Here is a 72,089-nt window from a genome sequence, read left to right as displayed (position 1 = left end):
GGGACCCTTGCCTGGGGGTTAATACAACAATTTACTGTGGACTGCCTGTGGATGTGTTGCCATGATTTGTTTGGTGCGTGTTGTCAGCCTGCAGGCTTTGGCGCGCTCTCCTCTCCCTGCTAAGTGGGAAGATGCTGTGAGAGTTCCTGGGGAGCTCTGTCGTTTGCCTCCCACAGTAGCTCTGTTTAATAAGTGAATGGAATGAAAGATTGCTCGATGCATCATGACTTTGTTTCTACGCGACATCCTTAGTCACTTTACATTCATTCACATTGCTGTCTAGAGGGTCTGTCCGTCTGTCTGTCTGTCTGTCTGTCCGTCTGTCTGTCTGTCTGTCCGTCCGTCTGTTTGTCTGTCCGTCTGTCTGTCTGTCTGTCTGTCTCTTTCCATCCATCTGTCTGTCTGTCTGTCTGTCTGTCTCCACAAAAGTAGACCAATCACAGCTCACACTGCGCTACGTGCATGACATCACGTGCTCGATGCACAATGTTACCATCCAGACACAGTTGAGTTTTGTTGTACGACTGTGCTCTGACACAATGTTACCATCCAGACACAGTTGAGTTTTGTTGTACGACTGTGCTCTGACACAATGTTACCATCCGGACACAGTTTTGTTGTTTGACTGTGCTCTGACACAATGTCACCATCCGGACACAGTTTTGTTGTTTGACTGTGCTCTGACACAATGTTACCATCCGGACACAGTTTTGTTGTTTGACTGTGCTCTGACACAATGTCACCATCCAGACACAGTTTTGTTGTTTGACTGTGCTCTGACACAATGTCACCATCCGGACACAGTTTTGTTGTTTGACTGTGCTCTGACACAATGTCACCATCCGGACACAGTTTTGTTGTTTGACTGTGCTCTGACACAATGTCACCATCCGGACACAGTTTTGTTGTTTGACTGTGCTCTGACACAATGTTACCATCCGGACACAGTTTTGTTGTTTGACTGTGCTCTGACACAATGTCACCATCCAGACACAGTTTTGTTGTTTGACTGTGCTCTGACACAATGTCACCATCCGGACACAGTTTTGTTGTTTGACTGTGCTCTGACACAATGTCACCATCCGGACACAGTTTTGTTGTTTGACTGTGCTCTGACACAATGTTACCATCCGGACACAGTTTTGTTGTTTGACTGTGCTCTGACACAATGTCACCATCCAGACACAGTTTTGTTGTTTGACTGTGCTCTGACACAATGTCACCATCCGGACACAGTTTTGTTGTTTGACTGTGCTCTGACACAATGTCACCATCCGGACACAGTTTTGTTGTTTGACTGTGCTCTGACACAATGTTACCATCCGGACACAGTTTTGTTGTATGACTGTGCTCTGACTAGGGATGTCAATTTTCGGTTAATTTCACTTTCGATTAACCGACGCTAATAATCGATTAACCTATCGGTTAATTCATAATTTTTTAATATAAAAAAAATAAAAAATAAAAAAATAAAAATACATTTTGGTCTATTTACTCAATGAGCTCATGCCCAAACAAGGCGTGTCTATTTAGATGCTGAAATGTTAATGCTTTTTGTGTTAGAATTTCTAACACAAAAAGCATTAACAAGCATTAACAAAAAGCATCAACATTTCAACACAAATTCTTTTTGTGTTAGAATTTCTAACACAAAAAGCATTAACATTTCAGCATCTAAATAGACACGCCTTGTTTGGGCATGAGCTCATTGAGTAAATAGACAAAAAAAAAAAAAAAAGTTTTTTTTTTTTTTTTATATTAACTGATAGACCGACAGCAATAACCGAACAACGACGTTAGCGACGGTTAATCGATTAACGGTTAACCGTTGACATCCCTAGCTCTGACACAATGTTACCATCCAGACACAGTTGAGTTTTGTTGTATGACTGTGCTCTGACACAATGTTACCATCCGGACACAGTTTTGTTGTATGACTGTGCTCTGACACAATGTTACCATCCAGACACAGTTGAGTTTTGTTGTACGACTGTGCTCTATAGGTCTGGAGCCCAGAGACCTTCGAAGCCATGCCCACTCTACAGTTGTGGATTTGGCTGTTATTGAGTACTAGATGAGGAAATTAAGTCAGTTTTTTTTAATCCGCCATTCGAAAAAAAAATCATCTTGCACAGAAAACCTTGCACACTGGTCCGATGCGTTTTATTATTATGTTCGTCGTTCTATTCGCAATACGAAACAAATAGTCCTCTCCTGTATCCACGTTACAACGTGACTGACAGATAGCAGCAGCAGCAGTGATGTGGACTGCAGCTGGTCGGGGAAGAGGGGCCGGTGACTGAGGTGAGGTGAAGCGAGCCGCTCAGACTGGAGTGGACTCCAACCTACCCTGCCCCTCCGCGGTTTCTTTTCGACTTGCATGTGTGACAAACTGCAAGCTTTGTATCGTCTTCACTGACGGTGAAACATTTCCGCACCGACGAAGACATGCTGTGGCATGTGTGTAGTGGCTGCTTTTGTTTTGGCTGCAACTCATCAGTCTCGGTCTCGCTGCTTTCGGGTGTGCGCACGTCACGTGAAAATCGGCTCACAGAATCGGCTATTTAGAGTGACCGACGCAGATCACCGGTCGCTGGGCTGGGAGGCAGCTGTTGGGAGACACAGCACCTGGCGAGCAGCTTTGAAGTCGACTTTAAAGATTGAGTGATTCATTCAGGATGGCGACAGACATGTATCCAGCTCGCTCCAGACTGTGACATGTATCAGGCTCACCCCAGACTGCCTCCTGCAGCTCAGCTTTACAGTTTAGCACACCACACCCCACCACACCACACCACACCACACCACACCACACCACACCACACCACACCCCACCACACCACACCACACCACACCACACCACACCACACCCCACCACACCACACCACACCACACCACACCACACCACACCACACCACACCCCACCTCATCCACCTTGTGAAAATACACAGACTTTTCACACTAGCCCAATTTCTGTGTCAATATAAGGAAGGAACAGTCTCCTATCAACTCAGAATGGGAAATACACTCTTGCATCATCAAAAGGGGACTTGCTGGTTATTAGCATGAGACAATGGCCAGTGGTGTAATGCAGGGTATACACAGCGCAGCCCGACTTATTTTTCAGTCGACATTGAGTATACCTGAGTGCTACCTAGCAGCGCAAGGAGAGTGAAGGAATATGTAGCCATATATGTTTGTTGGGTTAATTCAATGTTAGCTTTAGCTAAATAATTTGCAGTGGTGCAGCCTATATTATTTTTGAGTTAAACTGAATATAGATATTTAAAAAGTCTCCTATAGACAGCCATCAGTCCTGTACGTACTGTAACTTGTGAATACATGCACTGATCTGTTTAACAGAGCCAAATGGAGGCAGGAGTCACAGATTAGAGGAGACAGAGCAGCAGAGTTCAGCTCACTCAATCAAGGCCGGATTAACCATAGGGCAACCGGGGCAGGTGCCCCGGGGCCCTCGGGGTGAAGGGGCCCTCCAAAAAAAAAAAAAAATTTTTTTTTTTTTTTTTTTTTTTTTTTGGTCGGGCTCATGTTGGGCTCCACAGAACTATGACACAAATCTAAGACCAATCAGGACAAAATAAAATGTGTTTCCAAGAAGATTAAGTCTGATGATTTAGTCTCATTGGATGCCTGTGGGCAAGTGGTGACCAGGGGCGTGGGAAGTGGGGGTGCTTGTGGTGCTGCGGCACCCTCTGCTGTTTTGTATTGGAAATGTAATGTCAATTATTTTTTCATCATTGTAAAGCCACAGCACAGTGAAGAGGATATTAATGTGAAGATTAGCCTCTTCCTTTTGCTCTCAGAGTGCATCAGATTCATGCATTTTACTTTAAAATGTACAAAATTTCGTTGTCCAGGGGGGGCACAGCCCCCCCTAGAAACCCCCCAGTCACACTAATATCTTTATCCTGCTGGTGCTACCTCTTTGCAAAGCCTAGAATCGCCTATGAGTGAGTGAGAAACGGAATCTCAGAAATGGAATAATAACATAACAGTATAATACTAATGTTAATTTAAAATTTGATATTCCTCTAAATATGGCGAAAAAACATCCAAACATCCGGACGATGGGTAGGGGGGCCCCTGGGAGCTTTAGTGCCCCGGGGCCCCTGGGGGTGTTAATCTGGCTCTGCACTCAATGTGGACAAATTAATAACATTTTGTTAAAAGATGCCATAAAAGCAATGCCCATCTCCTAACTGGCATCATTGTGATAAGGAGCTATGTCAGAGCCACGTGGTTATCTGAAATGACCAACAGCCCTCCAGGTTAGGTCATGATCCTTACTCCCTGAAGTCAAATACTACTGGCCCATTTTTGGGTGAACTAAATATGCAAGAGTAGTCATACATGTCACTGTTTATAATATATATAATAATATATTATTTATTTGGGGCATAAATTAAGAGTATACCCACTTCTCCAGGCACCATAAACCACTAACAATGGCATTGCACAGTCCCCCCCCCCCCCCTCGTAGTGTTGATGAAATGCTTGATGAGCAGTGGCCTGGTGTCAGTGGGATGGCCCAGATTTGACAGTGAGTGTGTCCATCAGGACCACTTGAGTTGAAAGGAATACTGCCTCACTGAACATTTACTTAAGTAGGGTATCCAGCCCCCTCCGAGCAAAAAAACTTTTCAACAGTTATTTAGAATTTGAATCCAGCCACAGCACTTTGGAGATAAATCCTTGACTGTTCACAAAGGTTTGACGCTAGGAGTAGGAAAAGCAATTTAGATGTTATTAATGATGGGGGTGATTGACAGGAAATTAAAATGGGCCTGGACTGAACTATTATGCTATTATTGAATGTGTTTTTCTTGTTTGATGTTCTGCCCATCACTGAATGTGCACTTCTTTGTCAGAAATATATGCATGGTTTATTCATAACTATCATCAAACAATTGACTTATATGGCGAGCCATGTTCTACTATCACGATAAAGCTATCCTATTGTCATCACAAATTCAGTTTAATTAAAACGTGGTTGTTGTTGCTGTTGTTTTACAAGAGTAAAATAGTATAAATACCGGTATGCAAATGATTTTGGATTTTTCAATCAATATTTCAAAGGGATGTTCGCTCTGTGTGCAGTCCTGCCAAGCTTATAGTGACCAGCGGTCAGCAGGGACTACCACTTAATTTCAGCTTTCACAAACCATCGGCAGCTCACTAGAGAATCTTTACAACTTATTCACTGTCATTTAGAGCCAGAAAAACACAGCAAAGGATCCTACACTCTCAGCAAAAAGATACTGAATTGTTAGTTTGTTTCTGTGGCTTGGCAAAAGATACAACTCTTTACCTTTTTTCTGACAGTGAAATGTAATTGGGATTATTGTGACTATTTTATTTTATTGCAAATCATATATTTTTATGTTAAGTTGTGATCCTTTATTTATCCCCATGGGGAAATTCATTCTCTGCATTCAACCCATCCTCTACTAGGAACCTTCCTAGAACTAGGAGCAGTGGGCAGCCGCAGTGCAGTGCAGCTCCTGGGGACCAACTCCAGTTCTTTTGCCATTGCCTTGGTCAGGGGCATCGACAGAAGCATTAACCCTAACATATATGCCTTTGATGGTGGGAAGAAATTGGAGATCCCGGAGGAAACCCACACCAACACAGGGAGAACATGCAAACTCCACACAGAAAGGACCTGGGAGGGGCCGGGGGTTCGAACCTTCATGCTGTGAGGCAACAGTGCTAACCACTGAGCCACCGTGCCTATTCTATTATGCTATTTTGTTCTGATATACAGTATACAGTGATACATAGAACATGTAAGTCAATGGATAAAAAGAGTGAGAAAATACAATCATAACCAGAATAACTAAAGATTTGCACAGGTGAGATAGAAAAGAAAAGGGAACAGGCTTTAAAAAAAAATCTCTTGCATCAGAACTGAAAACACTGAAAAAAATATAGTCAATAGTTAATTCGACATCTTTTAATGATTTTGTAATAAATTATAGGTGGCACAAACACCATATTAACTATTAATGACAGGGGGGCACGGTGGCGCAGTGGTAGCGCTGTCGCCTCACAGCAAGAAGGTCCTGGGTTTGACTCCCGCCTGGGACGCTGTGGGCGCTGAAGGTGTGTCTCCATTCCCATGTCTTCAGTGCCAGTGGCCCAGGTGGGCTCGTCAAAAAGGGCCTTTCTGTGTGGCGTTTGTGTGTTCTCCCCGTGCTCCCCTGGGGTTTCCTCCAGATAGTAACCCCCCGCTAAAAACATGCAGCAAAAAAAAAAAAAAAAAAAATCCATATATAAGTATATTAACACATTCACTGCCAGCCATTTTTTTTTTACTGTAGGTAGGTTCTGCCAGAGGGTTTTTTTGAGGATTCTGGCTCATCTTTCAAGACCCGAGGATTCTTTTCTGCTAAGATTTTGTGAACACACAATATCTCAAAAGAACTAATAGAATGTGTGCTTTCTCTGTCTAAAAGAGTTAGTTTGTAGAGTTAGTAGTTATGTAAGCATTAGCAGTTGAATACAGCATGGTTTCAGCGTCAGAAAAATTATTTTGAGATAAACGGCTTTTTGTGAAATTCGATAGAACAGTCACTTTAACCATTCATTTTTGGCATCAGTAAGACGTCAGACATCTAAACAATAGTTTTGAACAGTAATTTCCTCCATAACAGCAGGAAACCCCCCTCTGCTTCCAACTCCTCCCTCCGTGTGTGTCTTCTTGGCTGCAGCGGCCGTGTCACAAGCTCGTTGCTGCTGCTGTAACCTCGCGTCACCAGTCTCATCACTGCTTTGCTGCTGCTCTGCCTGTCTGCGCGGCCGCTCTTTGAGGAAGTCTGGATGGACTCGCTCGCTTCTTGGAGTTTTGGTTGAGAGCTTTGATGAAGCTTTTGCGATTCTGGTCATATTTATGCTGCGTGTTTCAAAGTGTGTTCCACCCGTAATCTATTATGCAAATTTGCAATCCCGCACGGCCAGCAATCAGCGCGAAAACGAAAGCGTTTTCGCCAATCCATTTTCATGAGAATGGCTTCGTCACACTGCTTTTTGCTTGCCTTCCTCTAGTCAGGAAAGCACTGTCGCCACTTAGTGGGTCGGTGGAATGGGTTGTACACGTTGTACACGTCCAATACTTATATAAGAGATGTAAAAGGGTTAGATGCACATCCCACCGTCAAAAAAACAAAATCGATTTTTTTTGACGTAAAAACACGTCATTGGCAGTGAACGGTTGGATTTTGTTTGACGTAAAAACACGTCATTGGCAGTGAACGTGTTAATGACAGTAACAGTTAATATTTAGCTGCAGTAATGTGATGTGCAGTATATAACCCCCCCCCCACACACACACACACACTTTTTTTTAATAGAAATTATATGGTGCAAAGCTAGTTTTGTTCTGTAACTGCTAGCCAGTAGGAATGCAATGACCATGCAATGAAATATGATTTTATCCTTACTGACACAAGGGAGCGAATTATGAGGAGGCCTTTAAGGCCTGCATTCTACAGAGAAGTGTGAACCCTGTGGTTATGAAATAATTATCTAACCTGGTACAACACACCACAATTTTACTGTGCTCAGATCAAGCTATAGCAGGAAACATTAAACATTACACATTCTTTTTTTTAAATAAAAAAAACTTGTTGGCCTCGGTAGTCTGTAAAGTGAGGTTTAGTGTGCGCTGGCTGGCTGGTTTCTTCCCTCATGGAATATATTAAAGTGTATATAGTCATTTTCACTTTTCCCTCTTGCCCAGCTTGCCTCCTGAAATGAAGACACAAGTGTTGGTGAGAGACTTAATTTGAACCATGTGCGAGTCTGCATTGAAACTGTGTCACCTGTACTTTGATCTGGCTCAGCGGTGCACTACAGTACGGATCAAGGAGCTATACCATAGAAAAGTAGAGCCACTGTAGCATGATGTTTGAGAACAGTTGCTGTCAAAACTGCACTAAGGATTGACCAATACAACTGCCAGCGTCTTCATTCCGCCCTAGATCTCTATTAGGTACCTTACTCTCTCAGGTACAAGTAGCTTAAGGCTACTTCTGTGTGGCACAGATTTAATTATGTGCCATATATAGACATTTTGAGCTGATTTGAGTGTGGGGGAAAAGTCCCAACATTCCAAGATGAGGCACAGCTGCAGTCAGAAAAGCAGATAATCTGCTTGAGTAAGCCTACTAGCCTACTATCTCTGTGGCTCTTGACAGCCCCAGACAGCTCCCCAGTTTTCCTAATTAAATTAGACAGTCATAGTTGGCTGCCATCTTTTTTTTTTGGTGGGGGGGGGGGGGGGGGGGGATTAATAGGAGCCCCCTTGAATCACAAAAGGAGTCGCCTCTTGGCTGGTATTCCTGAATCGAGACACTCCTGGGAACGCCGGTCCTCCAATAACATTTATAGCCTGGGATGGAGGCGTAAGGCGCCATATGTTTCAAGCTTCCTGGTACAGTAAGGGGGATAATTCAACTTGTCACATCTGCTCACAGGCCAGTCCAGGAGGATTTAGCACTAATTCAAGTGGTTTTCTAAACTGTTGGAATATCAGCCGTGGAGCCTGTACTTTACTTTCGACCATAATCTTCTTACGTGTTGCTGTCCGCACCACAGAGGAAAGGTCTTATCTTAATGTTGTTCCATGGAGGAAGGGAAGTGGCCAGTGGGCCTGTGATCGTTAATGTGGAGGATGGGGCAGGGGTCAGACAGGAGCACTGATCCAGTGGATTCTACCACAGAAAGATTGTGCTTTTCCTCTCTCTCATACTTCACACAAAGTACAAAAATCTGTTAAGAATGTGATTTTGAGACTCCTTCCAACTCCCTCTCAGACTACCTCTTTAGATTGTTTTCTTTTTCTTGTTCTCAGATGGAATGGCCCTGAAGAAGTTTTAAATTCAAGGGGAAAAGCCTATGCCAAGGTAAGAACAAAACCAAAGGAAAGAATCATGTACTGTAGCATACCCATGCTAAGAATTGGTGTTTCCAGGAGGATTGAGCATGGTTCCCACATTGAAAGTGCTTGAATTTATATATTTTGTGCAAGAATAGAAATGTAACCTCTTTTGATATTGTTACACAGCACAGTTTAGATGTTGACTTGATACATGCGCCTCTCTTTTTAATTGTCTGTGAGCTTCTATAAAGCCTGCTAATTCTCATTGTGAAAATTCTGTGTTGACTAAAAGTAATTAACCTTGATCTGTGTCAAGCTATGCCATGTTGGGTCCTGAATCTGAGGGAATTGGGCCTGGAAAGTCCTTGAATTTGATGTTTCAGAAGGTGTGAGAACCCTTAAATTTAAGGAGAAACAGTTCATCTCTATTGCAAGTGTGTAACAGTCGAAAATATCAGTGGCACCATGCACACTCTCCTATGTATGTAGCATTGCTCTTTGTATTTGTTACGTGGGATGGGAGGTTTGTGTGGGATGAGAATTTGTAACAGCCAAGCCAATATTCATCTGGCCTAGCAGCCTGACTTACAGCCTTTGGATTCAAACCAAGCCTCTATCTGGCAACTTCAAATTGGCCTGGAAGTTAACCTTGACAAATTACAAAAAACAAGTGGCAAATGATGCTGACATTAACTCCAAAATCAGCCAAAAATCATGTTATCAAAGGCTTTTGGTTGCATTTAGTCTGTAGTGGTTAACGTGACAACATGTTTGGTGGTTCAACACAGTGCCCTGCCACCAAACTTGTGAGGAGCATGGTTTTGTTGTTAGTAGATTCTTAACTTCTCCATGCATTGGTTTCTTTTTTGATAATTGAATGACTCCATTAATTCCATCAAAGTAGCACAGTGGCTGGCAGGACTTTCATTTAGACACAGTGTTGAGTTGAAAATCCATTTTGTGCTCAGTTATCCCTCGGCTGCTCTTCTTCTAGTTGGCAGTGTGTAAGCTGGCAGAGATTAGTTGACTTATTCATCACAGAGGGAGGCTGTGTCGATTGCAGAGCTTATCCACTGTGATTAACGTTGGGTTTGTAGAACTACCAAAGAAAACACAGATTGCTCTTTTAAAGGGTCTTCTCCACACAGGCAGGCACAGGAAAGATTCTACTCTGAATATGGCACATACTGTGCATTGTATAGTGCTTTCCTGTGATCCCCCACGTGCTACGTCCTGCCCGTGAAGCTCCCCCTGTCAGGTGAAAAGAAATGTGTCGGAGGAAGCATGATGCTGGTCTCGGCTCTCCCCAGATCGGCAGAGGGTGGAGCAGCGACCGGGGCAGCAGGGGGAAAAATTGGGCCAAGTACAATTTGGGAGAAAAATGGGGGGGGGGGGGGAATCAGAAAAAAAATATTTAGATCCGTGTCTCAGACTATGCCATGTTGGAGTCCTTGAATTTGAGGGAATTGGGCCTGGAAAGTCCTTGAAAATAATTAGAATTTGATGTGTAAGAAGGTGTGGGAGCCCTGGATGTAGCGTTGTAGAGCTCCTTATTTTAACTTAGCGACCTACAGCTGCACCTGGGCTCAGTCCCCTAAAGCAGCTGTTCAACTGTTTTGTTTCCTTCTTTTCAGCTGTCGGAAGTTACAGGAAACGGTTGAGCAACTGGGTATGTTAAAATATATAAATTTGGTTCTACTGTATAATATCTAAGATAAAATGGTAGATATGAGATTCTGGATAAATGCATAAATAGGGAATTTTACTGCTACTCCCACTTTGTCTGAACAGCCCGGCGGATTTTATTCCCATGAAGATTTGGCTTCCAATTAGTTCCCTTCAGCCAACAGTGGCTTGGTTTATTCGTTGTGGATACAACAGTTGGTTTATTCATTGTGAATACAAACTGTATGGAGGTGAGGTGTGCTGATTCTCCAGTATTTTGACATTTCTGGCGAAGCCGAGATTTACCACTGTTAAAAATCTCTTTTCTGTGACACGGGTATATCACTTCTCATTCTCGTCTACATTGAATGTGCATGTTTATGTATGGGCTACGCGTGCATCGTGGTCACGTGTGTTTACCACATGCACGTGTGTACGCTCTTTCAGCTCCATGTTAGTATTGGACGTTGGGAAATTCCCGGAGGCAACGATCCGCTCTCCACCCCAAACACCCAGGTGCAGCGTTTTGCTCCGGCGGTGAGCGAGGGGAAGCAACCCCGTTCAGGAGGTCAGCTCGGAGCTGTTGACACCGCTCCCTGGACGCCTGGCTGCAGTTGTGGGCAGAGGCTCATTATCACAGGGTCCGCTTGGAAAAGAGCGGGCATTCGTTAGCAAGCAGCTGTCAGTGCTAAGGGGCCAAGGCAAAGGCAGAGAGCAGATAAAGTAGAGCCTACTCTGCAGTCCACTCACACTTCACAGTGGCGCTCAAGGGCCAGTTGGATCCAGCATTATGGTCTGCTTATGTGTGTGTGTGTGTGTGTGTGTGTGTGTGTGTGTGTGTGTGTGTGTGTGTGTGTGTGTGTGTGTGTGTGTGCATGCGAGTGTGATACATTGATCTCTAGTGCAAGTAGTGCAGTAGTTTCACTTATTTCAAGTCTTTTTTTGTTAGTGTTTCATTACTGTCTGCTGAAAACATGGACCCTGCTCTGTGCTGGCACAAGCATTTTCGTGCTGGGTTGTCTGCTTATCCCCCCCCCCTCCCTACAAAATGCTTACAAAATACTGTATCACAAGTGCTTGACATAAATAAATCCCTTACACGAAAACACATGCAGTGCAAGGGCTCGGTGCGTTTTGATGTCTGACAAAGGATAGAACCAGAACATAAACACCACTCTCATGGTTACAGTGTGGCTTAGGTCTTAAGTTACTTATGTACAATAATTGCTCGCCTTGAAACTCACCCATCTGTGGTAGATTTCAAAACATCTCATTCAAAGAGGAAAAAAGTGATTGAAAGATGCTGAAGCGTGTGTGCTGAAAAGAATAACAATAAAAGGATATATCTGAGGCAAGGGGCAAGGAAGGAAGAACAATAATTACAAATGCAGAAAGCCATTTTTCAAGCATTATGGGGAAACAGAATGAAATGCATAGCGGAGGTCTGCAGCGTGTGTCAGATTTCATGTCTGTCACACTCGATCAGTGACCAGGGCTAATGAGATGGTACATGGTGCCTGAGACTGGGGTTGGAAAACTGCTGTTCTGGTGCACATTAGAATCCGGGGAATTCCAAAAATCCAGCATCTGGTGAAAAACAGAGCAACCCTCTGTGGCACAGCGGTCATTAACTTATGGGATTTGCAGAGATACGATACCCTGTTGAGAAAATGTTTCCACACTGACAAGAACAGTTCTTCCAACTTCACCAATTTTCTGCCCAGCGGACGCAACACGAGTCAGGGAAAGAAGCAGCCAATGTGCCTTTCTATTAGGAAATGTAATGGACATTAAATAATGACATACAGATGTAGTCCTAAAGAATGTGCGGCACAGTGGGTCGGATTAAGGCACAGATCAGCGGCTTGGAGAAATCGTAGAAAGATTGATATGCTGTCGCTTGAGGAAAGTTAAGACATAATACATCAAAATGTAACATAGTTTGAATGATTTAAGTGATTATAACTGTGCATGAAGTACCGTAATGATTACAAAAAAGAACTTGGCCGTATTTGAGACCAAGCAAGTGACATGCACTGCTATTTTCCTCGGTGGTCCATTTATGTATGTGGACTATGCAACACCATAAAAATCCATTATTTAACATATTCTTTGGCATTTTTGGCCATTTTTCCCTAAAGAGCTTCATGAATGCATGCATTTTTGGGGGCTTGAGTGGTCCCGCTGGGAGTCAAACCCCTAACCCTCCTTTAATAGGGTGTTTGCGCCATGCACTCAATGTTGCATTTGAGTCGTCATGGCAACCATCATGAGACATATCACTGAGGCAGACATATCTACAAATCCCACACTCCTGGAAACTTTTCATCACTGTGTGGTGTTAAAACTACATTTTTCATATTTCTTCTTCTGTAATCTTTGTTCCCTTTCTTCTTCTTCTTTTCTTTTCTTTCTTTCTTTCTTTCTTTTTTTTTTTTACAAAGGAGTAAAATAATTGCTGCGATCACATTCAAGACAGATTTTTGATTATTATATATATTTTCAAACACTCTCACAAAAAGAATTCCACTCCCCCGCTTATTTTGTTTTTGCTCCAAGTGAAATGTTTTATAGTCACTCACGATTCAGTAGGTCACTGGTTGGCTTGGTTCCAGCCTTGAAACAATTTTTCAAAATGTCTATGGAGAAAATATGGGGAATTCTCTTCCGGGGCTGACATCATGTGACAGTTGGCTCTATTGCTTTACCTCTACAAAGAGAATCACAAGTCAATCTAAAGACACTGGTCTGTTTGCCGGGCTCACCGGACAAAAATAAATATGCATAACGCTATGACTTTATGGCAGAGTGAACTCCCTCAATTGTTCCTCTCAAAAATAAATCAGTTTAGATGAGCTCAGGAAGGATGGAGCACAGGTTCTTTCCGTAACAGACAGATTAAATGCAGAAAAGGGACGTTTCTATACTCTTCTCAAAGTAAGGGATGCACTTTTGTAGGGGCTTCCCTTGACTCAACACACAACACACACACCATTTTGCTTGTGTGGTCATGGCTCAGATGCCACTAGATTACAATTCACCTATAGGTTCTCCCCCAATGACCCAAAACACAGCTGACTTGATTACATTTCAACCAAGGTAATCCTGCAGATGATAACAACTGGCCAAGGAAACATTCACCATTGTTGTAAGCCGGATAGACCAGTCCCTCAGTCACTGCACTGCTGCTGCCCAATCGATGGGGATCTTTAATAGCAGTTTTCAGCCCCCCCATGCTATTGATTTCAGTCAACAAACAGTTCACTTTGATCATTATGATCCAGCCTTACAGCACATCCTGGGGCTTCTCCTCATGAGAGCCTTGCAATTGGTCTTCAAATGGCATTCTGGTGATGGCTGCCACATCAGCTGTCTCCACAGTAGGGAGAAACATTGACTTCTATTTGAAGAAATGAAGTACGCAAACAAGTTAACATGGGAGAAAATGTGAGTACTGTATTTAGACGTTTAATGTTTCTTTATAAAAATACATCTACACCACTACTCCCAATGCTGCAATGTTGCCAATTGTTGCCAATCCTATCTCCGTCCTTCCCTTTCGTTAAAATGGTTCATTACGTTCCCATGCACCCTTTAGCCGGACTGTTCAGCAAACCAATATTATGTGATGAGAGGAGTACAGGAGGAGCTCTAGAGACTAATTACAAGACCTCAAACTTCAAAATGTGTTGAAAGTCTTGTTGTTGCAACACACCAAGGCAGTGACCCAGGGTCTCATTTAATGTTTCTAAGTATCTATTAATGTTCCTCGGGTTATGTTTAGAGCTCAGGGAGGCGCAGGAGCAGTCCTGATGGATGAGAAACATTAGACGCCCGGCAGGCACTGAACTCCTAATATAATGCAGTCATATGGCGACTTTTTCTTTGCTGTACTTCATTACATTTCTCTTTGGTGGAATATGTTTCTGTTTAAATAATTTATTGTTCCGCCGTTTTCCAGGTTTCTCGCGAAAAAATCAATCGGTGGCCGTCTTCCCAGAGATAAGCATGCCTTATTAATGTTAGATCTTTATCGCGCCAGGAGGACCACCGGCACTGCTGCTGAGTCTGCTGATAATTGACATTTTCTCCAGATGAGGGTATTTATCATTCTATCATTGTCCATGGGAGGCCCCACAGCTGACCATATAACATAGTATTCTGAGAGAGAAGCTGTTTTTTTTCACTCCGTATCCACTATGCCATGCAGTATTCATTTTCCCTCCGGAGAGGAAAAAAGTTTGTTTCTATAGGGAGAAAGGGAAGATTTCCATTGCAAAGCAACACACAGAGCAGAATAATACGGCTTCATTGTGAGCTTTTTGAAAAGGTGATATGCACAAAGTGACCTTTAAATCTCGCCCCTTTTTTGGATGACTTGGGAGGTGTGTTTCAGCTGCACTTCAAGGATAACTTCACAGAAAAATTCTGCAAAACTGTTGATAGTTTTCAGATAGGTGAGATTATGTGCAAAATAAATCTGCATTGTTTTTCGGTGGACTGTCCCTTTAAGTACACACAAAGCAATGCCACCAATATCCCTCCTCCACGGTACGGGTGTGAATCTTTCCAATATCCCTCCTCCACGGTACGGGTGTGAATCTTTGGGTATCTCATGATTCAATTCCGATTCCTGGGGTCACGATTCGATTCAAAATCAATTCTCAATTCAAAACAATTCCAGATTCAAAATCGATTCTCAATTCAGTACTTACTAGGGGGATTTCAGGATCTACTTCTCTCCGATGTGTGCTGAGAGGTGATGTAGCAAAGTATGACATGAAAGCAGAATAAAGCGTATATTATGATTATGTAGTTTTTATATTTTAAAAAGGTTTATCAACTGATTGCAATAATTTAACACAGTGCACACAAAGGCAAACCTAAGACAAAAGGTAACATCTATTCATGCTAAATGTGCACATAATAAAACTTAGTGACTTATTGACTTCAAGAAAGATAAGTTAAAGTAATACAAAAAAATTAAAATGCTCTTACATTTTCTGATTTTCTGACACCCCTGCTGCACGGAACACACCCTGGCTGACACAGCTGATAATGATAATAGCGTACCTCAACAGTGACAGAGCAATGTGACTTTAACTATAAGTATTTGCATTTTTATGACATAATTGGAAGATTAGGCCCTTGAATTGCACCATTCTGTGCAGATGTAATGATGCAGAATTGCAGACCACAAAAATAATGTGTGCCTTGTTGTCATCAAAGGTTTGTTTGTAAAACTCCCTACTAGCGATCATCACTGATTGAAAGCCATAGTTAGAGTTCATTTTGAGCATCCATGATAACTTTGATTTGGATATAATGAGAGGGATGAGGAAATTAAAAGAAAGTGAAAGACGTCCTCAGACAAATTGGTTTAATAATAGCGGCACCATCGTTTGTATCGTACAGAGCCAGCAGGGGTGTCCTTCAGACAGGACAGAGTGCAGTCTTTCAAAAAAGAAGCACACTATCGATGTGGCTAATCAAATTCCAGACAGATGCCGGCCCAATCATTAATTTTTCACTGTTTGCCTGCCATTGTCAATGGCAAATGATATTAGATGTGACACCACCAAATGAAAAGCTAAGGAGTACGATGTGATGTATTACTGAAATAAGCCCTATCGGGGAAATGCATTTTGAATGAGATGACTGTAACTGCATTTGACACACTTCATTTCATCCTCATCTGTCAGGTTTAGCGTCAGACGATGCTCCATGCGCTGGGCTTAATGGATGGGAGGTGACAACTTCCAAAGTTTGAGTTACGCTGCCTGGCTGATTCCAGGTCAGCGCTTTCTTTCCAAGATGGATGGCAGCGACGGTTGACTCTCTTTATGGTCATTGCGTCGGCATCGTAAACAAGTAAAGATAAATAACACAAACAGTAGGAGAATTAACTGACTTCTCTCTCTAATCAGGATCTTTCAGTGTGGCAAATTCCAAAGTCGACTGTAGCCTTCAGGCTCGCTGGTGCTTGACCCAATCCATCAGAGGTGGCCCAGTGAATTAGAAATGAAATGATCAGTGTTGTAGTCAAGTCACTATATCTCCAGTCCGAGTCGAGTCCCCAGTGAACACGTCTGAGTCTGGAGTTACTGAACATCAGCGTGAATCCACATGAAGCTTGCCCTTGCACAAAATTGAATAATGTCAGCGTATTAATATCTATCAATATCTTACATGTACTGTATGCCAACTTAATAGGGCTTGTTACAAAAAACGAACAAAATCAATGAACAAGTCCTCATCTCTAACTTCCGAGTCCGAATGAATAAATGCTTGAATCCAAGTCCGAGTCTACAGTGCTCAAGTCCAAGTCCAATCACAAGTCCTGAAAATGTCTCCTCGACTTAGACTTGAGTCTGAGTCCTAGACTCGAGTACTACAACACTGGATGGAGCCTGGGCAAACGGGTAAATGGGCTATTACTTTGATTTGGTGACTGTTGGTGAGAGTTGTACTCAGTGATGTCTTTAAAGACTCCCTGTCGGACTGCCTACCTACTTTCACAGCTGACGACAAGCAAAGGGTAAAAAAGTTCATTTTAATTCATCATCTGCTGCCAAGAAGTACAGCTGTTGGATTTCGGATGTGTCCTGGAGTTGCTGACTGCCCTCTTTTTGCAGAGACACGCTTCCTTTCTTAGAGTTTCTGTGCTTTGGAACGCGGAACTACTTCAGTGCTCCGCTTTGCTTTCTTTGAGGGTGGCTGCTTAGTCAAAGCTTTCTTCCTGTGCCTCCCAGTCGTTTGCTGTGATATATAGTCACATTGCATAATGCATATCCCCCTACGCAGCAGCCATGGAACATCATTGTGATGCTGCATGAGTCAAAAAAGGGGAGGGATTTTTTCTCTCTCTCTCCATGACGTTAGGAAATCAGTGCAGTATCAACCTGATACTGCACTCGGTTCACTCTACATACTAGCGTTGTCACGATACTAGAATTTCTAACTTTGATACCGATACCCAGGACAATATTGGCATAAAAAGAATCGAAGACAGATAGACAGACATACGCACGTTTCTCCATAATCTAGGCCCGATAAAACTTATTATAAACTTTGCACTTACACAGTAGATTACCTCTTCTCTAGTCCCGGCCTAGCAGAACACTTTTAGCTTGTTGAAGCAACAGATACCCGATACTGCTGTAAATGTGAATTGTATCCGTTTCAAAATTTTAGTATCGATACTTTTGACAACCTACATTCACACACAACTCTAGCACGTCAACAGCCTGAGTGAAGTTGTTTGTGTCTGGCTATCTCACTCATTAATATGCTGCAATTTATGCCGCCAGTAAAAACTTTATTACATGCTATTAATTGAATATAATAAAAAAGATAGAGGCAGCTATTTGCCTACGCATAGATCACACACCCAACATCTGGTCTTCATTGGCCTAATTATTGCAAGTAATGAGATGCTAATTTCAACACTCATACTGCATGCATGAGCGGCCAGATTCATGCGAAACAGAACTTCATGACAAAACTAATAAATAAAACATCTTTACTTGTGGTAAACATTAAGCAACTGGGGAAAGAGAGCGGACTGGGGAGGAACATTGGCCTGATGATTAACAGTGGTCTGACTTATATAAGCAGGCTGGTTGCCTGAAGGATGGTTTGTTTTGCCCCACTGTTTACTGGTTTATGAGGAGAGTGATGGGCCGTTTCATTAGCTCAGTAGCAATTAATGCACAAAATTAAGCAGCCTTTCATCAATTGTAGGGGCCAGTGTTTTCAGGGCTTTCATTATTTAACTCTGAAATCCATACTGGTAGCGGAGGCATTAGGAATGGTAATGCTAAAACGTTAGCATATCGTGTCAGCATGACATTAGCATAGGTATTAACGTGGTCTCCTATCAGGTTTTGGTTAACCTTGCCTTCTTTGCCTCCCCTGTCACACTAATGCACAATGTGCAGTCGTTAAGTGTGAGAGCTGTGTCCCTGGGAAATTAAAGAGCTCGGTGCGGCGGAGTAAAAATTGTCTGTGATGTCTCCCGCAGAGAGGCCCGACTCTCCCAGCCTGCGTGCAGAAGACATCTCTGGGGGGTATTCCTCACAGCAAGATAAATGAGCTAACCAGCTAACTGTTATTCGTCAACACACATATTAGCGCTGCAGCATCTCGCTTCACCCACCTGTTGATAAGGCAATGTTAGCTCCCCATTATTTGTAATGGCCACCTTCTGTAATGACAGTCCTATTAGATGTAAACGAGCGACGGGTAATAAAGATCAGCACCATCAAATATAGAAGGACGGAGAGAGACTTCCTCAGAGTAAATTCAGATAGCTTAATGAAACCAAGGCCCTGCAAACAGTATCCTGTCTGTGTGAAGCACCTACATCTGGGAAAAATAACTTGTTTTTCCCCCCTCTTTGTCAGAGAACAAGCATCCTGGCTTTGGGTATGGCTGGTTTAAAACGAAGCCAAATGCGTTTGACGTTATTCTTCTTCCAACACAAAAGAGGATGTGTATTCTTGCTCAGCCCTTTTTGATCTTCAACAAAGGCAGAAAATCCTCATGTCTTTGATATGTATATTGTATACAGCTTGCAAATATGGCTTATCATCCACACCATTAACTATAGAGGTTATGACGCCAGTGAAAACCTGAATAATTTCTAACCCAAACAGACAGACAGCAACTCCACAAGAAACTCATTACAAGGGTCTTTCTTCACAGCTCCGCCAGTCACTGTGATCATAGCCTTTGCTGATACTGAAAGGTTGTTATGACCCTGGTCATGTTTGTTTGAGGTGAAGTGAAGTACTGTACATAGGCTAGTGTAGCAAGTCATGTACTGAAAAGCTGCACTTCTCAGAGCCTAAAGGTGTGTTCAGACCCAGGTGGAAAAAAGTTTAACTCGCTCGAGTTTGACCGTGCAAATTATTCACCAAAGTTGAGAAATTTCAACTTGTGCGAATGAGGCGAATTTTGCTTCATTCGCACCGCGAAATCTCGCTTCAGTCGCCTCATTCGAGCCGCGGGACGGAACGCTTTCTGCCAGTCGCGTGTTGCTTGCATTGACTTTATATCTCGACGATGTATCTCAGAGATGAAACCGTATGAAAATTTCATATCACAATTATAGTAACCAAAATGATCATGATTATAGTATTATCGCAGTATTGTGAAAATGTGCTGAGAATCTTCTATCTATCTTCTATATAAAAGGGAGCATGTGGGCAATGTTTGTTCTGTTTTTTTACATTTTTGTCCCACTGATGAGGTCATAGGAGGCATTGTGACATCACTGATGATGTCATCAGTGATGTCATAAGACACACACCCCCGCGCATGTAAACTTAAGGGCAATAACATTTTGTGAGCAACACACACCTGCGTGCGCGCCAATGGAGCAGGCAAGGCCACGCAGCAGCCTAGCTGCAGGCGTATGTGAGCCACAGGGCAGGTGAAGCAAGGAATCGAGCGTGCGAGATGCCTAGTGTTCAAAAAGTACTGATACACTCACTGAAACCATTTACCAAGTTTTATATTGAAAACTAAGACCCCAAAAGTACTGATACACTCACTAAGGCTACTACTAGACTGTTGCTAACTTTGGTTGATGATGGACAGTATTTACTGTTTTTCAAAGCACTATAATCAAACACGGTCTTAATGACCATTACAATTTGAAACAGTAATACTGACCGTCTTTATCACGGTTTAGTAATCGTTTCATCCCGACTGTGAACACACTGTGACACCTCTCCAACAGAACCTGTAAGGCAAACGTGGAACACTGCAGGAAAAAAGTAATGGATCCAGGGGATAGGTTGGACACCAACCTAACATTACTCCCTCTGGGTTTTGTCAGCATTAGCAAGTGCCAAAATCAAATGCCAGTCCAAACATGCATCCCTCTTAACAAATAATGTAGGACTGATGTGTTGCAAAAGTTCAGATACCGTATCCATTCTTGAGTGATCATGCAGAGACCATGTGGTTGATGTCATGGTGGTGTCAGGGCAGCAAACTACAGTAGAACACAAATCTCATTTCTCATTTCAAGTTATTTTGTTGGTGAATGGAAAAAGAGACCGTTTAGAACCGGAACAGAAAGTACGTCAGCAAGCAAAAATTCTCCCAATCAGTTAAGAATTGACTCACAATGTTTCTAAAAACTTGGAATTATTCTCTACAAGGCAATATTCCACAAGAGCAGTTGTAAAGCATTAAAGAAATGAAAGCGACCTCTTTCCCATGGATTATTTCCCTGGGTAACTGAAGTCTTTGGCACTTGATCTCAAACTCCGTCGAGAGGGAGGATTTGAATTGATGTGACTAATGTAAAACAAGGCCAACTGTCAGATGTAAGCCAGTCACTGGCAGGGCACTTTTGCACCCTCCGTTTCCAGGGCATAATGATGCATAGCCATCACACTTAAGCCCAGTCTAGTGCCTACATATGGAAAAGGTGTCAGTTGCAGAGAAGGAAATTATGCAGTCCACTAGTTCCCTGTCTAGCGTGCTTCTCAGCTGCACTGAGCTCTGCCTGAAGGAGAGATGACATGTTTATGAGCTATTCCCCCGATGCGGCCTACACCTAGGAATACAGACTTGTCCTTTACCCCTGACTGGCCCATTGGGGGAAATCTATGGCGAATAACTGAATAAATTGATTTATGAAATACAATTTTTATTTATCGCCTTTCTCACCAAACTATCTGAGATATCAAGATGTTTTACAGACCTGCCGAGAGCACAGTATGACACTTAAGCACTCGATCACTCACTGATAATAGATGTGATGCAATTAACCTTAAGTTGGGTCATTTTGAACCCTCTTCTGTAATGGTTGTGACATAATGACCCAAGCTTGCGAGGGAAAAAGCAGATGGACTTTCAGAAATGTATTTGCCAGATCGATCTGTTGAAGAGGGCAAGGCCAAAGAGGCACAGACAGCAGGGTCATTTTAGACAAAGACATGCTGTATGAATGCTACTGTAGGTGTTCGGGGAGCTTACTGATCACCTGAGTTTATCTAAGACTTCCATTGCAAACGATAACCTTGTAGGTCCTCCTAAAGGCCTATTCACACTTAGAACGATAACTATAAAGATAACTATTTAACTCTAAAAAGATTTCAACCAAGAATCTCATTATAGTTGTTGTTTTGGATGTTTTATGGTTATAGTTGTAGCGTGAACACAGCTATTTTATTTTTTATAGTTATCTTTATAGTTATACTGTATTTGTAAGAGTGAATGGGCCTTAAGTCTCACAATCTGTCTTTCGTGGCCAAGTGTTCATGTCCAATGTTCAGCGCCACTCCATTATATAACGACTACCTCCCTGACAACAGCTTAAGAGTTTACTTACAGAATGACAAATGTTACACCTATTCGTAAGAAAATGATTGCTGCCACGGAAGTAAAACTCTATATTAAAAATCATTGTAGTGATTCGCCATCTTAAGACCTCTGCTGATAAAATACACACAGCGGATGTAATCGCGTGGAAATATTGAGCGATGAATACGAGCTAACAATGTTTCTCTTACGTAAACTGACAAACTGTTTTGGAATGAGAGCCTTCATACGCTCCAAAGTCTCACATGAATAAACCGGGGATTTTGAAAAGAAGAGGAAAATAACCTGTGATAATTTGTCCCTCCAGATACCGCTGTGGTGTTCCTCTATTTGTCACTGTCAGCCTCCAGACTGAGGATATGAGAAGGCGGCGGAGAGAGCGGGAGGGAGGGGGGGTGAGGGAGTGTGTGTGAAGAAAACGCTGAAGTATGTGATTAAGAATAATGAGTAAAAAATGGCATAAAGCCTTCTCCCAAATCACATATCAACTCCACGCCTGGCATTATCCCTGCAGCATCTCATCAGTCCTGGACCAAGTCCCCGACGTTCGCCGACATGAGTACGGGTGCGTGCGCCCACCCACCCACGCACACACACACACACACACACACACACACACACACACACACACACACACACACACACGCAGACACACACATACACACACGCATGCACACACGCAGACACAGCGCAGTCCATTAGCAGCTAACACATGAGCCAACATCTCTCTCTCTGCCTTTCTCCCTCCTCTCTGTAGACTCAGTTCTCAGTCTCTATCCACTTTGCTCAACTAGAGACGGAGAACTTCCTACCAGCTTTCATTGTTAAAACAGGGTGGAAACATTTAGAGTAAAAAAAAAACACCTGCATCACAGAACCAATCCAGAGTCTTTAGGGCAGCCCTTCATGTAGAAGTGGTGTGCTTGTAAACTGATCAAACGGAATCAAATAATGTAACGTTGCTCAGGCCATCCATTTTCAATATTTCGTGTTCCAAAGTTCAAATGAGTATTTTTGACAAGAATTTACGGTACTAGACGATTGGTAGGCAGAGATCCCCAATTGCCTGCATGGGAGCTGAGACTACCCTCTCTGTCTGTGTTTGTGTCGGTGGAGCTACAGATGTTACTCATTTAATTTGGCCGTCTTGCTGCCACATGTACCTTGGGTGGGGGCTTTTGTTATTTAAATGTTTTCTTTGTTCTTTACAAAAGCCCCACCCCCCACACACACACACTGCTGCCACGGCAGTGCAGCACTACTGCAGCAAAGTGGACAAATTAGATGAGAAACAACAACTGTACAGTACATTGTCTTGAGTGTCTGCAATGGCTTGAACAAGGCCTGTCAAGTTCCACATCGATACGTTGACCTTGCGTCCCCTCGCCGTTGTTCCGCCACTTCCTGCAGACACGGTCCAGGCCGGCCTGTTATCTCCCAAACCACTGTTTGGAGAGGCATCTCTATCAGAACAGTGGGGAAACATCCAATGCATATCAATTGGAAGACTTTGATTTTTATTTGTTCTGCGCCATCGCCGTCTTGCCTATGGTACACAGAAATGACAGTAAGGTCCACTGTATAAACTCCCAAACCGCCTGATTCTTGTTGGATTTCAGTGGAAGAATTCAAGCTGTAAATTACCCATTTCCGATTTTGTCTCCTGTATTACATTGCATGTGTAATTCAGGGATGAAAACACTAGAAAATGGTTGATTCCCTGCCTGCTGTACCAACACAACTGTCGCAGGTTCAAGCCACTGTGTTACCTCCGGCTTGGTCGCGTTTCCATTCAGGCACAATTGGCCGTGTCTGCAGGTGGGAAGCCGGATTAAGGGTATGTGTCCTGGTCACTGCAATAGTGCCTCCTCTGGTCAGTCGGGGGGCGCCTGTTTGGGGGGAGGGAACTGGGGGGAATTGATCCTCTCATGCGCTACGTGCAGCGGCTGGCGACTGCACATGTATAGTGTACAGAAGAAAAAACTATCAGAAAATGCTAGGATTTTTTGGGGGGACACTTAGTTTCACCTGAATGGTGTAAAAATATGCTAACATTAAGCATACTTTTATCCATATTGTTTTTCTCCCCTCTGTCAAAAGCTTTTCAGATTGAAACATTCAGATTGAAACAGTCAATGTAATATGCTACTACTGAAAATATGCCAAACTAGTAGGATACAAGCTACTTTTCCCAAGTATTATCTATTAGATCTCACATCTACAGCAACAAAACCTATTAAATGCAATGCAGGTTTAATCATTTATTTATAAGTAAAGAGATAAACTGCAGTTTTTTTTATCCAAGGCTGGTTGACTGACTGACTTGCCTAATGAGCGCCTCAGTGAGTTTGTGTGTTAGTGCTCTTAATGCAAATCTTTGTTTCACATCCCACTGAATGTTGAAAATTCAACCCTATCCATGCCATCTGCATGGGAGAGTAGTCCTCTCACGAGATTCTATCCCAGTTATTCCCAGGTGTAATACATCGAAATGATTTAGACACCTGCTAGTGCCAATGAACAATTGCAGCAGGTAGGGGATAAAAGCCATCTGTTGGTAGACGGGTCATATCGACTGCCGCTAAGGAGCTAACTATCTGCTCCTCACGACACAGCTGAAGGTGGCATGTGGAGGGCCTGATGGCATAAAAAAAGACCCTGATGTTTTAATTAAACTACTGTCACTTGCCGTCTCCAGCTCCAGTCAACTTCCTGTTACATGGAGGAGCAGAAGGTTAAATGATGCTTGAGTGAAGGGATACGAAGAAGGCTTAAACAGGAGCTGAGTGCCAGTGTGCGTTGTGAATTAGAGTCATGTCTGGAACTCATCATTGTGTTACTGTGGAAGGAGAGTAGAGGGGGTTAAGGGGGCATGTCTTCATCTCAGTAAGAGAGTGACAGAAGAGTGGAATAATCAGATGTTCAGCTGTTTTTATCTTCTTGCTTCATTGCAGAAATTTCCGTTCTTTAACTCAATATCTTTTTCTTTCCATCCCTGCTCTCTCTCCTCTGCCAAACCAATCATCTGGGAGGGATGTCACACATTCTGAGTGTGTGAGAGGAGGACATCATATATGTCAAGCTCATCTTCTTCTGGCCTTGCTTTCAGTGCGCACTGGGTCCTCTGTTGTCCTCTGCTGTTCTTTTACAGCCCTTTCCAATCCGTCTATCACTTTTTTTTTACAGTAGGCTTTTCACACCCCAAGAAATGACAAAAAGAAACCTCATGTTCTTGTTTGTCCTGCTCTGCTGGCCATTGTGTTGTTGCAAACCAAATGCTGTGTGATATTTGAGGGGGTTTTGTTGCAAAATTAACCAAATTAATATGCCATTATAATGTCATATTGTTACCAAGTCTGAGGAGGGAGATGTGGTGCAAAGTGCATTCGATTACTGTAGATTTATAATACTAGGAATCTCGCAAGCTTGATTCCTAGGGTGGAGACTCTGGAGATGATGCGCCATGGCTGCAGTTATGGAAATCTCCCGCTCTGTGGTTTCCCAAAATCATGACAGACAGACAGACATCGCCCACCCACCTGGGCGCCATCATGCAACTATGTGCCATTGGATCATACTACATCACAGTTGCTCAAGTGCTATCACTGATGACATCACAGCTGCTCAAGTGACATCACAGATGACATCACAATTGCTCAAATGACATCACTTCCATCACAAATTGTGACTGACACCACCACCACAGACACCACTTTGCCAATTTTAACTAAAATTAGATTATTAAGATTACAGTAAGCTGTCTTCTTAGTTAAAATTGGCTAAGTGGGTGGGTGGGTGGTGTGCCGGAGTCTGTCAGTCACAAAAGTGACGGAAGTGACATCATCAGTGAGGTGGGTAGTGGTGTAAGTCACGTTTTGTGTCACGGAAGTGACATCATCACTTCCTGGGCAAAAGTTGGCACAGCGCGCATTTTCTCAACTGTGATGTCACTCAGTCAGTTGTGATGTCATCAGTGATGTCACTGAAGCAACTGTGATGTAGTATGAGCACACATTTGCACAACTGTGAATTGCTAAACTGTGATGTCACTCGGGCAGTTGTGATGTCATGAGTGATGTCACTCAAGCAACTCTAAATACTATAATTGGAGAGCACACAGTTGCACGATGGCGCACAGTTGCCCAACTGTGATGTCAATTGGAGAACTCGCACAGTTTCTCGTGGCGCACAGTTACACAACTGTGATGTCACTCGAGCAGTTGTGAAACAGGTTTTCATTTGTCATTTAGACATCAAAACCTACCAGTAGATAGAGGATATATTCCATCTATAGTAAAAAGTAAGTGGTTTTCATCGGACAGCAATGATATGCTGTACAGTATATGCTTTTTCAGGAGTGCTTTAAATGACACCACAGTTGTAGTTTACCTGAGGCAGTCAGCCAAGTTGTTCCAGAGTAGCCTACAAGGGCTATCACTGCAAAGACACGATGAGTCAGTCAGGGCAGTTTGGCCTTAAAAGTGATCTGTAAGGTCTTAAATTTAATTCTGCATTTACACTGACCAGTCAGGAACCAGTACCAAGTTACTACCAGTTCTTGATACCCCTATATCCATGTGGTTATTCAAGCAGCAGTCACTTGTCTTTACATTTAACTGGGTGTCATCGGCATAGCAATGAAACAGGACGTGATGCTTACAAATAATGTTGCCAAGCGGGAGCATAACAAATAGAGAAAAGCAGAGGTCCAAGAACTGACCCCTGAGGCACACCACAGTTGAGGCCCATTACAGATTAAGAAGCATTCTCTGCAACTATAGAAGAAGTCCTCTCTGTGATATAGGATTTATACAAATTCAGAGTAGTTTCAGTGATGCCAACCCAATTTTCTCAGTCATCTCAGTCAGATTATATGAAGAATAGCTCTTAGGAGTTTGGCTAGAATGATGTCCAAGGAACAGGATGAAGATTTCCATGATAATCTATGTCCCTGAGTGTGGGCAAAGAAATTTGCTCAAACTTGCTTACAGAAGTCTCCCTAGAGGGGGGAGTACATCAAGGGCAGTTAAATAATATCAAAATCATTACTTGAGACCTCAGGATTGGCAAATAGCAGTTTAGAAAGTCCACTGGCAGAGGTAAAAGCCTTACAGACTTTAGCAGCTGTAGAAGCATTCAGGATGCAAACACATGCAGCCAGACACATCTTAGGAGAGCGACAGAATACATTCTGAGAATTTGTCGTCAATAAAAACACTGTCCATTTTTGGTGGTCTGTAAACGAAAACACAGAAAGAGGGGCTTCACCAGTGAATACAATTCTAAAATGTTCAAAGGAGGAACATTTGCCAACAGGAATGGGCAAAAAATATATATACATGTATAAACAACAGCAAGGCCACCTCCACCCCCAGATAACCTAGGCTGGTTAAAAGAAGAGTGTGTTGGAGGAGAGGCTTCTGTTACTGCTTGTTAAACTGGCTTAACCAAGATTCAGCAACATCTGGCTGTTGGACAAAATATCAAGGCAAATGAAGGGACCTGTCCTTTAATAGACCAAAGCATACTGGTAAGACTGCAGGGGCTGTGCAAGAAGCAGGGAGATATTACACGGCTATAAGTTTCTTATTTATACCTCAGTCTTAAAGGACGAGACAGAAGGTCTAACAGTGTGAGAGGGATCACAGGCTGTACATTCCGTCCCCTTATGACTTATGAGTTTGAGTAGTTCAACAGCAGATGTATTCCTTTTTCCATTGCAAATAAATTCTCCAAACTGAACAGGTTCCCAACAAAGTTTTCATGTGGTATTGCTTCTGAAGTTTCAAAGCAAATGAGAAAATATCTTGCAGTGAAGTAGACTCAAAAAGCTCTTGTGAACATTTTGGTATGAGCTGTATCTTCTGTCCAGCTCTGACAACTCTGGAAACCTGGCAGTGAATTCATCAGGCTGTCTTTTTCGTCTTATTACTCGTGTGTCTGCTTTTATGAAATTCATGCACTTTGGGGGACATATTCTTAGCATCTGTCTCGAAGCTGTCAAATTGACAGGGTAGACCTGACACATTCTCTCAATGAACGCACAAAGTCCACAACCTAGGTCAATTCCACCTGCTTGTAGCGCAGTAATTACTGTCTGAAATTGTGAAAGAATGGTATTACATGTTACAAAGAAACTCTTTCCAGCTTGCTAATGTTCTTTTGTCATATGTTACGTGTTGGTTATCATCATCTGCTATTTGCTGCAGCGACTGTTGGATATTGGCATACAGTAATTTTGACCGAGATTTCGTGGCCTCTGAATGCGATGACCACCTTCTATCAGACGGGGCCGGTGTTATCCGTTTATTCTGACTATGCTCCAAGCCTGCAGTGCCAGTCTGCCAGCATAAAGAAGATTTGGGGGGAAAAATTAAAAAGTGGCTGGACAAAGTAAAAAAAATTCTACGGTCTCCTGGCAGCAGTTTATACTATTTACCCCCACCAAATTGAGAGTGTGGGCAGCGCAGGGTACCCACTAAGCTAGCGGGTTTATCTCTTTAATGCATGATTGTAGGCCTTTGTATGTGCCCGACATGTTACTAGCGTTATCGTAACACTGTCCTCAGCAGTCGTTAATATCAATGCCTATCTCCTGCAAAACGCTTAAAACTGAATTGCATTTTAGAAAGCGCTCTTCAACACAGCCCTCTGGAGATGCATAGGCCTACCCGAAGATAAAGGTAAGTTGGTCCACATGCGTAACATCAGGTGTAGAGTCCACACTGATCGAGAAATATTTTGCAATTTTAACACGACTAACAATTTCAAAGACTACTTTCTGTCCCATCAGCTGTACAAACTCCTCGCACACAGTCACAGGGAGATATGAGGGGTTTCCTTTGCCGGCGTTTCCATATTTGTCGATGTGGGTTTTTCAAAATGGATCACATTGGCTTATCAACCCCAGAATGCCCAAGTAATTCCCATTATCGGGCTGTCCAAATGTCTGGCTGCGACCCCTCAAAGGCAGCCCACGCTCAGCCAAAAAATTTGACTACAGCAACCCCCCACCCCACTGCAAAACTTGAGCCCAACACTCACATTCATCATCAAATTGCTTTTTGAGCTCTGAGTCGAGGGCTCCCCGTTCAGCACTCTGCTTGATGTATGACAGCCTAGCTTTTCTGTCAATTTCAGAGCCATCGTGCTCTGTGGTTTTGTGCTTGTCTTGTGTTTCCAGTCGCTATATATCCCCGTCTTTCTACCAAAAGTCTTGGAATGTTCATTGGTATCTTCAATATCTTGTATACAAAAAACACTAGCTTCAGAGGGAGAGTAACAAAGCCACTCTCTTTGTAGGTGTGCACCATTGCTTACCAAACTATTGCGACTAAGGAAGGCTTTCAAAAAGAACCACCTTTGTGGTTTATATTGGCATTCAGAGGTAGAAAAGTTAGCATCTCTGCCCCATGTTCGCCCAATAAGTACAAACTCTGTCATCAATATCTCCCTAACCTGGGTTGGTTCCTTTGACCTACAGTGCTATAATCTCAGCTAATGCCTGTCCACGAACTGTTGGCTGTGGTGACTGTTCTAGTTGCTCCATCATTTGATTATCTTCCTGCTCTGTATGGCCAGGTGCCGTGTTGTCTGTTAGCCTCCTGCTCTGTATGGCCAGGTGCTGTGTTGTCTGTTAGCCTCCTGCTCTGTATGGCCAGGTGCTGTGTTGTCTGTTAGCCTCCTGCTCTGTATGGCCAGGTGCTGTGGCGTCTGTTAGCCTCCTGCTCTGTATGGCCAGGTGCTGTGGCGTCTATAGTGGTTGAAGAAACTCTGTAGAGTGCATACTTCTGCCAACCTTTCTACAAAGTTTTGTGACGATACGCAAATCTGTTTGCGCCTCTTTGTGATTCGCCACACCCATTACCACACCCCCTTTTGGCCAGTGGGTGTGGCGAGTTAAGCTGCTCTTCCTTGGCCCGTGACCAACTTTTCTACAAAGTTTTGTGGTGTTATGTGATGCCGTTTGGAACTTAGGCACCTTTTTGTGATTGACCACGCCCCCTTTTGGCTTGTGGGTGTGGAAAGTTGACCAGTTTGTCCTTGGCCCATGACTAACCTTTCTACAAGGTTCCATGGTGTGACATGAATTCGTTGGGAAGTTAGCCGCCTTTTTGTGATGGACATGCCCATTGCCACGCCCCCTTTTGGCCAGTGGGCATGGAAAGTTAATAAGTTCTAAGTTGGCCCATGACCTGCTTTTCTACAAAGTTTTGTGCAAATCCGTTCATAACTTTTTGAGATATCCTGCCGACAAACTGAGGCGAAAACATAACCTCCCGGCCAACTTGTTGGCCCGGCCTAACTCTGTTGTGGGGGGTAAAAATAGCCCTGGCCTACTCCTCGTCCTCGCCCGGCTGCAAGGAAAGGAGGGTGTGTGGAGAGGAGTGTGGCCTGTTGCTACTGCTAGTTAGCTACTGCTAGCACCCTCACAAGCTGGGATGAGAAGAGAGGAGATGAAGTGTGTGTGTGTGTGTGTGTGTGTGTGTGTGTGTGTGTGTGTGTGTGTGTGTGTGTGCGGGGAACACATTTTGCACCATTTCTACAGTAAGTGAGTATGGACACTATGGCAATGAAAATGACATTGACATTTAGAGTTAAAAAGAATAAAGGTTTAGTATCTGTGGATTTTTGGATAGTGTGCTTCGGATGTTGTTGCCACACATGCTGCTGCAGTAGAGGTGCTCAGGCGTCAGGACCAAGGCCCCGGGAACAGCTCTGGGCCGTGAAGCAAATTGAACATGGTGGCCAAGCTCGGTATTGCAAGTCATGTGATGCCCTGCAGCCCAGAAAGAGTTTCCCTATCCACTTACATGAGGAAAGCATCAGCTGTAAAACTCACTGAAAATTCAAGCAACTCTTTTGATTATCAAGTTTCATATGATGGGCCCTTTTTTTAGAAGCCACCAAGAGGCGTTTTCTGGAGCTCCCCCTCTCTCTATGGCTCTGGCCACTAGAACTCTGGGCCAGGGGGGCGCTTGTGAACGCAAGCAGTCATGTCATATGATCTTGGGTTGCACATCATGAAGTAAAACCCCTCTTCCTCTCAACCTCCGACAGGGATTCTAGTATATCTATTGACTTGTATCACAGTTTGACAGGTCTAGCAGGTAATGTCTTCCAGGCTGAATAAGTTTGTAGTCAGCTCATAAGACTGTTTTAAAGTCTGGGTAATCCACCAAAAGCTGTCAAAATGGAAAGTATAATCTCTTTCTGATTATCGTTTTCAAGCCGTTCATTCTCCTATTCCTCCTTATTCCCAAATATGAACTTTTCAACAGCCTCTCCTTAGAAGTGTCTCTCTTGTTGAACTGAAGCAATATTTACCTGTAGGAAATTCAGATGAATAACAAGAGAACAGAATGCATAGACTGAGATTCACAGGGGGGGGGGGGGGGGGGCGGGGGCAGTATCACAAAAAAAGATTCACAGGAAATTTGGAACCTGTGATATACTAGAAATCTTGCGCGCGGCCTCACCCGCAGCTCGGCTGCTGTGTGGCCTCGCCTGCTCTATGGACCCATTTCACAGCAACCCTTTGGAGGTGGTAAAAGCATGGAGTAAAGCAGCTGTATGCTAATAACCATTAATTGTCTGTGTGTGTGTGTGTCTGTGTGTGTGTGTGTGTATGCTCTGCCTGTATCTACTATGTGTTCTACTGGTTGGAGAGGCTAGAGGCTGAATATAGCTCTGTGTGTGTGTGTGTGTGTGTGTGTGTGTGTGTGTGTTCTGCCTGTATCTACTGTGTGTTCTACTGGTTGGAGAGGCTAGAGGCTGAATATAGCTGTGTGTGTATGTGTGTGTATGCGTGCGCAGTGCGCACACACTCAAATGTATGTGTATGAGGTGGCAGAGAATAAAATCCCCTCTATGTCAGCCTCAGATCTCTCTCTGGGTCTATGGGAGTGTGGAGGCGCTCTGCTGACATCATTGACTGAATTCATTTGGACTGTAACATGGAGCAAGATAAGCAACTCCAACTCTTCTGATGCCAAACGTCACTTGGACAAGTTCAATTCACATTTGATCACGGCCCAATGAAATATCTCCCTCCCTCCAATTGATTTCTACATCTATGAATAATATTCAAGATTGTCCACTATCTCCAATCTCACAAAATGTCAATTTAGAGCACTAACATCTTATATACCAGTGGTAATGTTATGGCACTAAGTGGGAGACATGAACAGGTGGGGCACAGGGGAATTGGCACATGTGAGAAAATGCTAGTGACATCATGACCCGACATGTGAAAGCAAGGAACAAAGGGGTTGTCAGTAAATGTTATCAGGCCCCCTGGGGAGAAAGCATTGTGAGGTGTGCTTACAGTCACATTCCTCCTGGGGAGAAAGCATTGTGAGGTGTGCTTACAGTCAGACACATTCCTTCCACCAGTGAGAGAGAATCCTCCAACAACTGGCAGGTGACGATTTTATTTTCCTGTTATCTGTCTTTCTTTTGGACTTTCTCTCTAGGGCTGGGCGACCTGGACCAAAAATCATATCTCTGTATTTTAGTCTGAATGGTGCTGCACAATATATATCTCTGTATTTTCTATGAGGTGGGCTAAATGTTCACTTGTTACAGTCAAAGCCACATGTGAGATGTCACAAGCACTTTTAGGGTTGGGCGATATGGACAAAATCAAATATCACAATATTTTTGACCAAATACCTCGACAATATTGTAGGAATGACTATAATTGGTGCTTTCACAAAATATTTAAATGTTTTTTGCTTTTTTCAATTTTACCTGGAACAATACACGAACAAAACACACGAACAGGCTCAGACGCAGGAAAGGAAAAGAAGAAAGCATACATACTGTATAATATCGACAATTATTAAGTGTGGTGCTACCAGCCACTTGGGGGTGCTTATGTGCTTGTAAGAGATGTTGTGCATGGGGTCCCACGCAAGGGGTCCATGAGGAACCAGCTGGGCAAGTCACCCGCCGCCCCCAACCTCACCGAGGTACGCCAGAAATGCGTCCCAAATAGTTAGAATCTTTTTTAAGTGAGTTTGTTCTCAGGGATATGAGTCTCTCCATCTTTATAACAGAGATCATGTCCGCCAACCACAGTTGGAAAGAAGGTGAAGAGGGGGACTTCCATTCTTTCAGAATGAGTTTTTTGGCAACAGTTGTCCCCAGTGTCAGAGACTGTAGGAAAGCCCAGAGAGGTCTCCGAGCAGTCGAAGATGGCGAGTTCTGGCTGAAGGGTTATTTTGTAGGCCTTAGAGTACCAGTCAAATATTTTGGCCCAGAATACAAAAATATTTACATGATGAGATTTTTGATAATCATCAGTAATGTGGATATAATGACTAAGTCTAATGACTTAGGTCTAAAGACTAATGACTATCCTATTCAAGATGGCGCTCTCTACGGGCGCCTTGGTGTTTTGCTGCGCAGCGGTTTTTCTTGTTGTAGCACCTGGGGCTCTTTCACGAGAGAAAAGCTTATGCAGATAAGGGAAACTACTCCTGGGGATTTATTACGTGACTTTTTACTGGGCATCTTGGCCAAATATGGGCTCACCTGGGCACTCGCACAGAGACGAAGAAGGGGGAAACCAGGAGTGCTCCGCAGGCTTGGACGACGTGGTTACCGTACGTCACTCACTACCCAGGATATTCTCGAGAACAAGAACACAACAGCTTCTTCCCAACTGCCATCGGCCCTCATCAACAAGGCTCGAAAGCCCCAATGACACTAAGAACAATACCTCCCCCCCCCTCACCCTTCATACATCTGTTTTGTGTGTGTGTGTGTGTGTGTGTGTGTGTTGTATATATTGGGCTGCTGCTACATGCTACGTCCTGCCGGTGAAGCTCCCCGCTGTCGGGTGAAAAGAAGTGGCTGGCAACTGCGCATGTGTCAGAGGAAGCATGGTGCTATCTACGGCTCTCCCCAGATCGGCAGAGGATGGGAGCAGCAACCGGGGCAGCAGGGGGGAAATTGGCCAAGTACAATTGGGGGGAAATAAGGAAAAACAGGAAAAGACAACGCGTATGCCATATCACGATATTACCATATCCAATATGTAAGATATCTAGTCTCATATCATGATATATCGATTATTGCCAAGCTTCTCTCTGTCTTTTGTTACACAAGTTCATGAAAATAGCAAAAGCAATCGATAAATAATTATTTCAATTAGTTTTAATTAGTGAATACTTTTTGCTTTGTCTTCTTCTTTGTAAGATAGCAACCAGCCTACAGTGTTAATTTACTTTGATATATTTTAGTGGTGTTTATGTGTTACCGTGTGTGTGTGTGCGTGTGTGTTGCAAAGCACAAACAGTTTAATCGTGCCTGTAAAGCCTAATGCGGTGTTTGAGAGCAGCAGCATGGCTAAGGCCTGTCTGGGGAGCCTGGACTCCCAACCGCTTCTCACATGAGCAGTCCAGTAAAATGAGTTGATGATTGATCCCACTCTAGTGGGAGTGCAATGTTTTTTCCTTTTTTCTCCTCCTAAATAGATATTGTATTCAAATAGAAGAACAACCATTGACTCTGTAATCCCTGTACAACACTTGCCGATGAGCAGCAAAAGTCAAGTGCTGTATTTGTCTGTGTGCCACGCTTATCTGCCCCGGTCCCCACAGGCCGGGCTTGTCACCGTCTGTGGCTTCAAGCTACGCTTAGCTGTCTCTGATATTATACAGCACTATCTGTGAGGTGGCCGTTTGGGAAGACAGGTTTCTTTTCTTTCCAACAAAGGCGCTCTTTGCCATAGTATTTTTGAGAGCTAGATATGAGCTCGCAAATTCATTTTTAACCATGACGTGCTGGCTGGCTGCGCTTCCACCACAATATAACATTATTATCTCTTCCTCTGTGCTGTGACAAGGACAGAATATGGATTTGACTCAATCACCCCGTTTTGTGCCTTTTGAAATAAAATAAAATAAATATCCATTAGTCATTATTCTTTTACGTTCTCAGTGTAATAGTATTAATCTGAATATGCCACTCTCAATATACAATACCAGTCAAAAAAGCTTGCACATGCCACATTAAATATAACATTTAATTAGAACACGAATGGAAGTGTGGAATTGTCAGTGTTAAAAGTGTTAAACAAATCCTAGATAGAGATAGAGAGAAATGTATTAATAATACTATTTTGTCTAAAACAAATTTACAGTAAAGCTTTTTTTTTTTTTAATCAAAATGGCTTTAAGATATTTTAAAACTGTATTTTAAAACTGGTAGTGTAGTAGCAATTCAAAAATGGCATCAATACATTATTTTAGCCATAACAAGTAAAATCTAATTGTAAATGGGGAAAAAATACAATAAAAATGCTAACTATATTCAGCAACAAAATTGTAAATAACCATTTGATATTTTATTGAAGGTTCACTGTGTGTTTTATGAAATGCTACTGTAAAGGTTAGTTAAAAAAAAATCCTGAAATCCTGCACTGAAAAAGAACTGTACCAATTAAGCAGTAATTACAAAAGCACCAAGTTTTACCTGTACTTGTGTGAGTGCGCTGGTCTGTGGTGTGCTTGTTAGAGTGAATTATCTGTGATAATGATTGTAATCGGGGTGTAGCTCATGTTAGCAGGCTTCCTGCTGGGTGCTAATGGCTAATTACCCTGTAGCAGGTCTTGACGGGACGGGTGCCCCGCAGCCCCACATTCTGCCATGCCTCTCTGCCTGTAATCACACACTGGACCGTCAAGTACGTATCACGGCCAATCACTAATGATAAGCATCTGATCAAAGCAACCGCAAAGACCCGATCAAAAAGACTGGGAGATGTGCATGTGAGCGGAGCCTGTGTGTTCCTGTGAGATCATACTCTGAAGATGACCTTGATAGGGCTGACGGTTCACCCGTACGCATTGCCTCTGTGTGACGGTGCTACTGCACACATGTATGTTTGTGGGAGAGAGAGAGAGAGAGAGCAGGTGGCTAGTCCATGTGCATGGGTGTGCACTTTTTATAGGCAATCAATAATCTATGCACCTATAACGAGACGTGTGGAGGAGTTGTTTCATATTTTTCATTTTTCCTTCTATAGCTGCTTAGTTAACTGAAGTGCAATTTGAGAGAAAGCGAAAACCTCCATAGCCTTTTTTTTTTAACTTACATTTCACTTTATACTGTATATTCTTTAAAGTAATGAGCATTGCATAGCATCTATTTCCTTAAATATTTCCAACAATCCATCATTACCAAGAAAGACTGTCTGTGTATTAAAAAATATATATATGAATCTTAATATAAAACCCCTTTTTGTCCAGGACAGAGGTTCGTATTTCATCCACTGTTGTCTTTCATGAAAATAAATTGAGTGTAAATCCATCTCCAAGGCTGGTCATTACCAGGGCTAGCTAGAGTGATTTCATGGCAGCAGATTGGAAAATGGCCCTTTGTAGCAACTCCATTTACATAGAGAACTGCTGATGGTTCACAATAACAAATGTGCCATAGTCGTCAGAGAGCTGCTCTGCCCGTTGTCTTTCACTGACACTCCATAGTAGTGCATGTACAATTATGCATAATGCACTAATGGCGCTTTCTCATAACTGTCAAGCAGGCGGTGGGCAAAGTGTTTCCTTTGCAGACATCTTGATGCTAGGTCTACCGCCGGCACGTTTTGATTCTGCTGACGCCGGTACCCTTGACAACAAAATAGCATTGTATCAGCTCAACGTCTGCCTCGGCCAGCCTTGCAAAGTTTTAAATTGCTTATTGAGAGCAGAGTGTCAAAAGTTTCAGAGCTTATTTTAATTTCACTCGGGAAAAAAATATCTTAATGGTATGGGGATGAAACGACTGATAAAATCCCTGATGGTTAGTATTACTGTACCGTTTAAAAATTTAATTATCATTAAAACCGTGTAGGTTTGATCACCGCAATTCACTTGTTTATTCATAGTGTATTAATTATTTTAATGTTTATGCAAACAAAAATTGCATAGTGCTGTTAATTTTATTTGTGGTTTTCAATATAAAACTTGGTGAAATGATTTCACTGAGTATCAGTACTTAAAAAAAAATCATCATAACAATACCACAATAATGTTCTTAACTGTGATAATTTTGGTCACTATAATCATGATATGAGATTTTTAGGTATGAAACTGAACTAAGATGATTATCCGGATATTAAGTGTTGGTGATTATTAGATCTTGTTTTTATTTAAGGGGATTTGACAGACTGGGAGGGTTCTGTTTTGTAGGGAGCTAGGGAGTGGAGCAGACATCAGCAGAACATTATGGAGATATGTATTTCATGCTGACTGGTCCATAAGGATTAGAGAGGGACACATTAATGGGAGAAGCAGCAACCATTACAACAACAAGCTGATGAAAAATTGATTGTGTTCTTGCTTAAATGTAACTCCGTTAACTATGAAGGTAATTAGCGACATCAACAGTTACGCTTTAAATTACACTAAATCGTTCAGAATTCGTGTTTGCCATAGAAACACGAGTTCTCCTTTATATCATAGGTGGGGCTCTTATCGCTCTGCAATATAACTAAGTTTAGAAATTTTAGAACTCGTTACATTAATTTCTTTTGAGTGGTTTGAGTGGGATGTAGCAGTAGGAGGAGGTATTTAAACTGTTAATTTGTTTGGGGAATCAAATATAATGCATTACAATGAGAGCACAGTTTAAAAAAAAAGTAAAAAAGTAAAAAATGCCTTAAAGTGTTATTTGCAATTAGGATAATTTTAATTTGATATATCAACGAGCAAAATCTCAAGTAACGAAATTGCATGCACTTAATAATATAATTTTTCTGTTACAGTATGTGTCTATCATTTAGCATGCATGTTTGGTCTGCTATTTCAGATGTCTTAAATTTGGATGGATGATGCCTATTTTATAGCTTTATTTTTATTTATTTATTTTTATTTATTTATTTGTCCCTGTGCCGTTTTTTCAAAATGAACTATGTATTCAGTGTGCCAAGCCCTGCGCATTGTGTTGGTCACACAGTGTTACACAGTGTTGAAATTCAGCACAGCGTCATGGCACTTGAACTCCGACTTCAATCCTCACTCACTAGTTCTGCTTTGCTGCATCTCTCTGAGACTGTAGGGAAACGACAGGGATCTCATATATGAGGCTGAAGTGGAATGCCTTCTGAAATCAAGTCAAAAGTTCATGTTTCCCTTAATTCAAAGCCATGCTATAAATCCAGCTCCGCTTGCTACTGCTTTCCAGGATTCAAAAAATACAATAAAAAAGCTGTACATACCCTTGAGTCAGATTGTCACAGAATCACTGAATTAGAAAGAGTGGTTTCACACACAGTAGTCCTTAGAAGAAAATGTTATTTATTTATTCTGGGTCTCACTTTGAGTCCATCTTTGAAATCACACAGCAAAACTCACAGGGGGCGCGATGTTTCTCGATAGTTTTCCACTCCACTGTGTGCAGTTCAAATGAATTTCTCTGAAGATATATTCTTTACAGCTAATCACTCGCTACTTGGATTGAATGAGTACAGTAAGTCACACTTGCTTGCACTTTTACAGAAAAAGAAATGACCACGACCGAATCATCGCCATGAGATGATTCTCTGCGAACCGATTGGATTTCAGAGAATCTCCTCAAATGTATAAGCACCTCCATGCTTTTTAATTTAAGACTAACTTTACTTTCTTTGACCATAACTCCAAAATCTAGGTTTTGGTGGGTGCTCCCTACCGGCCGTCTCTCTCTCTCTCTCTCTCTCTCTCTCTCTCTCTCTCTCTCTCTCTCTCTCGCTCTCTCTCTCTCTCTCCCTCCCTCTCCTTAATATGTTTTGCTCGTTCGGTGCCATCAGTTACATGTCTGCCAAGCATCACACGTCGTCAACTTGCTCCCAATGACATCCCACTGTTCTGACCGTTGATTGGCAGGTCAAGCGGCGAGCGCGAGCAGGAAATCAATAGCATAGTACCTCTAGACGGTACTGGGGGAGTCTTCAAGGAACTGGCCCGCTGGACACTCTGCCAATCACCAAGCACAAAATGTAAGAGGCCAGCCAGCCATGAACAAAAGCTATCTACAGGCAGAAACAGCAGCTTGGATACGAGATGGATTTCTGTTTGGGGAGAAGTTTCTCTGATATTGCGAGCGCAGGGAAGAAGTTTTCTGGAAATATATTTGCATTACTTATGCTCATTCTTATGCTAAAACTCTGGGACCTTTGGGATTCGGCATTACCAAATGTAGGCTCTTTATCTTAACATGCAGGGGCACCAGGTCTGCCAGTCTAAGCATGACAGAGCAAGCTCATTAGCATCTAGTCAGCCATTTCCAACCAGCGGAACACATAGGAGATACAGGCGGAGCATACACACACGCACACACACACACACACACACACACACACACACACACCCACACACACACACACACACACACACACACACACACACACACACACACACAGACACACACACAGACACACACACACACACACACACACACACACACACACACACACACACAGCTATATTCAGCCTCTAGCCTCTCCAACCAGTAGAACACATAGTAGATACAGGCGGAGCATACACACACACACACACACACACACACACACACACACACACACACACACACACACACACACACACACACACACACACACAGCTATATTCAGCCTCTAGCCTCTCCAACCAGTAGAACACATAGTAGATACAGGCAGAGCATACACACACAGACACACAGACACACATACACACACACACACACACACACACACACACACACACACACACACACACACACACACACACACACACACACACACACACACACACAGCTATATTCAGCCTCTAGCCTCTCCAACCAGTGGAACACATAGCAGATACAGGACACACACACACACAGCTATATTCAGCCTCTAGCCTCTTTAAAATATGGCCTGAGGGACCCTGGAGGCTTAGTGGAGTTATGCTTTGTCCTCCTTGTTGACGCTTTTCCCCGTTTCTCTCACACACACTTTTGGATGCTGTTGGCACATTGCCAAAACAAAGAGCTGACTGACACCGGTGACAATAATTCTAACGCAGATTTGAAAATAAAAAGGAAATGGGGTGATTGTAAATTTTGCGCTGGCACTCAGGTCTGCCGCCTCGTCAGAAAGCATGTCGTAGCTCAGGCTGTTGGAGGACCCAAAGGGATGCTTTTTTCTTTCTTTCTTTTTCCGGACAGCAGCACTTCTCTGGCAGACACATCTTCATAAACGCCCACTGTTAAAGCCAAGATGGCTTTGTCCCTCTTGTCCTTCAATGGCTGAGTGTTGGCTGTATTCCACTATCCTTGCAGTTTCTCCTCACGCCCTCGCCTCACAATCAATGACCTTTGACCCTGGTCATTTATCTCACAGGTCATGTATTGGGGTGATTCATTGTGCGCAATGCTCAAGGGTGTGAACTTGACGAATCAATGGAACAAAGAACATCAGAATTACACTTACTGCAATATTTACAGTACAGTTACGGTAAATCTTTCCTCAGAACCAGCATCAACAGTTTTTTGGATCAATACATTTTCTAAAGCTTGCTCTTCTTTGCCAGTCAATGCAATTTTCTTTTCTGTAGCTGATACAAGGCCGTCCTCACGAGAACATTGGTTGATTTTCAAGGTGGTTAAAACGACCGATGTTTCTTGTGGTCGTGTGAGTAATTGCATGCGTTCAGTGCATCGGGAGCTGTAACTAGGTAGTGGTAGTGGTGACCTCTGGCAGTCTTTAACGCAATGACAGTCTGAAATTGCACGCTGACAAGTAAGGGTGATGCGGTGGAATCGGCCAATCGGTAATTTCCTCGTTTTTGCGAGAGAGGCGTGTTCGTGTCTCGAGTCGACATGGTACATTTTTTTATCTTAATAGATTTTATTTATAGCATTTTGATTTAACACAGTAAACACAATCAGACAGAGGACAAGACAAAGGGAACACAACTAAAAACAACAAAACAAAACAACTGCTGCCATCTCACAGAGTAGTACTCCTATGCATATCAGTCCATACAGTCCATTAATACAATGTCCACAGATACGTTGGGGATTAGAGAATGAGTCCGTAAAACCAAATCCGTGCAGGGTCGAGGAAAGTCCAGAGAAGGGTTAGGAAAGTTCGACATGGTACATTTGTAACCGTAACCCAAACCATAACCATAACCTTAACCAAGTTGTTTTAGTTGCCTAAACTTAACCGAGCTGTTTTTCAAATTAACCAACGTGACTTGTTTCAAATTAACCATGTCCCACGTGAGGCATATCACCTGCACGCACCGTTTTGCTCATTTTGCTAATTGAAAATCAATTTATCCTGTCGTTTCAGTATGAGGACATGTTGGCTGATACAGTGTGGAACTTCATTACTGACCAAAAGATTTAGCTTTACACTGATTTTATTTCTCAGTAAAGCACTGGACCATCTTGCATTTGAAGAAGTGGACGGTCTAAGAAACAAACTTGTTGTTATAAAGGAGTTTCACTCCTTCAGAATAACAGGCGCTGTGACCTTGCTTCTGGGCCCTGGCAGTCGGTGAAGCCTTTGAACGTGTTTCAACTTACTGTCGCCTTGGGTCCCTGCCATGCGCATACCTTTCACAGTGCATGCACCTACATCTCCATGGTAACCAGTGGAATTAAAAATGCATCAAAAGTTGTCGCTGCAAAAGCAGAATGGCAGCAGAAAGAAGCCATGACAGCAGGCGATATCGTGTTCTCCGGATGCCTGACAGAAATGTACCGCGTGACACCGATGTACGCACCTCCCCTCCCTCACATACATGCACCTATGTACTAACAATCACACACACATATCACCACCCTCGCCTCCTGCAAACAGAACAACGGAACAGCACTGAGCATAAATTCTGCTGTTGCTGACAATGGCTTCAGCAGCCCTCTGCCCGTCTTTTGACGGCCTCCCTCTGTACCTACAGCACCTGGATGCTCTATGGCTGACTGTTGTACAATGAGCCCTTGCCTTCACCCTACATTTCAGATATGGATGTTTTTTTAAATGGATTGGAATGAGATGGCAAGGTGTCTTATATCTAACTCTCTCTATCGCTTCCCTCTGACTCTCTCCCTGGAAATGAATGATCAAATGTCCAGCATATGAACTGGTGCCTTCCCTGCATCTTCAAAGAGTCTGTGGCAGGGTGATAATAACTCTCTGAATCGGCTAACTCCTCCTTAGGCCTGAGACAGAGTGCTACTGTGTGACTTAGCCGGGGAAGCTGCTCCGCTCTGCCTAGTGACAAAGCACTTCCAATCCAGAAGCAACAAGCCTCAATGTTCTCGCACAAGTCTTCTGCTCTTATTGCGTTTCAGTCAAACTTGATTGTGGCCGGGGATCCTTCCTGCAGGATTCCCATCTGGCAGAGTCTTTGCCCCGTATTATTTTGGCTCAGGTGCTGCCAACACCTATAAGACTTGTTGTTAGTCATGCTGTGACATCACCGGTGACTGTGCACCACTCCTGTCTGTGGAAGCCTGTCTCTCCTGTCGCAGTTAAGAGTGGCGCGTTGCCACGGTGATATGCCCTACTTAAGCTGTCCACATTGCTGTAAAGAGGATCCTGCCAAATGTCTTTGAGGAGAGCTTCTTTCACTGAATAGAATAGATTGAATGGAGTTGTATGTTTTACTGTGTCCAACACAGGTACTTTTTCCCATGGATTACATGTTTTCTTTTCATGTGTGTGTATTGGCAGGGGGGATTTGGAAAGCCTGTTTCTTTCCAGCTCCACCTTGCAAGCTTACCAGGTTCCCGCGTGAAGTCTCACACAATAGGCAAAAGTTCTAATTGAAAAACAGAGCTGGGTGTCCGGGTAGTGCGGCGGTAAATTCCCTGCCTATACCAACACGAGGATTGCAGGTTTGAGCCCCACGTGTTACGTCCTGCTTGGTTTGGGCATCCATACGGGTACAAATGGCTGTGAACCTGGTCGCTGCACTAGTGCCTCCTTTGGTCGGTTGGAGCACCTGTTCAGGGAGGAGGGAAACGGGGGAATCGCGTGATCCTCCCACGACCCACCGACTGTGACAGTACCCCCTGCTGGGGCAGGAAAAAAGCAGAGCTATATATTCTATTTGTATGAAAATGTAATTGGACACTAGCTAAAGAAGAGGGAGGAGGAGAGCGTGGCCTACAGTTTACAGAGAGGAAAAATATTTCGTCGTCTTTAAACATTCAGGAAAAACTACAGTTTTTACTTTCAGAACAGCACTCGGTACCTACATTTATTGGCACATAAACTCAACATAAAGTATACTTGTAAAAGCCCTCCGCTTCAGCCTGTTAAACTGCTTGTCCTACTTTAGGAGGAGGAGTTGGGGGTTACCTCTAAGAAAGAACCACCAAATTAAATTTCAAGGGAATGCAGTCACTTTGTGAGGGCAAGTTGAGATGGAATGCCATTGTGTAAATATTCATCAACTTATTAATTCAGGGGAGTAATTACATAGGGATTCTAATTGGTTAACGAGGGAATTACAAAAGAAATCACAAAATAAGCAGTAAAATAGAAAGTACTGTATTCATTTTCCTACACCTGTACTGTATTAAATGCAACACATGTACAGTATATTGTAGCCATATTGTGGGGCTATTGACCTACATCTGTACTTTTTTTTATTACTACGTCTAATATAAGTTCAAACACAGATTCACATACAAAAGACAACATGTCTATGATCTGATGAATGAAGTCTTCAACTACAAAAGCTGTGTGTTGTGTGTAAAACTGTGTGGAGGCCCGACCAAGCCGCTCTTATGACATCACTGACGATGTCACAAACTGATGATGTCACAACTTCGCATCACTGATGATGTCACAATTGATGTCACAATGCACAATTGCTCAAGTGACATCACTGATTACATTACTTCCGGGACAAAATTGAAAAAGAGAACATTGCCAACATGCTTTTATAATAGATAATACATACTGTACATAAAGCCACAAATCCGTATAATCAAGCTCATTGACTCCAAATGCTTGTTCTGAACACATGTTTCTTGTAGAAAAGGAAATTGAATTGTTTCTGCTGTTCAAAATAAATCAAAATAAGTAAATTAATACAGGAATAAGACATACTGTAGCAATTATCTTCTGAGAATGAACCATAACAACCGTTGTTGGATGGCTGTGTTTCCTCCTTTGTTGCTCACAGATTTCACACATTGCTAAAACATTACGCATCAATGATTTGCTTCATTTACATTTAATTGGGGCTTTTTAATTAAAAGTGAAAATGGCAGTTGTGTAATCAAAAACATTTGAAGCACGGAAACTCTCTGTTGGTCTCTATTGACTTTAACTCACTTCCTTTAACAGCAGCTTCTTTAAAAGCTGAAACTCTCTGTTGGTCTCTAGTGACTTTAACTCACTTCCTTTAACATTAGTTTCTTTAAAAGCTGAAACTCTCTGTTGGTCTCTAGTGACTTTAACTCACTTCCTTTAACAGCAGTTTCTTTAAAAGCTGAAACTCTCTGTTGGTCTCTAGTGACTTTAACTCACCTCCTTTAACAGCAGTTTCTTTAAAAGCTGAAACTCTCTGTTGGTCTCTAGTGACTTTAACTCACTTCCTTTAACAGCAGCTTCTTTAAAAGCTGAAACTCTCTGTTGGTCTCTAGTGACTTTAACTCACTTCCTTTAACAGCAGTTTCTTTAAAAGCTGAAACTCTCTGTTGGTCTCTAGTGACTTTAACTCACTTCCTTTAACATTAGTTTCTTTAAAAGCTGAAACTCTCTGTTGGTCTCTAGTGACTTTAACTCACCTCCTTTAACAGCAGTTTCTTTAAAAGCTGAAACTCTCTGTTGGTCTCTAGTGACTTTAACTCACTTCCTTTAACATTAGTTTCTTTAAAAGCTGAAACTCTCTGTTGGTCTCTAGTGACTTTAACTCACCTCCTTTAACAGCAGCTTCTTTAAAAGCTGAAACTCTCTGTTGGTCTCTAGTGACTTTAACTCGCCTCCTTTAACAGCAGCTTCTTTAAAAGCTGCTATAAAGATTAAAGTAATGCATTATAACTAAGAACATGTGCAGAGATATGAATAGAAAAGCCTAGGAAAGTCCTTATAGAAAAAGTTCATGCCTTTTACGTTTCTGCAAAACATGCGTGACATTCAACATTTGTGAAGCAAAAATAAGGAAAGCAAAAATGTTGATATGGAACATTATGTTGCTTAACAAATGTTGACATTCAACCTACTGTATGGTGGTTTGGTTTGCAGAAACGTAATCAGGTGGCCAGGTTGTATTGAGAAGTGAGGCAACATTTTGAGCTCAAGCAACGGCAGTGTTTTTCTTGCAAAGCATCTTCTGTGGCACATAAGCACCTATTTTTTATACCCCAAGGACGACTGACAAGAAGGTGACAGAAACATAGAATTACAAGTACAACCACAACTGTCACCCAGTACACAATTACAGTACATGCCACCAAAATTGTGGAAAAAAGTGGACTGTTCTTGAATCTGTAGAACAATGTATCTACATGGCAGACAATGAGATTATGTCTATATGTCCTGTGCTATAGGGTCAGCGGGGTCACCAGACACAGTCCGTTCGTTCCTCATCCCCTCTGGAGGGGAAGCAACATCATCAACTGGCAAAGTCCACGTTGACAAGCGGGGGACTCGTCAGACGCCGGGTGTGCTGACAGGATAGTGTTTCTCTGGTCTGGACAAGACATTTTCCTCCTGTCTGCCTCCAGTCCATCCTGGGAGCCCGTGAGCCGCGTGTCACGGGTCAAGGAGAAGAAAATACTTAACTGCCTGTTATTCCTCTCCGCTGGCACTCGCAAAGGATCTGCTGAGAGACTGATGAGCCTGTCTCTCCGACTAGAAAGACACACGCGTTGCAATGTAAGGCAAGGCATATACTGTATTTGTATAGTATACCACATACTGTATCATACACAGAGGTAATTCATTGTGCTTTACATAAAATGGATCAAAAGAAAAGAGCATCACAGGGTGATCCAAAAGGTCACAGGTTTCTACTTTGTGAGTGAAATAATGATATTTAAATTGTGCACTATTGTGAGTGAATTCTGTAAGTGCGCTTTACCTCTTTATATGAAATCCTCTTTTTCCTAAATCTACTTTGATCCACTCTAAGTCACAGAATACTCTCTCTTGGTTATCTTACCTCAGTTCAAACCTCACTGCTGCAGTGAGATCACTGCTAAATTGCAGATGTGATTGTTAGAAATTAGGTCCAAAGCCTCCGCCAGCCAGACTCTTGGTTCATCTTTCAGAGCCTCATTGCCGTGTGTGCACAAAGGCTGGCTGGTGATACACTAGGAACAAGTCAAAGGCTGGCTGGTGATACCCTAGGAACAAGTCAAAGGCTGGCTGGTGATACACTAGGAACAAGTCAAAGGCTGGCTGGTGATACACTAGGAACAAGTCAAAGGCTGGCTGGTGATACACTAGGAACAAGTCAAAGGCTGGCTGGTGATACACTAGGAACAAGTCAAAGGCTGGCTGGTGATACACTAGGAAAAAGTCAGACACAAATCCAGTTTATAAATTGCAGATGTGATAGTTAGAAATTAAATTTGGTTGAAACTTTAACCAAATCTAAGTTACAGAATATTGTCTCTTGGTCTATCTCACCTCAGTTCAGGACCTCAGTGCTGCTTGTCTGCTGGTGTACAGGTACATTAACACACAGGCCCTTCCTTACAGAATCCATCACAGTCAGGGCCAGGCTCAATATATTAGACAGGGAATATGACAGGTATAAAATAGCTGAGTCAAATCTCATCTAAAGGGGGAAAACAATCTAAGAAATATGACAGTGCAGATGAGTCCATGAAAGGCAGAGCTGAACATAAAACTCTAGAGCCTATTTTTAAAGGTAGCCAGAGTTGGAGCAGAGTTATACTGCCGCCTTGGCCGGTACCTGTGTCTGTTTATTGCCCAACTCCTTTTACAGACTTGACAGAAAAGCAAAGCAACAGAGTTGAAAGTTACAGCGGATGGAGACAACCAGTTCCACAAGACAGAAATCGTGGGGAAAAGTAATATTTGTCTTATTGTCCTCTCTTCCCTCAAATAGTTTGATTCATTGTAAACACAGTTAAGGTCACCACCTTAACTGTGTGAAGCCATCAACCCTGTGTTTAAAGGTCTGAGAGTGGAGACAAAATAACACACAAGCTGGTCTGCGTCAACTTACACCTGTGTTTTTATTATTATATACTATATATATAAAACCAGACAAGATGTCTACCTCAAGCAGCACATTATTAATGCTACACAGAACAGGAGAGAACAGAACAGTACAACAAACTTTACTTTGGCAAGGGCATTGACAGATTGATGATATATATGTTCTTAAGGCATAGTTTTTGCTTCAGAAAATCTCTTTTATCTTTCAAGAATTCTGAGAAAGAAAGGAAGAAAGGAAGAAAGAGAGAGAGAAAGAGAAAAAAGTCACCCTTTCCAAAGCAAAATCACACTCTTGTTCAGAAAAGGTATTTTTCCATATATAGTTGTAACTATTCACAAAACACCTTCAGTCATCTTGTACTGCTTACGGTATATCGATGTGTTGCCCATGAATTCAGTATAACAGTAAGTATAACAAGTAGGAGTAGCACTTGTCATATGCATCATGTCAATTCAAGTTTATAGCCATTAATCACAGTTACAGACTCAAACAGCATCACAACGCCCACATTATGAAACAGTAAATGAAAACGACCCAAACGTAGACCTTCAGTGAGGACAAGGAAACCTCCCACAGAAATCCCACCTTTGCAGTGTCTACAATGAATACGCCACACAAGCAGAAACACACATTATGCACAAAGTCACAGTGTAGTGTATCTTAACTTTATCGTGTTTAACACTCATTGTTCTCATCAATATGTAATTATGTGATTATAATTGTGTTAGAACATCTCACAACAATGGCAGTGTTATTGCAGTGCTAAAGAGCAACTGGACTCCAAACTGTGAAATAGTTTCTGCAACTTAAATGGCCATGTTTATTAAGAAGTCAGTAAAAAAACAACAACATTGATTTGGACAGGAGGGCGTGCTCCTCACTGTGCGGGAGCAGGACGTCATGCTGCTTCTGGAGAGCAGAGTCTTGCTGTGAAGCAGTGATTGCAACTGATCCTTCTGATTACTGTCAGTGGATGTTATTACTGTAGGTGTTTTCTGATTGGGCTTGCGTTAGCTACAGGCCTTATGGGGATATGCAAAGTGCTATATAGCAAATCAACTTCCCACAATATACGGCGAGCCGCTACTGCCTTACTATTGTGGACATAATGTGACACAGATGCTGCTCTGTCACAAAGGCAGTGGAAAACACATTGGTTATGGAAACGCCAGCACGTCCCTTCGCCCCCAAGACAAAGATGTTTGAGGATTGTGGTGCGACCACCAAAGGATGTCACCCGGGTTTTTTTTTCAGTACCAATGCCTACAGTAGTTTTCCCAAGTCCCAAGAATGCCATTCCCTCTGTAACCATGGAATCACTGGAGCGAAAACACATGTTGTGGAGCACTCTTCTTTAATAATGCGTCTTGTGGACAATCCTATTGATTATTGGGTTTGGATGATGATGCCTTGGTGTTGATGGCCTTGTCAGGCTCCGGGAAGCATCCTCCCCACAAAAGAGCAAATTCCTGCTTCCCTTTTACTTTTCTGCTCTCCACCCACGCCTTCCTCAACAATCAAACAGCACCATCCACTGTAACATCCACTGTAACATCCACTGTAACATCCACTGTAACATCCACTGTAACATCCACTGTAACATTGGCAGCTTTCATCTCGCTATATCTTTAGCAATAAGGCGAGTCAACAAGTGGGATGAATCATCCCTGTCTGCCTCCGGTGTTGTTCCACCTCCACAGGCAAGTCTCAGTGGATTACATACACTGAAGTCATATGCATGAAGCCTTCAGCAGATATCTTCATTCCTGCGTCTGCGCGCGCGCGTGTGTCTGTGTCTGTGTGTCTGTGTGTGTGTGTGTGTGTGTGTGTGTGTGTGTGTGTGTGTGTGTGGTGAAAAATGAGGCCAAACGTACCAAAAACTGCAGTTCCTTGAATGGCCACTTGAGGCTGGCTCCAAAAGGAAGTCATTTCCCATAAACCTCCATGTTAAAATAAAATGCCAGAGTTTACACCAGAAATAAACATGTTTACACAGCCTGGTTCAAAAAATGGTGTTGTCTCTATAGCTTATTTCACCCTTCATGACAACAGTACAGGGGCTTGTGTGTGTGTGTGTGTGTGTGTGTGTGTGTGTGTGTGTGTGTGTGTGTGTGTGTGTGTGTGTGTGTGTGTGTGTGTGTGTGTGTGTGTGTGTGTGTGTGTGTGTGTACATATCTCTCTCTCTCTCTCTCTCTAGAAACCTATGGGTGACATCTCTGTGGCTACGTGACATCCATATTTTTATACAGTGTATGTAGGCGTAAGTGTGTTTGTGTTTTCTGTTATTTCAAAAGAAGAAAAAAGACGTTACAGCCATTCTTTAATTGTGGAATCAAAGACCACACAACACACAACCTGGAGTGAGAAAGGACTGTGTTCAATCAGAGACGTATACATAGATGGCCATTTCGCCTGTTTTGATCTTCTGAGGAGGAAATTTGAGTTACCCAACACGCATTGGTTTAGATACCTACAAGTCAGAGATTATGTACGGTCTAAGTTTCGAGATTTTGAAGTTCTCCCAGACGAACACACCTTTTCTGAGGTCTTGTTGAGTCCCCCCCACTCCAGGCACCTTAGTACACTTGTTCGATAACTATATCAGGGCCTCCACTGAGAGGATTAGAGAGGCATGGCAGGACGAACTTGGTGTTGATCTATCGCAGATTATATCGGACAGGAGTTTGTCTAATGTCCAGTCTTGCTCAGTTAACAGCAGACACCAGCTGATCCAATTCAAAGTTACTCACCGTCTTCACTATTCCAAATCGAAATTGCACAAGATTTACCCATCTGTCTCACCACTATGCGATAGGTGCCAGGTGTTAGAGGGTACACTGTCACATGCTTTTTGGCTTTGCCCTTTAATATCCGGATTCTGGGCCAAAGTTTTCGACTGGTATTCTAAGGCCTACAGAGTAACTCTTAAGCCGGAGGCAGAACTTGCCATTTCCGGCTGCTTGGAATCCTCCTCCTCCCCATGGCTGTGCAGCAGTCCCTGACACAGGGGATGATTGTCGCCAAAAGACTTATTTTGAAAGACTGGAAGTCCCCCTCCCCACCCTCCTTTCAGCTGTGGCTGACAGACATGGTCTCAGTATTGCGTATGGAAAGACTCAGGTCTCTGAGGACTAACTCAATCAGGAAGTTCTCGACCATCTGGGACCCGTTTCTGGACTATCTGGGTGAGGTCAGAAATGAGTAACTTGCATATTCTGGCACACATATTTTAGTAGTATCTTTGCTGTCTTTCAGTTTGAATTTATTTGTTTACTTGTCTTGTTTTTTATTTTGTTTGTTTGTTTTTAATAATTTAAAACCAAAACCTATATAATCGACTGGATGTGGGACTAAGTTTACGGGGTGGGAAAAAACTGTTTCTTTTCAGATCAAGCACTCACACTGTCGGTGTCGCCATTGCATAATACTTGTCCATGCAACTTATTTGAAGACTATTTGTTGTTTTGTTTTGTTCTTTGCTTGGGTGTGTACACCCAATTGTTGATGGCACTAAACCTATGTCTGAAAACGAAAGAATAACAATTATTTATACGAAAAGACCACACAACAGAGGGATGTTAGATATGTTGTTATTATCAGTGCATGAGGACATTAGTATTACACAGGTGATTGTGGTGGTGACAAATTCAAACTCACGTCTCCCCCATCAACTCAATCTATGCAGTTTCTTTTCGCTTCCTAGAAGGAATGCTGCTCATTCAATCTGAAAGCAATTTAGCCCATTAGCTTGATGTTCAGGAGGCAAACTGAGCCATGTGCATCTACTCTGCAGCACTCATACGGAACTGTAGGGCAATTTGTTTGTTAATAATAGGGGAAGTACTTCTCTGTGTTGGAAACGGAGCATTTCTGACAATAATACAAACAACAACGGGATGCATGGAGGATTTGTGCAAATGATCTCATCACTGAGCAGGAGGAAACATTTAGGGAGATGTCCATAAGGTTCATTAGGTTACATGCAACACTGTCAGCACTGTTATTGGTGAAATATTTACTCTGCTGTTCCAGGTCACCTTTATTTCAACAGCATGGAATTATAAAGTTGAAACAGCCGTGTATGTTTTTACATTGCTGTTGTTTTTGTTAGCCATACTTTTAAAGGAAACGTTCACCCAAAAATAAAAATCTGTATGCTGTAACTCTGTTTCCATGGAAAACTACTCCGCGCATGTTTTGTGGACTAAAAAACGTCACCCGACCTTCCACCGGCATGGGGGTAGATAATGACTTATCCTTTAGCGATCCAGTGTGAGTTCAAGCGTTTCTATGAGTTCTCACGCTTCAATACTTTTGAAAACAGCTGCATGAAGAAATTTGGAGGGCAGCACGTTGCTATGCTCTCTTTTCCTCAGCCATTCAAGATTCACTTTAATAGCCACAGTAAGTCATTAGATCACAATCGAGGAGTTTGACTTGGAGCAAGTCTGCAGCGCTGCGATCACATCAGTAGTAGAAGACAAAGCAAACAGAAAAACAATCTCAAGTGATCAAGTCCAAAGTAAAAAGTAGTGGATTCAGTTAATTGCTCAATTCTGTCTTTTTTCACGGCTCATGATTAAAACCAAACAATTCACACTGAGTGATAAAGGTCACTCACATAACATTTGAAGGCACTTGAGACCTTTGAACATCTTGTTCTCATCTCCTGACATCTGAGGTAGTTATCATACCATTTAACGTGAAAGATGTAGTAAAAACACACACAGGAGCCAGAAACCCTCTTTGGATGATTTGAGGTAAGAAAAGGGTGAAATTAGTTGGCAACTCTTTGGAATTAGCATCCAGTCATTGGCATTGCACCAATAATAATAGGCTGTCGTTTGTCGTTATCGTCTGTGTTGTTTGACATGGCAAGGTCTTCCATTTCAGTGTTCCCAGGAAAATGTGATTTATTTAAATCAGCGAAAGCCCTCTAAAAATATGTCTTGCCACCCGCTCCCCAGACCACCGAGTCGAGTCGGTGAACTTGCTAATGGCTTCATGCTACCCTAACAAAAACTGATCCTAATTGTTGCAGGTACCTTTCGATTTGAGACCAGCATTACTCAGGGGTTATTAAACTGATTTGAGACCAGCCTTACTCGGGGGTTATTAAACTGAGTTGTATCCACCTAACTGGGGAGCAGAAGCAGTCAACTGATGCATGGGATTTTTATGATGATCTCTATTAAAAGTATTGTAGTGAGAAAGGACGAAAGATGAATTTGATACATAAGTAACTGCAGATGATAATGCTATTGACCAGTGTGGAGCAACCTCTTTAACACATGAAAGTGAATGACAATTAAACAAAAAAGAATATAATTAGATGTGCATTTGAGAATAATAATAATAACGATTTGAGTCTACTGTAGCACCATTCATACAGAATGCAACTGAAAGTACTTTATAGATTAGATTAAAACAATACATTTATTAAAAGCAGTAAATTGATTAAAAGCAGTAAATTAATTAAAACCATTGTATTATATTAACATTTCAAATTCAAAAATAGTCCAAGCATAGGAATGACCCTATGCCATTAACATCAATTGAAAATTATCAACTCATAAACTGACAAACAAGGTGAACAATAGAACAGAAGAATACAAAAACAACACTGTTATGTTTATTGTATTTCTTTTTCTGTATCTTACTGTACTTTGCTTTTAACGGGTGCTTTTAATAACATCTAGGGACGGGCATTGCAAATTAGCCTTGGGCTATAAATGCTGTGATACATCAGATGATTTGGTAAACGTTATATGTACGTGTACCTGTCCCTACACAAATTAAATAAATAAATAAAACTGTAAAAGGCTATGTTAATTATAATCAAGTTGAAAAGATAGATCTTAATTCACCCACAAAATCCAACATGAAACAATGCAAACCAAAGTGCTCAATATGAATGTGTGTGTGTGTGTGTGTGTGTGTGTGTGTGTGTGTGTGTGTGTGCGTGCGTGCGTGCGTACTCTGTGCTGTGTGTGCAGAATGTGTGTGAGCTACAGACACACTAGCAGCTTCCAGGTAAAGACTCATCCATCTTCTGACATGAACTTTTCTGTCAATGCCTCTGTCTCCAGTGTGTCTGCAGGCTGAAGGATTTGAGAGGCACTTTTTATTTGCACGCTTTTAACTCCGCCCAGCCGGGGTAATGGAGCTGGTTGTGTGCAAGCAATTAATGCAACCACAATGCCAAAAGTGGTGATTTATCATACGCCGGTGATACATAATCATTATATGGAATGTAACGCTCCTAAACTGCCCGACCTCGCTTCATGTCGTGATTCTGCCTGTCTGCGGATTGCGGTGGTATTGCCCGGTACTCCAATATCCACTCACATTATTCTATTTCTTGGTTTCTATTATTATTTATTTAATATTTTTGTTTTCTGTTGTGACAAAATAAAACGCAGTGTAAACATACTTACCCTTTCTCTCTCATACAGTAGCTCTATGATCAAAATGCAGCGACGGCATGTTGTTGTGTAGTTACTGATTGTCATTTGTTTTGACTTCATAAGCAACACTGCTGCTAATTTATCATACCTCTAATTTTAACTCCCTGGACTCCGACGCCTGTCTTCCATTGCCCTTAATATGAAGGCATTTCAATAGCGATGAAGCCCCTAGGCTGACAGCCATGAGATTAGTATGAATGTATTACCCCCTTGGGTGCCATAGCCCGTAATAAGTTCCCCATTAATCGTATCCGTTGGGGAAAATTTGTTTAGGCCTTAATTACATATCATTAAAATTGGTCTTGATTCTCTGAGATTTAAGCTCAGAATTAGACTGCACATTTTCGGCTTTCCTTCGCCTTTGGCCATTCTGCGAATTGATGCTGGGTTTGCCTCGATCCTCTACCAGTGTGATTTCTCACGGCCTGGCAACCGATTGCTCTTACGGAGGGGAGAAGCTCTGAAGCCAGCGAGGGAAGTTCACTTGTCGTTTCCAATGCAAGTTTCAGCAGATTTTCTCAACTGCCAAGGAATGATGGAGCTTGTCAAGCCCAGTTAGCGCACACAGCTACAAAAAAAAAATCTTAAGCACAGGATTCAATTTCATACTGCTTTCTGCTGGAGGAATGTCTGTTTACACTATTGTAACTTGAAGCAGAATCACAGTTGTCCGGATTTAAACCCTCTCCCCATCTTGCTGAAAACACTTTGAAGTGGTTTGCCAGCAGCTGAGTTCACATCTGACCTTGGCTGAAACGTAGAAGTGCCGGTGACCTCCAAAGACTCCTCATGGTCACTAATCCGGATCAAATGTTATCCAGAATGTTCTCCGGGGAAATAACTGCACTACCCTCATTACAGAGGCCTACAGTAACTTCACAGTGTTCATGTCCAAGAGATCAAGCCGGGTGCGTTAACAAGTCTTGAGAAATGTGGGGAAACTGATTACATGCAATGGGATTAGAGTAATCTGATTACAAAAAATTATAATCATTTATAGTTACTTTTTAAATCTCAGCACTCAAATGAAATACTTTTACTCGTCCAATCACTCAGAAACATGCTTTGAAGGGGGAAAATAGACTAGGTCTATGAGATCATAGACGTTAAAATAATGTGATTAAATTGTTGGCAACAGTTGATGATAGCATGTATAACTGAAATTCAAGTTACATTTGATATATTGTAATGAATAGTTTATTAAACTGCAAATTCTTTGGATTTTGGTGCATATTTTCATAACAATTGAAAGTAATCCAGTTACAGGATTGACATTTGATACCAGTGGATCACATTATTAGCAGTAAAAAGATCACTAATCTATAATGGATTACATGTTGAATGTGACATCCCCAGGGTCTTGAGTCACTCAAAGTAATTCACAAAGACAACAATGTCTCTAAAATGACTGTGCTTTAAATGTTTGATCATGACTTATTCAAATCCCCATGAAGAAATCATGTGACCTCTTAGTGAGCTCTTCTCATTCAAAAAATATTTGTGTTAAACATTATCCGCTATTATGCAGCCATCTCCTGACAGTCATACTGTGCCTCAGTCTGGCCTGGTGCCTGCTGGATGTGAAATGTGTGGGAAGGAAGGAATGAATGAAACACGAACAGCAGCTTCACTCTGTGTGTGTGTGTGTGTGTGTGTGTGTGTGTGTGTGTGTGTGTGTGTGTGGTGCACTGACGAGGGGAGCTGGTTCAGCACCACTGGCACAGTCAAGAGGATTACACTTTTAACCCGGTTACTCAACTAACCCGGTTTTGGGTCAGAGCATGTAAATGCCATAACCTGCTTAGATTTACCCGTTTAAGATCATTAAGTTAATTTATGAGAAACCCTTCCATATTAAACAGGTTACTGTGGCATGCAAACATCGGCCCTTCACCTTTGGTTTTCGCCATCTGTGAAAACTGTAGCTGGCAGGAGAATCTTTTCTTAATTTTTTGCTGGCAGACTTGATATTTTTTATCAAATTTTCTCCCCAATTGTACTTGGCCAATTCCCCCTGCCGCCCCTGTCGTTGCTCCACCCGCTCTGCCCATCTGGTGAGAGTTGTAGACTAGCACATGCTTCCTCCGATACATGTACAGTCACCAGCCGCTTCTTTCACCTGACAGCGAGGAGTTTCACCGGCAGGACATGGGATAATCATGCTATTCCCCCTCAGTTGCCCTCCCCCCTGAACAGGCGCCCTGACCGACCAGAGGAGGCACTAGTACAGCGACCAGGACACATACCCTTAATCCAGCTTCCCACCCGCAGACACGGCCAATTGTGCCTGTATGGACACCTGACCAAGGTAACACTGGGGCTTGAATCTGCGACCCTTGTGTTGGGAGGCAGGGAATGTAGCGCTGCACTACCCGCACGCCACACAGATGATTCAATCTGTAGAGTGAACAGCACAGTTGGACAGGAATATTCTATGAACTGGTTTATTCATGGCGACAGCTACTCAATTGCAGAGAATCAAAGGTGTGTGCAAACAGCTTAACCCAAAGGAAAGAAGAGTAGCTGCAGTATGGCCATTGGCCGCGTGTTGATACAGTAGGCATTGGCTTCCCCTGCAAACACAAACACACACATGTTTACATTCCGTGATAGCATTGCCAGTAGCAGGAGAGGCGCTCTGAGACAGTACATAACGAGCAGTCTGCTGAACTGTCAGCAGTAACCTTTTCACAGCTCCATTCTCTCGCAACAAACCACCTGTAGAGCCGCCATGTTTTCTCGCCGTGCTGTTGTGCTTTATTAAAGATGAAGTGCTGAGAGAGCTGCTCTCTGCTGTGCCTTTTATTCAGCTGTTTGGAGACGCAGAGTTTACTGCTGGGAAGTCTAATGCTTCACAAGTCTCCCCAGAAAGAAAAGGGAAAAATCAGACTTTGTTGAATGTGACCTGCTGGATGGAGGGATATTTATATTGGCCTAGTATTTGCTGTACTCCTCTATAGTTAGCAGCCTGGGAATGCTAAGAGTTCATTGGAGCAATGTGACTGGATATGCCGTAGATTTATCAGACCACGGGGACCGTTTGGGCTTGTAAAACACGAGGTGACGCCAACACCATTAAGCTATGTAATCAGCCATGGTGAGCCTGATACCACACTCCCTACAGTACTTCAATACATTCACGCTCCAAGGACCAAAGCTATACTTATTGGTTCTAACTTCTTTCTACCGGTTTTTTTTAAACGTCCTTTCTATTTGTCAGTGCATTTATTTCCGCTTCTGAAAAGGTGGGTGCTCAATTTGTACAAATTGAGCATGTCTGGGAAGCCAAAAAGATCTCCACAAAGCACTTTTGATGCATTTCCCTTCTTTGGATTTAATGGCTGTTGTTTTAGTGTAATAGCATTGCACAAGAGATTTTATGTTTCCTAGCAGCATTCTGGTCACCACATGTGATTGTTCCACTTACCCCGGCATTAAAAACATTATCTTCTCCTATAACAACTCCTAAATACACGAGTACAAGCTGCCATCAGCGCAAAGCACATGGAAAACCGTCTAAACGGTTAATATTTGAAGGTTCACTGGACAAACTTAGTTACGGTCTTCACATGGACTGGTTCATCATCAGTGCGAGACGCTATTTCGAGAACTATTTTGCGTAAGTAGGCTTGTATTGACTGATTTCCCCTAATGAAGCCTCTCAGGGAAACTGTGGTATTTGTAAGCAGCGCCAGAGTGGACACTTAACTGTAGCTTTTTTTAAGGTTCATTAAAATAACACAAGGGTTTAACTTTTGAGGAGAAACATGCGGGCAATGGTAATTTGTCAAGTTAGTTTTCATCTTGCCATCTAAGATTAATTTCCATATCCCGTCGTATTTCCCCAAAGACTTTTCTTTTCTGTAAGCAAACTGTGGGTCATGGAGGTGTTCAGCTCGTCTGCATAAAAAGAAAGCGTAAGTGCGTTTGAGTTTGTAGACATGTCCTTCCTATAAAGTGCTGCACAGCACACCTGTTTCCTTTGCGTTCCCGTTTGAAACATTAGGGTTTTTCCAGCTTTGATATGAGTGTCGTGTCTAGAGTTAAGTTACATTATCAAAGCTGCTGACGCGGAAGGTTTATCAAGGAGGAAGACTTCACAGCTTAGTCTAATCTAAACCGTTCAAATCAGAGGAAATCTTAATCCTGAGTTCAATAGATCACTTTACTGTACTGCTACTCAACCTTTTTTAGTCGGGCTACAAACCCCCATTTGATGAGATGTCTCTCAAACTCAAATTTGAAAATATTTCTTCTATCATTAGATACAATTTTGTGCAGAATTCCATGACTGTCTGTATTGTACAGTATGTAGAGAGATAACAGTGAAACTATGATCAAGATATTCATGCTTCTACACTCTCTAATTGTGCTAACTTCTTGTAAATGGAACAACGGTGAATTTTAGCAATTTGCCAATTTGCTGGGGACTCCCTGGAACCCCCTCAAGGACCACTGGTGGTCCCCGGAGCCCACGTTGAGAACCACTGCTTTATACCATACAGTGAAATGTCTCTTACTAGTCACTGCTGATGAAAGACAGCATCACCTCTGTTAGGTTAGTGGATGAAATCTGATTATGGACAAGAGACTGCCCCAGACCTGTGTGACTGTGTAGGCTTCTGTACGCTATGTCTGCTGCTGTGTGTCTCTGTATCCCTGTGACGAGGGCCTGCAATGACAAGCTCTTTTAAAGCCAAATGTACAGTAAGTTGCAGTGAAGTAGTAATTTCACAGCTCATGTAGGAAGAGGAGAAATGGTTAGAACAATGGCAGCTCAGATGAGAGGGGGGTCTCTCCTATTTGCTTTGGCTCTGGACATTCAGCGTGCCTCTTCCCTGGGCTTTCTGCTCCGTTAATATAACTGACATTTGTTCCGAGGGTGTCGGACATTCGGCTGACTCCGCTGTTACAAATCGTGTTGAGCACTCGACAAGCGCCGGCCTCTCACAGGGGAGGAACCCCCTTGAAACGACTATTCCATGCACTCCCATAAAAGAGGTGTTTTCATTTGACGGTAATGAGAAGAGGAAGGAGGGGGCGGAGGCTGTTAAGAGGGAATTGGGCTCATAGCCTTCCCTGGAGATATCATGTATTCTAATCTGATCGTATGGGAAATGCATTTGTCAAACCGCAAGTTCACATGTAAACAATATCCTACCTTTTATCAAGTACAGTACTTCAGTGAAGGAGGAGAATTAAGGTCATGTTCCTCACATCTGTGCTGTAGGGCACTATGCTGTGGGATATACAACACGTTAGACTCAAATCTACTGGAAACAATACAGCACATGCATGACAGTAAATACACATTTTCTGTTCCTCCCAAAACCTTACATGTATCTTTGATTCATCCTTAAAGAGGCATTAAATAATCTATGACTTGTATCGACCTCTTATAGGAGTAATGAGTAAGCTAGCAGAGATCAAACAGAAATAACTCGTTAAGATGTAATATATCGCAAAATACTATGGTTTGTCATTTGTGTTTATGACTTGAGAATCAAACGTGCTGCAACAAAAGGTAATTGTGTGTGTGTGTGTGTGTGTGTGTGTGTGTGTGTGTGCGTGCGTGCGTGCGCGCGTGCGCGTGTGTGTTCTGGTCATTGAATTCAACCCAAGCCTTGCATCTATTGCAAATAGGCTGAATTTATTTGGTCGATGTCTGATCCGCATCTAGGTATTTACAATCAATTGTGAGGATTTGTGTTAATCTACTTGAGGTAGGCTACAGCACCACATGGGTGCGTTGAGGAAAGTTATAGGAGAGGATTTCAAAGGTGAAACACTGTTCAGACAACTTAGCAGACTTCATTGGCATGATACCACAAAGCTCACCCGCCTTGTCCTCAAAGCAGAAATCAAATGCTAAATAGGGCTGCAACTAATGATTATTTTCATTAGCGATTATTCTGTTGATTATTTTCTTGAATAATCGATTGAAAATGTCACAAAATGGTGAAAATGGTTGATAATTTTTCCCCAAAGCCCAAGATAACATCTTCAAATGTCTCCTTTTGTCCTGACCAACAGTTCACAACGAAAAGATTTAATCAGTTTACTGTCATAGAAGACTAAATAAACAAGAAAATATTCACATTTACGAAGCTGCAACGAGATAATTTTGGTATTGTTTTTCTTAAAAATTAGTCTAAACAATTAATTGATTATAAAAATAGTTGTCAAGAAATTGTCCATCGATCAATCGTTGTGGCTCTAATGCTAAAACAGATTTTCACTGAGTCCTGGACACGACTGCATCTAATCCAGCACTATGCAGCAAGCAGGCGGTTCACCTCCTGTGAACCACTCCCTCCTGTCCTCTTTCCAGAATTCCTGCCTGTATTTGAAGCGTCCGCTGGGCTTCTCATTTCACTGTGGGAGGCTGCCGAGCGCAGGAAGGAAGCCGTTTGTGGTTCACTTGAACTAGAGTGCTATCCAAGACCTTATCAGCATGCGGTCGCTTCAAACAATGAGAAGTACACGTGTTAGTGAGTGTGCTGCTAGCCAGTTCATAGACCACAGCCCTCTCCTATATGTGCCAGCCGCACATCAGAGGAAGCTGCAATCAGTGTACGGTAACACTGTTTTTATTGACCAATAATATCATGTTAGCACAATAAATTACGCTCCATGCCACTTTTATGTGTTTGCCATAAAGATGTTCATCTGACTGAGAAACAGTGGGCTTATCTGCATTTAAAAACAAATTCAACTTTAGAGGGCACTTACATTGATGGATGTCTTAACAAAATATGAAATCCTAACTAAATAGATTTATTGTTCATTCCCCGTAGTTTGCCCTACCTATACCGAGCCATGTTATTGGATCAGGTGTTTTATAAGATCACATTCTATTGCACTGGACTGGGCTGGGCGCTGCGGCAGAGCTCGTCCTGCAGGGGTTGTGATATTAAGACATGCCTGTTGAACAGTGTGCAGTACAGGCCCTGTGGAAGATTCTCTCTCTCTCTGTCTATCTCTCTCTCTCACTCTCTCTCTCTGTGTAACAGGCTTTGAACTGGGGCCAGATGGCCTCCAGTAAGCGAGTGCAGTAGGAGGCTCTGCTGCTGCGGAAGTCGATGGTCTCCTCTGGGAGGAGAAACCAGAGAGCTACCAAGACGGGGATCACGATCCACCTCCTGGCTTGGAGATGTGTAAGTAAATGTGTCAGTCAGACGCCCATGTCCTGCCCAGTTAATGCTGAGCAAGCGTTTATGGCCAAAAGGCGTGCGCTTGTGTTGCACAGTGCTCCTTAGTGGTGAGAACAGAATATCAGGAGCATATCATAGCACGTTATATTCATAAGTATTTATAGCTGCAGCTGATCAGACAGTTATAGCCATTTGGTATTAGATATTCCATTACTAGGGATAGATTTGCATCCACTCAAAATGCATAAGGTATTTTTATGCCTCCGCCGCCGGCAATAGCCAGGCCGGAGGCATCATGGATCCGGGTTGTCCGTCCGTCCGTCCGTATGTCCGTCCGTCCGTCCGATGTTCGTTAAGTTCGATATCTGAGGAACGCCTTGACGGAATTTCTTCAAATTTGCCTTAAACATCCACTTAGGCTCAAGGATGATCTGATTAGATTTTGGTGGTCAAAGGTCAAGGTCACTGTGACCTCTCGAACGCCATTTTCAAGATTGTTAACACGATATCTGAGGAACGCCTTGACGGAATTTCATCAAATTTGCCTTAAACATCCACTTAGGCTCAAGGATGATCTGATTCCATTTTGGTGGTCAAAGGTCAAAGTCAAGGTCACTGTGACCTCTCCAACCCCATTTTCAAGCTTGTTAACGCCATATCTCAGGAATGCCTTGACGGAATTTAATCAAATTTGCCTCAAACATTAACTTGGCCTCAAGGATGAACTGATTACATTTTGGTGGTCAAACTTCAAGGTCACTGTGACCTCACGAACGCCATTCCCAAGTTCGTTAACGCAATATCTCAAGAACAGCTTGATAGAATTTCTTCTGATTTGGCTCAAACATCGACTTGGACGCAAGGATTAACTGATTCCATTTTGGTGATCAAAGGTCAAAGGTCAAGGTCACTGTGACCTCTCGACTGCCATTTTCAAGCTTGTTAATGCGATATCTCAGGAATGTCTTGATGGAATTTCTTCGAATTTGCCTCAAACATCCACTTGGACTCAAGGATGAACTGATTACATTTTGGTGGTCAAAGTTCAAGGTCACTGTGACCTCACACACCCAATTTCCAAGCTCTGTAACGCAACATCTCAGGAGCGCCTTGACGGAATTTCTTCCAATTTGCCTCAAATGGCGATTTGGACTCAAGAATGAACTAATGGCGGAGGCATAAGTCCGCGTTGCGGTCATTCTATTTTTTTTATGTCTGTTGCTACCGTATGGTTATTGTAGGCATGAGTGTTGAGATATTCAGGGCACGTTCACAGCTTTCTCTTAAAATGTCTAACGTCTTCATTTATAAATGTGTGTGCGCGTATGTTGCTTTACCCCATCTGGCTTCATGCCTCCAGTCAATTGTTCTACCTGTATAACGGTTGGTGTTTTATTTCAAACGTTCTATGTTTGTGTAGTCCTATGCCATCTGATTCTGCGATAAATAACTTACATTGATAAGAACCAAAAGCTAATAGGTTGTTCCACTGCAACATCATGGCGGCTGCGCTTTTTTGCACAAGCCCTTGTGCAAAAAAGCACAAGGGCTTCGTCTCTTGCCTTCAATACTCTTTGTCAGCATTAGTGGAGGTTACGCCGGAAACACTGTAACGTTAGCATAGCTGCAAACCGCATTATTGCTTTATCATCACGCAGTGGGCTTAGCTAACATAGCTAACAGCTAGCTAGCTAGCTAACATGCTACTGTAGCTCGTCCTCAATCAGAATCAAATTGACATGATGTATAACTATAGCGTCCATTGAGTCATACGTCATCATTCTATTTTAGCAACAGCTTTTTTGTTTGAGCACAAAATTCAGTTATTTTTCAAAAAATATTTGGCAAACAGTGTGGCTAATCAACCTGGTCAGGACATGACTCCAAAACATATTAAATATCTTAAAAAAATGACCAAATACGCTGGAGGGAGCTTTAAAGATGTTATTACCGTACTTTGAAAAAAAGAAAACCTTTCTTTGATGTCATTCCTCGACCTTCTCACTGCAATGTGAAGTACTGGTTAATTTAGAGTTAATTTAGCAGGAAGCAAGTTGTTTGCGGAGGAGATGGTCTATTATCTGATGGACATATTCTGGGGCCTGCGCCTGTCTTTAAATCCTCCCTCAAACTCCTTGTCTCTGGTGTGGGATAATGTTTCATCCGCCTTGACGAGGCAGAAAGTCACACTCACTCTCTTATAGTCTTTGGGGTCTCTCTCTCGCCACATTCCTCCCGTCTCTGGGCGAGCACATGCGGTAATGAGTGAAATCCTACAGATGGGCGTCCTTGTTAAAATGTTTAAGGAGGCAAATGAAGACCTCAACCCTGAATTAACACATGACACGGGTGCTTCTATCGTTTGGAGCTGTCAGCAGAGGCACATGTGGAACCCTGGGAAATCATGCCATATAATAAGCCCATTGTTCTGTGTAGAGTTGCAATGTCCACTGTTTTCCTGGCTGTAAGGGTAATGAGTCATTCTCTCATGAGGTAATTAGCAACCAACCAAATACTGGACTTATAGATATACTGTATATCCCATTAGATACACTGTATTTATATCTATATAAGGATGGATACTAGAGCTGCTACAAATAATTGATTATTGTCAACTATTGATATTATAATCATTACTCTGTTTGATTAATTTCTTTAAAAAAAAAACTTCTCTGACTCTAGCTTGTTAACTGATTGAGTGCCAGCCACTTTTGGAGAACGGACCCTCCCAGTGCCAGAGTTTCAGAGCGTTTTCAGTGATTTCTCGAGGCCCACAGAATATTGTGTGATATTACTATGTAAACACCGAACGAGGAGACTCTATTGTATCATCAGCAAAAAAAAGTTTATTGATACCATTTTCCGTTCTTTAGTTATGAGCCGGAGAAAATAGGTTGTTTTGAGCAAAAACAGGCGTTTCAAATTAGAAGCTGAGATATTCCGCCTTTTGTGAAATGAAGCATTTCAAGCACATTCACTGAGTCTGAAGCTAATATTTTCTGATGTAGTGACGTGGTGTAGTTGTGTGGTGCCCTGCGTGCCCCACCCCCCTCTCCCCCCCTCAGCTGCAAACTCCTCCCCACACTAACACACAGCCTCACGCACCCAGCGTCTATTTTCGGAGTGCTCCGTTTTTGTGCGCCGGCTCCCAGCGCGACACGGAAAAGCCAAACCGGACTGCTGAGAATGGTTTGGCCCTTCGGCGTCGGGTGCTGCTTTTCTGGCGGCTAATCGTGTGGAGAAACTATACAGCAGAGACAGAGAGGCTCAGTTGTGGGCGCGGATTGACTGCTGTTCGCAGCCAACGTCAGCTCCAGCCAGAGCAATCTATATGGCTCTGGCTGCAGCATAAGTTCAAGTTCAAGTATATTTATTGTCATTGTTAAATTGCTCCAACAACGAGATATAGACAAGCATCTCCCTGAGACGTACAGTGAAACACCAAGGTAAAGTGCATCGGAAAGAGCGGTTTCTCTTTCATCACGGGGCTTTTTCCTGCTGTTTTCCTGACCTTTCTCTAATCTGGAGAGCACTGTCGCCACCTAATGGGTCTGTAAAATAGGTTATACACCTTCAATAGCTACAATATTTGTACAGGAGATGCAGGAGGCTTTGATCCACGTCCCACCGTCAAAAAACGCATTTGACGTTGATCGACGTCATTGGCATTCTACGTCACTATTTACTTTGACGTCGATCGACGTCATTGGCACTCAATGAGTTAATGTGAATATTTTCTGGTTTCTTTACTCTATGACAGGGAACTGAATATATCTTTGTGTTGTGGACAAAACAAGATATTTGAGAAGGTTATCCTGGGCTTTGGGAAACACTGATCAACATTTTTGCAACATTTTATTGACCAAACAATTGACTAATCAAGAAAATAATGGACAGATTAATCGACAATGAAAATAATGGTTGTTTGCAGCCCTAATGGATACCCTATCCTTCATATAGTTACACAGAAACATTTGGCACACACCAAACCTTTCATATAGTTACACAGAAACATTTGGCACACACCAAACCTTTCATATAGTTACACAGAAACATTTGGCACACACCAAACCTTTCATATAGTTACACAGAAACATTTGGCACACACCAAACCTTTCATATAGTTACACAGAAACATCTGGCACACACCAAACCTTTCATATAGTTACACAGAAACATTTGGCACACACCAAACCTTTCATATAGTTACACAGAAACATTTGGCACACACCAAACCTTTCATATAGTTACATAGAAACATTTGGCACACACCAAACCTTTCATATAGTTACACAGAAACATCTGGCACAGACCAAACCTTTCATATAGTTACACAGAAACATCTGGCACACACCAAACCTTTCATATAGTTACACAGAAACATTTGGCACACACCAAACCTTTCATATAGTTACACAGAAACATCTGGCACACACCAAACCTTTCATATAGTTACACAGAAACATCTGGCACAGACCAAACCTTTCCACTCAACTCCTTTGTAAGTTCTACTTGCAGTTTACAGTAGCTCAGGTTCCTGCCCTGTCTTTTGTTCTAGCAGTTAATGATGTAGTAGTGGAGGGAATAAGTTGGGTCCACACTCACCTTTATTCATCTTTTTACTTTCCTATTCCTCATTTTTAAAGGCAAGATGTGCATAACACGCTAGTTGATGAAAGCAGAGAAAAAAGACCAGCCAGCAGATTTTATTTATGGATTCACTGAGCCTCATCTTTTCCTTTCTTTCGCCCCTTTCTTCTTCTTTAGTGTGACCAGGCCCGGCTGTGGGCAGACTGGCCACCAGTGAATTTATTCCACACTCTCCAAAGTGATGACATACACCCCCATTATAGGCTTTGTTGTTGGAGGAGTGTGTTTGCTGTGATGCAGGAAGCTTCCCCTGTGCAGTTGTTTGGTGTGACCTCTCCTCCTCGTCGGTGACATACCATTAACTACTACACATGCTTCTCCGTGCACCTACCATCCCCCGTCAGTGCAGGCAATATATTTTGTTTGTCTTTTTCAAAGGTGGCAGTGCTGGAGCTATATGCTCCCAGCCACTTGCTAGGCTCCACTGCTTACCATACAATATGTTAATGAGCCTTACAGATGTCCTTCAAAAGATGGGGCGAAAACGGGGAGTTTATTTTGTAGTCATGTCACATTACGACTCTTTCCCAGCTGATGGTGCCTGCTGACAGTTGCAATTAAGTGTAAAATAACATGGTGTTCCTCCCCTGTGAAAGCAGAGGGCCTGGGCAGAATACCTTCACTTCAGAGAATAGCCAGAGGGATAACTCTTCTATACAATTCCCATTTAATGGAGATGCTGGCGAGTGTGCCAGCCAGGCGCTGGCAAAATGGAACAAGGTGCTATTTCTTTTTTTTTGGCCCTGTTATTTATTTATTTGTTTACCTCTGTTGTGACACCTATGTGTCTCTCTCACTCCCCCATAGATCGTATAAAAAAACACTGTGACGACCATTGGTTTGAAGCCTCTAGTTTGGGGTTTTGGCCGCTGCCATCTTGGTTTTAGCACAGTTTGTGCCAGACGGCACAACGGCACGAGACCAGGGGTTTCCCACAGAGCTGATATTGGTCCGTGATCGACAAGCTGCGTGATCACTGGACAGGCGAGGTCAGTCACGCCCAAAACATAGTGTGCTTTATCGTCTATTTTACTCTAAATAGGTGAGTTATGTAAAAATCCAGCCCCCGTACAGTTGTCATAAAAGGTGAAATTAGCTATATAGACCAAAACCGTTTTTTCTGACCCAGGCTGTGGCATTTTTGCATGGGGGTGAATGGGGAACAACTGCCTTTTGGAGCCAGCCTCAAGTGGCCATTCGAGGAACTACAGCTTTTATCCCTTCCACATAGGCTTCATCTGTCCAAGCCCGAGCTGCACTCCCCCCTTTATTTTCTCCACAAACTGTCTGTCTCGCTGTGTCGGGAGAGGACTCACTGGAAGCTCATCTGACACTGAGCTGAGATTGAATGTAAAAGTATAAGAGCTTTGAAAAGGTTGTTGAAAGGGTCTTGTTATGGGTGGTCAAGATGAGAGTGGAGTCCAGCATATTGGCCCTGGTGTCGTCCTTGCTGATGATGGAGCCCATATTTCATGGGATTTGTTCTCTAAGAGTGAAGCTGAGAGGTGTTTCTGCAAAATGGGAGATGGAGGCGCTGGGGGTGGGTCACGATGATGGCCCCTTTAGTCCCAGCTGCCAATTTCAACTTCTAATATGAGTGTTTGGGTTCCATGGTATCAAGGAGAACAAAAATGACTTCTCGCTATCTATCCAGACGAGAGACATGCTTCTCTCACACCTTAAGTCTAAAATCCGAATAACCTTGTCTAAGAAATAGCTTAAAGCACCACATCACTGTGGACAATGAGAGACTGTGTTCCAGCTGGGGTGGATGGGTTTAACACTGATTTGCTATTGCATGATCTCACCTTTTTGTCAAGGTTTGTTTGTTTCTCTATTGTTTACTCTTTTCCGATTTACACAATTTTCTATAGAAGTTTCACGAGTCGAAGAGGATTCAACGGTTTTGTCCTTGGAGCAAGTAGCAATTCATTCAGAGGAGTACAATGCCTTATTGAAGGAGATTTACAAGGACCATTCAGATTCAGAAGGTGCCTGTTCAGTGCTATAATTCAAGGTAGTTAGTGAAGTCATGCACTATCTAAAATCATCAGCGAAAAATCATCAATGATGTCATGTTTTTGCACTAAATGAGCTATATGTTTGCTTTAAGTATATACTGTAGTGCAGTTTTTTATTAATCGTGTGTGTGTGTGTGTGTGTGTGTGTGCACGCGTGCACGCAGGCGCGGGTGATCCCAAGCTGTGTCAGCCCTAAACCCTCTCCTGACAGTCCAGCCTTCTTCCACAGCACAATACTCATATTGATCTGTGTGCCTGTTACACAAATAAATAAATAATTCAACTACAGCACGCTGCCTGAGTTCACAACCTGCCCTTGACAATACTCTGTGTGCATGTGCACGTGCAGCATGGTGTGTGTGTGTGTGTGTGTGTGTGTGTGTGTGTGTGTGTGTGTGTGTGTGTGTGTGTGTGTGTGTGTGTGTGTGTGTGTGAGACAGTGGGGGGGGGAGTAGAGGTGGAGGGGTTGCAGCTGTGCAGCAGGGGAGCAGAGAGTGGGGAAGGGTTCTGCATTGTTGATCCAGTATGACATTGATAGACAGCGGCTGGAGGAAAGCTGATAGCCATGTTTGGCGTGCTGCTCGCTAAAGGACGGACGTGACGGCCGAGCCAAAGTCGACCGAGCGTGCGTTCAGCGGGCGATCGCCCTGCGTGGTCGCGCCGAAGAGAGGTGAGCTAGGAAACTTTCACGTATGACTTGCTTGACTTTCCAGCTTTGCCACCATTATTATTCTTGCCTTGAACTACTTGTTTCGCTGTTTGCTTTTGTTTGTTTTTTACATGTGCCTGTTTCTCTTTCCACAACACACTCCTAGACTTATTTATTTATTTATTTGGATTCGCCTCCCCTGTTTTCTCCCCAATTGTACTTGGCGGCCAATTCCCCCTGCCAAGCGGTCCCAGTCGTTGCTCCACCCCCTCTGCTGATCTGGGGAGAGTTGTACACTAGCACATGCTTCCTCCGATACATGTGCAGTCGCCAGCAGCTTCTTTTCACCTGACAGCAAGGAGTTTCACTGGCAGGTTGTAGCGCGTGGGGGGGATCACTCACGCTATTCCCCCCAGTTCCCCTCCCCCGAACAGTCCAACCAGAGGAGGCGCTAGTGCAGTGTCCAGGACACATACCCTGAATCCATCTTCGCACCCGCAAACACGACCGTCAGCCAATTGTGCCCGTATAGATGCCCGACCAACTGGGAGGCAACACGGGGCTCGAACCTGCGACCCTCGTGTTGGTACGGTAGGCAGGGAATCTACCTCTGCACTACTTGGACACCCTCCAGAATACAGTTATACATGTGTGTTAGCTTTCTGGTCTGCCTCCACCCCTGGCAGAACATTAAACATTTCAGTACCACGTCCAGCCTCCTTGATAACGAGACGTTTCAGTCTCACGTCCAGCCTCCCTGTTAACTCATTCATGGCCAGTTTAGGACTGCCAATATTTAGCACAGGCCAAAGATTTTCATAATTGTTGGTCATCTTTCAAGACCCACAGTAAATTATCTATTAGCACCAAAGTGATTTGCAATACCTCAAAATGAAGATGTACGTCTCTGGGTTCACCAGGAAAAAAAAAGTGAGCTTTTAGCATGTTCTGTACTCTACTTATAGCCATTTATATACACCCTGTTTTCACCAAAAAGGTCTCTCTGAGAAGACAAACAGGAGAAAAGGCCATTTTTGTAAAATACACAATCTCAGGCAGAACTCGCTCTCAATTCTTTTATTTTGAACTGTATTGATATATATATATATATATATATATATATATATATATATATATATATATATATATATATATATATATACATGAAGTGCTTTTTTTACATTCAACAATACAGTTTACTCAGTGTGAGTGAGTGTGCAGACAGACACACAGACAGACAGACAGACAGACAGACAGACAGACACACACACACACACACACACACACACACACACACACACACACACACACACACAGAGAGAGAGTTCTGTCCACAGCTGCTGCTGGATCGCACCTCTTCCCAGGGAATACTACTGATCGCCCCGCAAATTAGCATAGGAGGGGAGAACACCAAACTGGTCTGAGATCAGCGTCTAGCCTCCCCTGCCTCTGCATTGTTTTCCTCCTCTCGTTCGGGCTGGGACGAATGCTGCGACACAGGAACGGGGTCGGCTTGGCTTTGGGACCAGGTGCTGGAACCGGATCGATCATGTTGGTTTGACTTCCGCGAACAACTCAATCCAGGTTCGCCCTGCAGCAGAGGCGACCAGTGCAGCGCGCCGAGAGGTGTTTCAATGGCGTTTCTCCTCTATGCAACAGGCAGCGTTTCTCCGTTTTCTCCTCCTCTTCCATTTCAAAACAACAGCTGCGGTATGTGTTTGATAACGTGTTGTCGGCCTGCCTTTGAGGCTAGGGACCTGATAACATGTCACAGGCTGGGGAAGTCTTTGAACTACGCGCTGTACTAATAAAAACAAAAACACGTCAAACACGTCATTGGCCCTCTGGGCTATTCCTGATAACACGTCAAAGACGTCTTTGGCCATGAATGAGTTAACGAGACATTTCAGTCTCACGTCCAGCCTCCCTGTTAACGAGACGTTTCAGTCTCACATCCAGCCTCCCTGTTAACGAGATTGGAATTGGAATTGGAATTCTGAAATGGATTTCTGAGGAAAGTCTCAGGGAGCGCTTAGCATTGTGTGTCCGAAAATCTAACAACGATCAAATCCAGCTAGCTATCTCGCTACAATAGGTCTCTGGTTAGCCTCCAGCTAGCTATCTCGCTACAGTAGGTCTCTGGTTAGCCTCCAGGTAGCTATCTCGCTACAGTAGGTCTCTGGTTAGCCTCCAGGTAGCTATCTCGCTACAGTAGGTCTCTGGTTAGCCTCCAGGTAGCTATCTTGCTACAGTAGGTCTCTGGTTAGCCTCCAGGTAGCTATCTCGCTACAGTAGGTCTCTGGTTAGCCTCCAGGTAGCTATCTCGCTACAGTAGGTCTCTGGTTAGCCTCCAGGTAGCTATCTCGCTACAGTAGGTCTCTGGTTAGCCTCCAGGTAGCTATCTTGCTACAGTAGGTCTCTGGTTAGCCTCCAGGTAGCTATCTTGCTACAGTAGGTCTCTGGTTAGCCTCCAGGTAGCTATCTCGCTACAGTAGGTCTCTGGTTAGCCTCCAGGTAGCTATCTCGCTACAGTAGATCTCTGGTTAGCCTCCAGCTAGCTATCTTGCTACAGTAGGTCTCTGGTTAGCCTCCATTTCAGTCAAGTGCCATTCGACACTCTTCTGAGGGATTCACAACAGCTGCCGTTTTTCCAAGCAAAACAAGGTAAGGCTAGTTGAACAATCAGCTAAAAGCCCCTGACAAATGAATCTGAAATGGGGATTGAAGGCCAGCTAACCGCTGTAGACCTGTGAGGTAACTGCTACACTCAACTAAGCTGCCTGTTCTCTTTGATTTCTGCTGTTTCCATATCCCTTTTCTAACCTCTGCTCCCTTCTCTGACCCTTCAGTCTAATGATCTAGTCACACTGCAGTCAGCACATCTGAGTGAGGGCATCATGAGGAAGTGGAGGAAAACACTGCTGTGATGAGGCAAGCATCAAATAGACGGTTCTGAATATTCTGTATGAACATGAAAGAATGAGCTGAAGTATGTGTGTGTACGTGTGTGTGTGTGTGTGTGTGTGTGTTACTATTAGTCACTATGCATGCATAGGATGGATAAACTGTTTGCATGGGGATGCATTGATGTATTGGCCATGCCAGAAATATCTGAAAAGATTCTCCCTAAAGTCATATTATATTGATGTTACTTCAGAGTGAAGGATTGGCGTATCACCTGCCCTTTGGCCTGTGTGCTGCACGCAGTTTTACTTCATTTCGAACTCGGGTTCTCACCATATGCTAAAGCTGCCTGAGCATCGCCAGACTGAATGCTTTTCTCTTTTTCTCCAAAAAGACTTGAAAACCACCCAAGTGCATCTCTGGCCTCCCTGGCAGGTGATTGCATGGCGCGGCCACCCACCTCCCCCTGTGACGCATCATGTCTCGCGCCAATGCCAGGGAGCCTCATACTCGCTGCATTCAGCCCGCCAGAGCTGTTAGCCTGAAACTTGTCTGACCTTCTAGAATATTCTGCTAGCTTACCAAAGCTATTTTTCAGCTTATCAAAGCTACTCTTACTCACCAAACTGCTCAACTCTCATCGGAAGAGAATAGCAGACGATAGCCTGCTCAAGCGTCGAGTTTTCTACTCTGCACCTGCTCCAGCTGTCCGCTTCACCTTCGCTAGAGCGACGGAGAATGGCTCCATCTCCAAAGATAAGTATCATCTTGCTTACCACTCCGAGCGGGGGGCACGTGTTACCCTTCATGGCTGTCTATTCCCTGTCTGAGGGCCGCTAGCTAGACTCCCTCTCTTTAGGCGTAGTTTTGACACGCTTGTTAGCCACCACCACTTTGTCTGTTTTCCTATCTTAGGGGCGCTAAACTAGCCTCCCTTTTTCTTCAGACAGGGTATTTCGATGCAAAATCAAGATGCCTAACAGGGTGGGGGGTGAGTAGAAGAAGTTATGCGTTCAGTGCAATGCTAGCATGGCAGACGATGACTATCACGATGGTTTGCATGGGCGCTGAGCAAGCGCAAATACAAAAGAACGTCAGAAGAAGAAAGTTGTTTTTGTAGCGGACAGTGCAGGGGGTAAAACAAAGAACGTAGCCTACTACTTTGAGCTCGGTA

Source organism: Poromitra crassiceps (assembly GCF_964638095.1).
Source record: "Poromitra crassiceps genome assembly, chromosome: 12".
Taxonomy (NCBI): Eukaryota; Metazoa; Chordata; class Actinopteri; order Beryciformes; family Melamphaidae; genus Poromitra; species Poromitra crassiceps.
This window is presented reverse-complemented; position numbering follows the sequence as displayed.